The sequence below is a fragment of the Polypterus senegalus genome, chromosome 5 (genome assembly GCF_016835505.1).
Source record: "Polypterus senegalus isolate Bchr_013 chromosome 5, ASM1683550v1, whole genome shotgun sequence".
Classification (NCBI taxonomy): Eukaryota; Metazoa; Chordata; class Cladistia; order Polypteriformes; family Polypteridae; genus Polypterus; species Polypterus senegalus.
In genome coordinates this window covers 84,058,659-84,130,747 of record NC_053158.1, presented here as the reverse complement: position 1 = coordinate 84,130,747, position 72,089 = coordinate 84,058,659, and the positions used below count along the sequence as shown (strand labels likewise).

General features: G+C 37.0%; 1 long non-coding RNA gene across 1 annotated transcript; it reads left to right on the top strand.

The window, feature by feature from the left end:
• The first annotated feature begins 14,920 nt into the window (after positions 1–14,920).
• On the top strand, positions 14,921–47,467 carry LOC120530411. Its single transcript, XR_005633959.1, has 3 exons — positions 14,921–14,975; positions 43,906–43,962; positions 47,300–47,467. It is a non-coding gene; the product is annotated as an uncharacterized LOC120530411 (long non-coding RNA).
• Positions 47,468–72,089: the final 24,622 nt, after the last annotated feature.

Genomic DNA, 72,089 nt, shown 5'->3' with positions numbered 1-72,089 from the left:
AGATCATGAAAGGGCCAAGAGCTTATCATATAACTTAGTCCTGTTTACAACTGTGTGTGCTAATCATCAAGAATCTGTTTTAATAAAATATTTAAAACAAAACTGAAAAGAAAAAATAATCTGCTCCAGTCCACAAATCATTAGGATTATATTCAAGAAAAAGAGAATTCTACAATATTAGAATGACGTGATGTGACCCCATGAAAGGAATAAAACAAAAAAAATGAAATAACAAATTCAGTTACCTGCAAGGATTAACTTTTAATTAATCAAATGAGTAGTAAGAAAAATCTGAAGCAACTGTGGCGCTCCAGGCCTTATCATGAGGTCCCCTGACTAAAACTAAAAGAAGCAATTTGTGTTTTGGAATACTAAAATGAAGTACAAAATATACCTTGGGCAATAATTGTTTCAGTAGCAATAACTGGTGTGTAATAAGAAACTGGTTTCAAAAAAAGTTTGCAGTCATTGTTGCCCTCCAGGACCATAGTTGAGGACTTTGATCTTAAGACTTTTTAATAAAGAATAAGGTCAAGGTCTTTTTTATTGTCACATTTACGATGTAAAATGAAATTCTTAATTGCATAATGTTCCTTGTAGACACAGTAATCAACATAAAACATCAGGAAAAAAAAGCATAGACTTAAATCTAATATTAATAATAATTACATTAATTAACACTAAGCCTAACATTACATACACAAGAATCACACAAAATGTGGCACTTAATTTGCTCAATGTACACTGCACAACAAAACATATATCCCTGGATAGAATATTATTATCTGGCTGAGATGCCTTGTCTGTTCATTACTCGGATAAACTGTTGGGAAGCAGCAATTTCTGGGAAGTGTCGTTTTTATAGGAGCCTCTGTGGGAAGAGGCGCTGATGCAGAAGCACTTCATAGGCAACTAGAATGCCACTGGAAGTACTACCGGATATAGGCTCTTTAGGACCTCCATATGCTCAGTCAGATAAGCTTGAAGTTGAGAGAGGAAAGGAGAAAAGGAAAAACCTGGTGAGGATGAAGGAGGTGTCACACACATGCACTTGGGAGGAAATCTAAGGGCTTAATTGGGAATGAAACACAGAGATGGGGGTTGTTGAGTGGTGCTAATATCTTTCTTTCCTCTTCCCTAGACCAACAGAAGGAAAGCCCACCTAAGACTCTGCCCACTTCTGGTCTTTCACCACACGTTCTTACAAGAACTTGCCTTCTTCAGAGATCCCAACCCTTCTTGTCTTCTTTCTATATAAGCAGAAGTCTTGATCCTCTTGTTTAGTCGTTATTTGGACCCGCTCTTGAATGACTACCTGTTTTGTTGCATTTCCTTACAGTATACGGGGTGGAATCCCTAAATCTTTATTCTGTTTGTTGTGCTTTCTTTACAGAGTAGAATTAAAGGGTTAAAAGAGCATATTCCAATTATGAGTTGGGCATAGTCTTTATTGTTTTATTTCCCTTTCTTGTGTATGTTTGTTCTTTCCAGTTTTTCCCTGTTTTGTTAATCATATGTTTTTTGTAATAAATCACCTACTTTATCTGTACTAAACTGAGCTGTAGTCTTTTTGGAAAGTCAGACAAGTTCTAGAGTTCCCTGTTTTGTAACAGTTTATATTGATGCCCCCCAAGACATTATAATTGGGTTGTATGTCTTACAAAATTGATTGCAATGCAGTAACACTCAGGTGAGGGAGAACAGCTGCCCAATGAAGAGAAGATTAGGTACTGATATTCTGTGAGAAGTAAGACAGTATGAAATGTCCTTGGAACATAGTTGCTTCTGTTCCAGATCAAAAGGATGTTAAAAAAATGTATCGGCCATGAACTAACCAGGAAGAGATCCAAGACAAACATTCATTTATATATGACTAATTTAATTATTATATCATTATTATATTCTGCAATACTCTTCTGACTCTTGGCGATCACATCTTAATAGTTACATTCTTGTAGTATGGCAACCAGATAACAAGTGGGCATGTAATGGTCAAATGTAATATTATACTGCACTATTTTAATAATCTCAATCTTCTATGAATCAAAGTTTCCCAAAGGCAATGTTTGCACTCTTTTTTACTATTTTCAGTTGACCACTGTAAATCCAGGGTGGCACGGTGGCACAGTAGTAGTGCTACTGACTCACAGTAAGGAGACCAGGTTCTTCTTGTGTGAATTTTGCATGTTCTCCCTGTGGCCACATGGGTTTCCTCAAGGTGCTCCAGTTTCCTGATACAATAATAAAAACTAATACTGTATTAATAATAATAATACTTTATTTATATAGTGCCTTTCACATCCAAAGTCATACAGGTTATGTGGATTAGCGATAGTACATTGGCCCTAGTGTGTGGTTGAGGATATGCATGTGTGTTTCCCCTTCAATGGAATGGCTCCCTGGCCAGGGCATAACCCTGCCTTGTGCCCTATGCTTGCCAGCACCCTTCGTGACCCTGTTCAGGACCCAGCTGTTTAGAAAATGACTGACTGACTGACGCTGTATATCCTATGATATATTTATAAAGTGTATTTATTAATTATTATCCATTAATTTCCACAGTTCCACACTGAATATGTTATACTTTTAATTATGTTTAATTTTGCATTTTTTTCAATAAGTCTAAAATTTATTTAGAAAAAGGCTATGGTGTGAGGAAAAGTATGATTTGTCTGCTTACAAGAATCCACAATTGCTTGCTTGCAATACTTGTTTAAATGCAAATATTACATTTTTAATTTATTAATTTATTTTGCTTTTAGAATGTAAAAAGTTTCAAGCAAATGTACTAAAAATATAAGTACGGAAATGACTCTTGTCTTATAGTTATATTCTATAAACAATTCTCACATTGTTGTCAGATCTTATTTATGGACAAATAAAACTGACTGCTGTTCAGTTGCACAGAATTTTACAGAGCAATGAAAAAAGTATAAAAAAGAATACTGGAATATTTTCTGGAATAGGTTTAAGATGCAATTATATAAAACTGAGGTTAAAGAAAATGTATTTAATCACTTCACCATTTTTAATTTGAAAAAACTGTAACAATAAATCTGTTTCTTTCAGATATTTGTCTTTGCTAGCACAGCATGGCATTCACAAACATACAGTAGATTAAACCTCCATATTCATTTTCAATAAAGCCAACAATCACAGAACTAATGATTTGCTCACAACATTACCATAGCATGAAATGAAAAGCAATCCACTCTCTCAAAAGTTCATTTTTAACCAACTGATTCGTAGAAGTTATGGGTCAAAGAAAATCTACAATTATGTAATGTAAATAATACTGAAGAAAAAAATTTAAATATAATTGATACAATAGTATTAAAGCACTCATCAATGTACATTTTTAACCCATAAAATCACCCATTCCTGATGCCAGCTCACCGGCCAACACGGGAGACGCTATAAGACTTAATGCTCTACAGAGCATGTGTGACTATGTGCAACCAAGGATAACTACAAATCAGGGTGAGCCATCAATGAAAAGCAGCAAAAATATCCATTTAAAGCAGGGGTGTCCAACTCCAGTCCTGGTGGGCCTCAGTGACTGCAGGTTTTCATTCTAACCATCTTCTTAATTAGTGAGCCGTTTTTTGCTGCTGATTAACTTGCTTTGCCTTTGTTTTTAATTGACGTGACTCAGACCCCTTAGTTGTTTCTTTTTCCTTAATGAGCAGCCAAACAATAATGAAACAACAAAACAGCCACCACATGACCATCTCACCTAAAAAAATAAAGAAAGATGAAGGTCTCGGTCATATTGGTCTGCTCAGGTCACCAAAACATCTTGACGGTGATCTTATAAATAAACAGAAAATCAACAGTCTGCTGTGGCAGAACGAGAGCAGCAACACGTCCTGATATTCAATAACAGCTTTAATTAACAGCAAGAATTGGCTGAAATTGGTTGGAGTTTGACGTTCAAATTTAACCGATTATCTGTTGGCTCGTTTCATGTCTCATTTCTGTTTAATGAAGAAACGAATCAATTCAGAGGACTGAATCCTTAAAAACAGGGCTATGAAAATTAAGGGAAAAGGAGTTAATTAGCAGTGAAAACTGTTCACTGATTAGCAAAAGGGTTGGAATGAAAACCTGCAGCCACTGCAACCCACCAGGGGTCTCATGCAAAATGCTGTGCATAGAATTCGCACGATAACATGACGTAAGCACAAAAGTGGAAATGTACTTACGCACCAAAAAATCCAGATGCATAAATCTGTGTGTTCGCCAACTTCCACGTTCTTCTGCTACATAAATCTTGGTCAGCGTAAAAAGTAATGCAAGTGCATGCGCCTGCTGTCCCGCCCCGTCTCCTCCTGGAATTATGCCTCTTTGAATATATATACCTGCATTTTTATCACTCTTTAATTTAATATTGTTCTTTATGTATGCTGCCGCTGGAGTATGTGAATTTCCCCTTGGGATTAATAAAGTATCTATCTATCTATCTATATGCAAATAGATAAGGCGTCATATGAAAGCTTATTAGGGTACAGAGAAAAAGAAAGGCACACAGTGGGGAAAAAGCACGACACGTCAACTTTAATCTCAAAATTTCCACTTTAATCACGTAGTTTATTTTGTCATTAATGTAGAACATCATAAAGTTCATTTTAAAATCATTTAATCTACTAGTATTTCAAATCCCATCGTAACAAAAGTAGCATGTTAAATGCTTTGTTTTGTATTTGATCTTCTATGTGTGTCAATCACTACATGCTTCTGGGCTTTCGCTTCCTCCGACAGGACACAGAATCCATTACATTTGTAATATTACGGCTCTCTGAATAATTAAAATACTGAGAAGTATATGTGATATCATGTTCATGATGATAGGAGTTAAAGCATGTTATTAAACATGGGAACACGTTGGTGCAGTGATTGTTCATATCTCACGCAAGGTGCTTGCTGTGCCATGCGTGACCTTCAATGAAATACTTTATTACAGAAGTACTGTCTCTTTCAAATGTACTAACCCCCAATTCCTGTCCTTGCTTTTCTTTGTCCAAATACCCAATCACCAAACAATCAGCTCTGTAATAGATGTTAAGCCATCTGTAAGCTTAGAACGGCGATTCTTCAAAACTTTTAAGGAACATTGAAATATCTTCGTAATGTTTAATTATTCTATCCATCTATCCTTCCAGTGTCATGCCAGCCACAGCAAGAATACAGTGCAAGGCAGGAACAATCCGTGAACGAAGTTCCAGCTCCTGGCTAGCGCTGCAGCACCATGTAGTTAAAGTTAAAGTTTTATCTGTATAATATAATAAACATATTTTGCTGCATTTCATCTTAAAAATGATATTATCATCATATGTAAATACGTGCTTTATAAAGTTGTCAGGTTGTGCAATATTATAACTGTATCGCAAGTTTACAGTGAGGTGATTGTACTTATAAGTACAGACAGTTGTACAAGGAGCACTTGATGGACTGATGTAGTGCGTTTAGAGTTCTTTTGATGCAAATGTTTCTGAACTGCGAGGTCAGTACAGGAAAGACTCTGAAGTGTTTGTCGGATGAGAGCAGTTCAAATAGTGAATGGCTGAGGCAGCATGTGCTTGATGATGTATACCGATAATTATTTTTTTGATCAGCTACTGTACAGTTGTGATTCACACTCAGATACAGTGATATAAATAATATGGTAAAAGATGATCCAATGTGGCAACCCCTAACGCGAGCAGCTGACAGAAGAAGAAGGTGCAATGAGAGTAACAACGCTAAAGCAGTTATGGTATTTGGAACAATTTGACCATTCTATGGACCATTATATTGTTACAGGTTAATTACAATCAGATGCATTAAACTAATAAGCAAAATGTTGTTAATTTCAGTGTATTTATAAAGCCGTGTCAGGGATGTGGATCTGAAAAAGAAAGATAAACCACACAGGAACAGTAGCACTGCTTTGACGCTGGGTGCTGCCAGTCTGCAAAACAGAGTGGAGAACTTGCGTACAATAGGGTATGAGCTACTGTGGAAATGTGCGTGGCGTTACGCCAAGTTTAGGTTTTATGCACCGCGATTTGAAACTGGAAACGTTCTTACGCAACATTTCTGTGCGTATGCACCATTTATACCTGAGGCCCCAGGTTCTGAGTTGGACACCCCTGATTTAATGTGTAGTACAACAAGTATGTTGAGAGAATCAAACAATGTAAGCAAATGAGGCTAAATGTGTTTTAAACAAAAATACAAAAGGAAAAAGTAAATTGCTGAAGAGAACCAAATGTGTGTTATACTAGGTTAATACACATATGGTTAATAAGTGAAGACTTTAACTGAGCATCAGAGAATCTAGTTTTATGTTTTTTCTCAATGTATATTTTGATCTAATTGCTACTCATTTTTATTAACATCATTTTTTTTAACATTGATTTAAACAAATTGAGTTCAAAAACAAATAAGAGGACAGAATGTTGTACAGATTCAAGTTTGTTTAGTTTAGATAAAGAAACTCAAATTCCTCACAATTTGTATTTTTCTGGAGATTCTAAAAAGCGTAGGATATTTCTTAGTCAGCTCAGCTAAGTTTTTGATCTCCAACCTCAAATTTACGCTACTGGAAGAGCTAAGGTAGCTATAGATTATTTCCCTCCTGAACAATAAAGCTCTTGAATGGGCATCATTTCATTATAATTCTAACAAACCCAGCTATTATTCATTAGAGGTTTCTATCAAGGAGTTTAGGAAGTTATTTGATTTTTCAGTTACATCCGAGATGGCTTTCATTTGTTTACTAGAATTTAAGCAAGGGAATAAAAATGGTGTTTATGTAATCACCTTCCAGACAATTACAGCAGATGTGAGGTAAGAAGAGAATATACAGTACTAGTTTGCTTATTTAGGAAAGGATTCTCTTCTGAGACTGGTAGGCCATAATGTGTGCACATTTTTGAGATGTTATTAAAATGACTATGAAATAACAAACTCTATGCAAATTTCAAAAGCAATCTGTAAATTTATTTAAATTAAATTTAAATTGAATTTCAAGTTTAGGTTTAAGCTTGGATTGATCTAATGTGGCAGCTTTTCTTAACTGGAAGACCTCAGAATGGATTAAACAAGTTCAAAGACTCAGAAGGTTCACTAATTTACTGACATTTCATTAAAAAACTGAGATCTATACAGCTAGTTCTTTCTAGAAAATACAATACAAAATTCAAATACACTCAGAAGGTTCAATAATCATTTCAACTTAATAAAGCAGCTGTTTACTGCAGTAATCTAGCTCTAAATCTACAGTTAGCTGTAGAAGATGATTCATCAGATATCGTATTTTATGCTACAATTAAGCTGATCAAAGTGCTTTAAACATCACATTAAACTCACTGCCTTCCAAGAAAAAAATCTTAGGTGTAGATATGGAACAGGAAGAAAATACAACAATTTATTTCAGTTTTGGGGTGATGGGTAATAAAATACCAATTAAATGATCCAATTCCCTCCTTACTAATCTACATTGTATTTAATGGGTGAATGTCCTTTGGCATCCAGAACTTTACAGAACTATATGCATCCTTTAATCAATTAGACCTTAAATATAAATTTCCACCAACACATTATTTTTTAAGTACAAGTTAGAAATTTTGTCAAAAGGGACTTGACTACCTTCCTTCATTTTTCATTGATATATTTTAACTAATAATAAGGACACTAGAAGCAGCATTTCCAAACTTTATGAACTGATTTGTCAGTGTCCAAAATGTTTTCAAATTAGCAATGAAAATTAATCATTTATAATACATACTCATTATTAGTTTGTAAGGACTGGTGCAGTTCATCCTAAAATTATACATCACACACAGGTTTTAACATCAAAATTATTAAAAGTCTGTTAGGGAGAAGATCCTAACCACAAACTATGTCATCAACTACGAGCCATATTTTGTTGCTGTCCTACACAAAGACCATATTGGGAGAACAAATCACTATTCTGCCAAATGTTGTTGGATTCTCATATCTTTTAAGTTGTTCATTCCTTGAGTAAAGGATGGGACAAGATTATGCAGAGATAAATCTATTATGGTGTACACAGCTCACACAATGACTTAGTTTGCAAAACTTCCTAACCTCTATAACTTATTTGAAAAATATTTTCTGTACAATACACATAGAGGACACCCTCGTAGCTCTGTTAATGTAACTGTTACCACTCTGAAATGAGAAGGGGCACTGTCGCCACTGTGAAAGAAAAATTAACTGCTTGCAAGCTACTAAGGGTTAATAGCTGAGAAAGCCATTTTGCTATAATGGCAGGTTATTCATACAGGTGTCTGTCATAAGATAGGGTGCAGTAAACTGATCAAAGACAATTTCCAGTTTCTTAGGAATGCTTCTATTTCACACAGGAAAGATGACATTTCCTTCTTTAGGGTTTATCTGATCAGTGAAAAAATAAGAACAGAAGGCCCATTAGCCTAATAAAGCAAAATGCTTAAGTAAACGATATTATGTTTATTTTTAAGAAATAAGGGGAAAGGGGAGGAAGAAGAAATTATTACAATCCAATAGAAAAAAAATGTAACTGCTCTTCTGCCTTGCAACGTAGAATCCATGTACTCATCTGTGACTGAATAAAAATGTAATTGATTGAACTTGTCCTGTCTTCCTCGGGAGAGTTTTTTTACTTCCACACCTCCAATCTTGTCTTTCCATCCACAACTCCAAAAGACCTCAGCCAGATGATGCCTGACAAAGCTCCTGCAGACCCTCCAAGTCCTGCCCCTTTTGATCTTCCTTTAGATATATGGGCACCGTGACTTTTTGTAGCCAGGGCCAAGTTAGCAATAGCACGATAGCCTCTCAAACAGCTTCAGCTTTAGTCCTTTGTTAATGTCAGTAGCCGATACTTCTATTTGGAACCAGTTATTTTCTTTTGGTGGCATTTAATGAAGGGATTCTGTGTTGATACCTCAAATTTTGAACTTGTGTCTGGCTATTTTATTGACATGTCATTTTATCTAAAAGCAAAAAAAAAAAATTCTATTAATAACAGTGCAAAGTTTCTTTACGATTTGCTTAGATTTTCTTACTGTTGGTCTGAAGCAAGCCTTCTGGTCCTCTCCCTCTTTTCTGGTTTTTGTTTGATTTTTTTTTATTATGTTGGCTGGGATTGGCTCCAGCACACCCCCATGACCCTGTAGTTCGGATATAGCGGGTTGGATAATGAATGGATATCAGAGAAACTTAAAAAGCTTTCGCTAACACAGTGTCATGATACACTGTCTTCGGTCAGTGTCCGCTAGTAGTTCATAGCCAGACAGCACTCAAGGTACCCCAAAACCCAGATAAAGTACAAAGTCTCATGAAATCAAAGTCACCAATGTTTATTGCAAGAAAAATCATAAACCATTATTTGCGGGTGAGATAAGGACAAAAATCCATAAAAAAAAAATTAGGAATGGATAAACAATCCATGAAAATAAAATGTAACAATCAAGCAAAACAAAATAGTCGCATTCAGCAAACAGGACGAATTCAATAAATTACTGAAAACATTCATGCATAGTAATTTTAGGCAAGGGCTCATAAAATGCACATAGCCTGAAGCTGCCAAAAAAGAAGAAATGGTAGAAAGAAAAAGTTTGAATAGCTGGTCCAATGGCTCTGTAGCAGCCAAAACCTATCTCTCCCCAAGTGCTGAGGCTCTCCCCGAAATCTAGGAGACTCACTGGATTAAAAAAGGTTGAAAAAATACCTTTAAGACAACCTACAGCATGGGAAAAAAAAGAACCTTAGCAATACACACAATAGCAACACCTATCCTCAACTCTCACCTCCCTACTAATGGCACTGATGCCTTTTAAGTATTTCCTACCCACTCACCTAAACGCAATGAGCTTCTACCATTCAGATAGAGGGGGGAGAGGGTCCACCCCCTTATTCTCACTTTACTCCTACACATACACTATCTTACCTACATCTCACACATCCCCGGGATTACATCTAAACTCTTAAACAACAACAAGACATAAAATACTGTATATGAACAAGTGGAGTAAAACTACTTCCATCTCCGCACTGTTACTGCTTTCTCCCTTTCCCATTTCATTCCTCCTGACTGTTGCAAAATCAGCTGCTTGCTGGCTTTTACTGTAGCAGCATAAAGGGAGTACATAGCCACACACACGTAGAATAAAAACTCCCTGTCAACTGTCCACTAACACAGCTAGTCCACTTAAAAAGAGGACTCTGTCAAGCCTGTAAGTGAAGGTATTATGTAAAATCAAAAATCTGACATTTACGATAATGACGCGCTAACAAGTGTCTTATGGGGATTCATTTAACTTTATGAATCTTTCAGCTCTGCACCTGTGAATTCTTTACTGTGTTATATTTGGCTAAATAGCAGCTACTGCTGGTTCTTCCTGCTCCCCGGACCGACAAAAGACCCGGTGACGGTTCTACTATCATCACACACAGTTCTTCAAATTTGTTATGGTGGGGTTTTGAGTTTCCATGCCAAATGTTTTTCCTCAACCCACAGCAGTCCTGAATATCCTTTAAGGTGTTATCTATTTTTTTGGTAGTATCCAAAACTACCTTCAAACACATCTTTTTTAGCCTCTCTCTGATTCTCATCCCCTTTGCCTCCACCCATCTTTGTGTACCTCTACTCTGTTTGCACTTAAACTTAACTTTCCTACTATCCAAGATGATTATAATTTTTCACACAAAAATGTTAATTTGAATAATATATACACTCAATTGAAAGAGACCATACTTTTTATACTTTGTCAGTGTTCATAACAATCTAAACATTTCCCACATTAATCTGCATTGCTTCTAAATTTGCATCTCTTCTTGCAGAAGAGAAGGTGTAGAAGAAGGTTGAGAATTTCTTGAAATTACATTTTTAAAAATAGCCCCTTAAAATGGAGACCACATTAGTATGCTCTATGATAAACATGCCCACCCAGGGTTTGGTCCAGCATTGTACCCAATGCTGTCATGCTAAGTTCTGATCCCAATTATCTGTCTTGATTGCTACAGGTCTGTGATTACCGTACCTTATTAAGTTACCAGTCAGTGATTATTTCTTTATTTCCTCAAATGCCTTATTTGGTTGTTTTGTTGACAGACAGTGGAAATGTTTTAAAACTGAAGTTACGTAGGGAGCAAATAAAAACTGAAAATTTCCAATGAATGATTTCTGGGTGATTTAGAACTTTTTAATGTACTCCCTTACATGAATGAGGAAGAATTAACAAGTTATACACCTCACATCTGAACTTGTGATAAATGTTTCACACTTCCCCCAGACACTTTGCTGCTCCCATTCACTCTCCTACAACGCGTTCTAACAAGGAATTGATTAAGCAAATGACTACACTCTGTCATAGACTTTACAAGGAAAACTAACATTTCCACACCCTTCGTTTAACATCTCCACACCTTTCATTTACTGTAGATTTTCAAACATATAATTAATAGTACAGTGGTTATAGTAAATGTGACTATCTGTTCTATGGACTCTAATAAGGACAACATTGTAAATCAATAAAAACAAGCATAATTTTCCCATGTTAACAATTCTTAAGCATGCTTAATAAAAACATTTTTAAACCATCTTTCTTTAATGCACTTGTTATCATGGCATTGTCTTTTAACAGAAATATGCACTTTGCAGAAAACATTTTAAAAATCTGGTATAAACAAACCTACAGTGAAACTGTGAATCTCTACATACAGTTATTAGAAGTTTGAATACTTTTGTCAGTCATCATCAGTCAGTCAGTCATTCTCCAACCTGCTATATCCTAACACAGGGTCACAGGGGGTCTGCTGGAGCCAATCCCAGCCAGCACAGGGAGCAAGGCAGGAACAAACCCCATGCAGGGCACACACATACACACACACCAAGCACACAATAGGGACAATTTAGGATTGCTATTGCACCTAATCTGCATGTCTTTGGACTGTGGGAGGAAACCGGAGCAATCGGAGGAAACCCACGAACACACGAGGAGAACATGGAATACTTTTGTATTAACAAAAAATAGAGTGATCACATGCTAATAAGCAAAACAGTTTAACACATTGAACACTAGCACAATTTGTAATTCTCTTGATGGTCAAAAGGAAAACGGCAGTAATGAGGAGTGATTGGTAAGAACTTTTCATAAAGGTAGATTTGAGATCTGGTTGAGTCAGATTTGTGAGATCCAGAAAACTAAGAAAAACTGATACACTATTGTTATGGCCTCAATTTAACAATATCTTGTTAATTAACATACTTCCATCACTAAAGACTTTAAATATGTATTTAATGTTTGTTGTTAGCTTAAACATAGGTGTTTTGCAGTTTTGTTTTTTTTTTTAATTCACCTAATTTGGCATTTAGTTTGGATATACAGTATTGATGCAGTATTATTAAGCATCTGTGTTTTCTGAACTCCTATTTGCCCTCTAAGGATAAAAGTAGTTAAGATATAATATAGATATAATGATGTCACTTCCCCTGACTGACTGCCAAGTTTCCCTATCTATTTCTTCTTGTTCAGGATTAAAGTCTATAAACTTTGAACCACAACCTTTGCTTTTGGCAGCCAACTTCAAGAATATGGGCAGCTGCCCCCAAACCTCTTTCTGTGTTCGTTTAAATCCTTTCACAATATATAAAATGGAATGTCTGTCTGTCTGTCTGCATCTCTGTCCACTTTTCACAAAAGAACTACTTAACGGATTAAGATTAGTTTTTTTTCTATAATTTGCTTGAACATTCTGTTTGATTTTGTGATTTCTCTCATCGCGCTAAGTATCATAGTTCGGTTGTGGCACTGATTTATTCGTGCAAATTCAGGAGTAGGGAGCCAGGCGGAGCCAACCTCACTCACATGCCTGCCTCTGTTCAAGTCACTCTATCTCTCGCCACGTGTTGCCTCTGCTTAGCTAGCGATACCTGTTGGTTCAGCAGACATTATCATCTAGAGATTGTTAAAGAGTAATGTTTGACAGTTTTGAGAGAGACTTCTCAGCTACATGTGTTTTAGAGGACAGCTGCTCATTGGCAGAGATATCATGGCCATGTGGCAGACATGGTGAATTGCTTGTTGGAAAGGTAACTGGCAGAGCCCTCACTTTTTCATATGTCCTGTACTAATCATTGTAGCAGCAACAATGTCATTACATGCGCCAGGTGATTGTGGCTACCTGTTCATATGCTGATGCCCTATGCTTCCTTCTGTCTCAGGGTGCAGAGGAAAGGCACTGTAATGCCGCTTATTATCTTATGTTCTTAGTTGCAGTGCGCAACCAGACACTCTGGAATGCAGGTGGCGGGTCTCCATGCATCAAATGTGAGGGTGCTCTAGTAGTCAATGCAGCATTAAGATTGGATACCATGTATGTATGAGGATGATTAACATGCTGAATATATGGATGTTTCTGGGTGACGTTTGAGGCGTGTTCATATTTTCAAGGTGAGTGCAATTTAAAAACGGGAAATTGCATAGAAATGTGCATAAGGCTTTATAAATCAGATTTTTTTTGGCATAAACATTTTCCTGTTGGGCAGCACGGTGGCACAGTGGCAGCGCTGCTACTTCGCAGTAAGGAGACCTGGGCTCACTTCCTGGGTTCTCCCTGCTTGGAGTTCTCGTGTCTGCATGGGTTTCCTCTGGGTGTTCTGGTTTCCTGTCACGGTCCAAAGACATGCAGGTAAGGCGCATTTGTGATCCTAAATTGTCCTTAGTGTGTGCTTGGTGTGTGGGTGTGTGTGTCCTGCTGTGGGCTGACGCCCTGCCCGGGGATTTGTTCCTGCCTTGCGCCCTGTGTTAGGATTACTGAGTTAAAATGCAATGAGAAGTCAAGCAAAATAACACCTTTTATTGGCTAACTAAAAAGATTACAATAGGCAAGTTTTTGAGGCAGCTCAGGCCCCTTCATCAGGCAAGATAGGTTAAAATGTAAAACATCTAACCTGGTTTAAAATCATATATTTTCTAACTCTGAATCAACCAGTATCTTAAATATATAGCTACAAAATGCACTGTCTAGTGAAACTGTATGTACCTTAAAGCAACATATTTTTACAGATGGTACATTTGGAAGATGAACCTTACAAAAGATGGTCTGATGTCCTAAAGGTTCATTGATCTTAATTTGCTTTGTCTCTCTTCATTGTAAAAACAGCTGCTATATCCTCAAATCTTTTTTTTATTCAAAATATATTATTTCAATAGTAGCAAACATTTTTTCCAGAAACTGTTATATTCTCTTTTTTATTTTATGCATGTAAACACTATCAGATATCCTGCATATCTCTTTCTTTTTCCAGCATCACCAACCCAAGTAAACTAAGTTAACTAACCCTACCTGTCTTTCTCCCATGAAATGGTGGATTAATTTGAGTGTTGTAGAGAAACAAGTTTTTATCAGACAAAGTGTCTGGAATGTTAAAATTTGTTTTCAATTTTAGTACCAAAAGGAATAAAATATATTCGGGTCTTTTTTGTGTTGCACCAATACTGTAGTTGTCTCCTGTTTAGTTAGTGATGTTTCCAGGCTGGGAAAATGAATTGTAGTTTGAAAAAAAATCTAAAATCATATGTTTGAATCTGGATATTTGTGTCTATATAATGAATGCTATTTTTGTATTATGCATTTTTACAGGTAGAGGTGTACTATATAAAAATAAAAGGAAATTAATTGCTTTGTAATCACTAACAAGTAACATCAATTTCAAATTTAAGACTTGCATTCTGAACAGGAAGAGACTGATGCTGAAATAAAGAAGTTTATTGCTCACATTACAAAGGATGAGTATTAGACAGCTCATACGGAGCTAATGTGTTTACTAATGTGTCAAGGGTTTCTTAAAACTGGTTATGATTCTTTAATCTTTTGTCCCTTATGTTGTATTTTTGAGGATTTCCGAGAGAACAATAAAGAAAAGCTATCACAAAAGAAAATTGTGTGGACAGCGGTGTGCATGAAGACTTATATGGAAGGTAAATAGTTATGCGGTAAAGTCATTCTCAAGTTCAGTTTTAAGTCATATACAATAGGAGCAACACAAGACAGTGTGGAATAGGATCGTATTCACTAATGTTTTAATAATAATAATAAAAACATAGATAACCAATAAAGAATATATAAAAATGCTACTAGTTCTGCTGATGCTTCACATAAAATGCCTAGATGATAATTAAAGGATAAGCACTTTTGGCTACAGGTATTAACATATTTTGTTTTGTCTTATATACACACTTAGAACTTTAACACGTTTCAACTGTGGAGTGCTTTGGTCATTACTTAAGTACAGTTTTTCATGCTGCTGAAGAATATTGAATAACATTCAGGTAACTCAATAAAAAGCTTCTTGCTGCTATAATGTGCTAACTACTATAGGACACCAAAGGATACAGCAATTCTAACCTGACTGTTTATTTACCCATGATTGGGTTTTCTTTCATCACCATGTGAAATTATAATTTTTACAAAACATTTCATTGTTATTCCCATCATGGCAGCAGCCTCTGCTGTGTGTAAAGACTGCATTCCTTAGGCATGCTGTTTATGATATTCCCACATTTAAATATTAATGGACAGTAAACAATATTACAGAACGGTATAACGGTATATGAGGACCCTTTTTCCTAATATACGAAGGAGACTTGCTGTGATAACATAAGAAAAGTACTGCTCTGAGAGTAACCTTGCAGTATTCATTTAAGTTAATAATGTCTGCCTACAATCTCTGTTCAGCCTCTAGCAGTTTTAGTCTTCACACTGTTTATTCTATTATAATAATGGTTTTAAACATGTATTTAGCTTCTAGAAAGCAGTAGTATTTACACTCTTAGTATTTTCTCAATCCCAGCAGAATACTGTTAAATATATTGTAATATTTTGTAAATAGCTGAAAATTAATGAGAAAGCCTTTTTATATAATAGCTTAAAATGAAATACAGAAAAGCTTTCAGCTATGAGATATTTAAGTAAATTAAAAACAAAAGTATATTAACTGATAAAACATCAAAAATGTAGACAATACAAAGCTCCAGATTAACACCAAGCTGTTACTTTTTTATAAGCAAAAAATTAATATGATTTCAATGCCAAGGCAATTGCAAAATAGTGTAAATATACTACTTGTGCTTTGATGTATTTTTTACTGTAATATAAACGTCTATTTTAATTAGAGAATGGAATAATGCAGTCAAAATCACATTAGTGGCAGTCAAATGTCTTGATATTATCACTCACATTTTTATTCACTTCACCTAGGTCTGGCTTCACAGGCCAGGACTCACCGCCATAGGGAGCCTAGGCCTAAAAGCAAATAGCTGGCCTCTGGCTTGCACAGGCCCCAAAATGGTGCTAAGGCTTTTAAACAGTTAAAATCTCCAAATATCCCGAAACAGAGAAGAAGAACCCATTAAAAGTCTCTGGTTCAGGACAAACCAATCAAAGTTTCTTAAAAAAATCAAGATTTATTCAAAAATAAGACACTAAAAGCAAACCAGGTTAAAAGGAGCAAAAAGAGGTTTTACTTAAAAGGCTTAAACCTAAAAGAAAACAAATCCAATAAATCATAACCAAAAACAGTATCTAATGAAAGCAGGGGTCTAAAGCAGGGTATTCATTCAGAGCAAGAATTCAAAAATTCACATGAGGAATCCACAAAATGGCAAAGCTGCACGGTTACTGCTGCCCCCGTTTAAATACTAGCATAGGTGCCATATAAAGGAGAAGGGGCAGATAAAAAAACACTAACAGGAAAATACAACAATAGTCAAACCTGACTGAAACATAAGAAAAGGATGGACCTACAATTGGAATTTAACCTTACTACAAAAGAAATACCTGTAGAACATCTTATATTTTGGTTATATCACATATCATTATGAATAAGGAGAAAGCAAAAATAACATTTTATTTTCTCTATGTGTTCTGCAGTAATATGAGCTAGTTTGAATGTAGAACCAGACACCATCTCCAGAATATATCAAAAAACTTCAAAGTACTTACCGTTTAATGATCTGAGGGAAAAACAGCCATTCCTAAAATATATCCTAGTATATTTTGCACTAAGCATGTAATAATTGAATTAGATATTTTTGTATTGTGTATTGTTCTACTCTACTCAAAAATATACCCAGGGCAAGATCCAACATGTGAGAAATGTCATCAAGTGCTTGTATCATTAAGACATTGTTTTGGGAATGTCCTACACTAAAAGACTTTTCCATATCTCTGCTATTGCTATGAATTTTAAATCACTCCTAACTCCTTAATAGCAATATTTGGAGTAACGCCAGTTGGTACAAAAGTGTGCTAAGAAAAAAATATCCTCTACCACATGTGGAAGAATACTTTTAGGCTAACATAGCATTCATTTTAATGTAATGGCATAAAGAGTTCATAAATGTCAAAAACCTATTCAGGCATATCAGGAAACCAGATAATGATCAAGTGAACAACAGAGACAAAGATGTAATATGCAAAATGTACTAAAAGATGACTAAGAGATGACTAATAAGTCAGCATATGTCTTGTGAACAATAAGATTGGACAGTGGTTATATACACAGAAATTTCCAGGGTGATGGCTCAACCCAAAAATAATAAGAAAACCAGAATATAATATAATAAAATTTTATTTTATATAAACCATTTGGGTGTAAACCAACCAGAGTAAATGTATGCATTGATCGACACTTTATGTAAATTCAATTGCTAATAAAATACACCTACACCTTTAATATTTGACAAAGGTGGCAAAAGCAATGGGAGGAAGAAAGTAAGGGACGACGATATTACAGAGTTAAGAGGAAAGTGGGAGAAAATGAGATGTACAGGGAGAAAGAGAAGTTATGAACGACTGATATCAAGACTCAGAAGTGGACACACTGGTCTAAACAGTTCACTTTATATAATAGGGAAATATCATAACAACTTATGTGAATACTATGGAAAAATTGAAACAAAACATGCAATATTACGATATTGGAGGTATGACAAGGATAATATTAGTAGAAAACCTCAGGGAACAGAAAAATATTCTTATTTTCTAAAATATTTTGCAGAAGAAGCTAAAGGAATGTGTTCTATTGGTGTATATTACAATTTTTAAAAGATACCAAGTTGAGTGAGAGGATATAGTAATGAGAACATGCTGATCCACACTCCATACCAGGTGGTGGTGGTAATGCAGTAAACTGTTGTTTGCCAACCACAAGTAAAACAAGAAGAAGAAGAATATTTAACCATTCTGATCATGCCGTAGAAGAATACCCCCTGTTCAATCATTAACTGAAGAGTAATAAATGAAGCAATGAATGACTTTTCTCCTGCCTGATTACTTACAAAAAGGTTTTATCAGATTTGTCTTGTTAGAGGATAAGTTTCTTTCTTTAATTAAGATGTCAATTTCTACCACACACACTACTCGTTTTGCTCAACTGGAAAAAAAATCCCAATCCACCTTCTTCAACTCAGTAGGAAGTTAATGTTTTATATATATTATCTTAAATTTGAAAAAATCCAATTCTCTTTATGAGTATCTCTTTAATTTTTTTAAGAATTTGGCATGAACTCATTACTACGGTTCTAAAGTAAGCATCAAGGCATGTGCTGTGTTGAACCTCTCCTTAACCTTTTTTTTTTTTTGCTGCTTTATCCTACACTAACATCCAACAGTTTCAAATCATTCAGAACATTTTTAAGATTTTCACAGGAACTGTTACTTTATTATTAACGTACCACTCAATTGATTTAAAAATATAACCATGACCTTCCTAATGCTGCAAATTGCAATTGTTGTTTGAAATGACAATTGATACTTTATTATTGAAATACGACTGCAAAGTCCCCTTTTCAGCAGCCATTACTCCACTGTCCAAGTGGTAAACTTTCATAGTGCATCCTTAACTAATGATGTCTAAATCCTTGTAATTGTGTTAGCATAGCTGAAACCTGTTATTCTATTCAGTATGTCAAGTAAGTCCTCAAGATGCAAGATACTGACGTTCCTAAAGTTCAGAAACTGCTTTTTGAGGTTAATCCATGTGGCTGACTATCAAGAACATGAAAATTTAATACAAAGGTGTCCACTTGTGTCTTTGGTGGTGACAACTAATTTGTGAAACCAGGCCAGAGATTCATGGATTGTGTTTTGAACATATTATTTTCCTTGCTATGCTCTTTTCGTTGTATTGGGTTGTTTTATTAGGTTCTGGTCTTTAAATAAAAGAGTGAAATATGAAATTTTATATGCATAAAATTAAGATTAGCATTTATTTATTTTGGTGATTTATACATTTAAAGGAATACAGTAGTTCATCCTTTTTAATCCCAATGTCTTTCAACTGTTGCTTGTGCAAAAACACATACTTTATTAAAATCAAGCTGTCTCCCCACTCCTTACTGAAACCCTTTCAATGAGAAATTATGATTGCATACATTATAAATACAGTACACTCTGCTCCTTCCTGTGGCTATAATAATCTTTGCAAATACAGCATTGGCATGCTGTGAGCATGGAAAAAAGATGTGATAAACATTTGCTGGCAAAAGTGGGTATAATTTTTTTTAACTGTTGACATTTAAAAAAGATTTCTATGTAATGTAATGCCACCTTTTGATATGCTGCCAATAGCACGGCAGAATAATTGCATTTTAGTTCATATTGTATCACTTTAAAAATGAACCTTTTGAGGGAAAAAATAAGATTTTTAAAATTGAATTAACAATGTGTAATTAATGTGATTATATGAATAAATAGATTTATCAATGGCTCAAGTGTTCTACAGTACAGTGACTTCACATGTCAGGATGAGAACGTACATTTTTAAAGTAAATATACTTAGGTGGATGCATATGTAGATAATGGTAACAAGGAAAATGCAAAAATAATAGGTCTATGGGGCACTTTTCCTCATTTGTGTCAAATAGAGGAGTAAGATATGCTCTTTCCGTACTCTCACTCATCATGTGTATCTTCTTTTATGTAGATCGTTCCTGGTTAACGCTGATGTGATACATTTGTCTTCTTATGCTTTGAGAATGAGTAAAACATGCTCTTGCTCCACTGTTGCCCAATCTTATTCACCATTTGTTCCTTCTCTAGTGTAGATCTTGCGTGGTTTAGCAGTCATTTTTTATGTGTTGGAAGCTTTTACTATGCTGTATTTTCATACAGTAAAACTGTAAAAGGAAAATCTACTATTAACCCTGGAGCTGAGTCAGAAGCTATATTATACTTACTACAAGGTCGTGTAGCTTTCTGCTTCTGCCATTAACTACAGCCACAAGTCCAGCACCTGTTTAACAGATAACAGAGAAGGAAATCTATTAAGCTATGTCATCAATTCTCCCATCAGCAGCTAAAATAATTAGTCATGTTCATGGCAATACAAAAATGAGTAGGCCTTATAGTAATAGCTGGAAGACTCGAACATAAATGAAATACTGTGAATTGCAATATGCTATAAGACATGGTTTTTAGCCTTAATGGTAAGATCAAACCTGCCACTACTGAAGATAGAGTGACTCCTAAGAAGTAGTTGAAAGTGAACCATGTTTAATTCACCAATTCAGAATTAAAAATGTGAAGGCAAATAATGAATTTGGATCTAGTTATGAAGAGAATGCAAAAGTGTTCAAGGGGCATCTTCAGAAAACCTTTGAAGAAAAGAGCTATGTTGTGGTGTGTTAAAAATTCTCTAGAATAATTCCCAGTGGAACATACAATTCAGAAGCAAAAAAGACTTAAAAGCTGTCAATGATTTTGTCCATCTGCTCTTTTACTACATTGAGGCTAAGACTAGAATTAAACCTGGCTTACTATAAAATACTACTAACTCATGTCACCTGAAAGGAAATATACAAGAATCTGCTTCCTGTGTATTGTTGAAAGTCTGGCAAGAAGGCTTGGTTGATAGTGGCCATATTTCTGGAATGGTTCCATAACTGGTAAAAAGTTTAGAGGATGAGGAAGCTGTTGAATTACAGGAAAAGGAAGACCGAATCATATTTACAGAGGATTTTCAAACAGCAAACATATGATGTACCTGACATCAGATATTGATCCCTCTGTGGATTGCATCCTGCCTGAAAACTGTATGTAGGATTACCACTATTTTGAACTGATATAAAACAGTTTTTCAAGAACCTTACCATGTTTCAGAATAGCTGTCATGAATTGAGAGTATCAATGTAAAATAATATGAGGCCACCAAGAGAAGCTCAAAAGAACATAAAAGAGGCACACTGCATTTGCCAAAAAGATAATCCTAAGTAAATAAAGTCCCAATACAAAATCCAAAAATATGCATTCTTTTACACAGTGGAAGAAAAAGAAAAGAAAAATAAAAAATCTAAGACAGAAAACAAAACTTCTTCCAAATCGTTTAACACTAGAATTACCAGAGTCTGCGAAAAAACTCGTAATTCCGTCCCACCTTAAATTGCTTCTTAAATCCCTTCACACCTCTCCGCCAGCGTCCTTTGTCTTCTAAATGTGCTGATAAAGAGAAGCTAGGAGTAGCCGGCTATTCCATCCCCCCATCAATTTAGAACGTGCACGAACTTCTCTCAGCTCATGCCTTGATTGAGTATCTGGGAGTGAAGTGGAGTTTTAGAGTGGAAATAATAGATCGTTATTTGGAACACCCGCATTTCATGTCTGTTACGTTTCTACAGTAATCTGTGTAAACACATTGTTAAAACAGAAACGTTTTTATATTCTAGTAGTAGATGACAAAATGTAGGCATAAACTATATAATGTATGAAGCCTGAAGTCCAAATAGCAAAGAAACATTTTCACAAGAATAACACAACAATTGCGCTTTTATTCAAAAATATAACTGCAGAAACAAAAAGCCGCCTTAACATGCGACATTGACAGCCTTTCATTGTAACTGCCTCCGTGGTTCAATAGAATCAGTTCCCACTTGGGAATCAAAAGGTCACGAGTTCGATCCTGTGCCCCTTCGGCTTGAGAAGTAAACTGCTCTTAGTCTTACTATCTTAGAATAAAAGCATACATTTGATTTCAGTCTGTAACAGCCGGTGCAATTTATGATCCTTGTAAAGGTTAGCTTTTTTTTTTTAAATTCAATTTTCATTCTCTCAGTCGCGTTCAGAATCAATCCATACAACCCCATCTGACACGGCTGTTTTCACTAAAGACGCACTATAGCTCTGCAGTGTACCACGATGCATACTAACGCCCCCCCCAACCGGGTTCTGACACACAAACGCTGGCGAAGCTGCCTTCTTCGTATCTCACCATCACTTGCTTTTCTTTTTATTTTTCTGATGATTGCATATAGCGCCAAAGTTACTGCTCTTTACCATTCTCTCCTCTGCATGTCCTGGAGTACAAAAGAAACAGCATACAGCAACATGCGGGAACTGGCAGGAACACTCAATAAAACTGAATAAAAAGAAAATCAAGTGACGTTGAGATACGAAGAAGGAAGCTTCGCCAGCGTTTGTGTGTCAGAACCCTTTAAGGGTGGGGGGGGGGTGCGTTAGTATGCATCGTGGTACACTGCAGAGATATAGCGTGTTTGTATTCTGTTTCTTTTGTACTCCAGGGCATGCAGAGGAGAGAATGGTAAAGAGCAGTAACTTCTGTGCAATATGCAATCATCAGACACTCCCCATCTGCCCGTTGTTTTGTTATACTTTTACACCAACTTATGTTCCTGTCTTTGAGCATGCTCAAAAAATACACGTGTAATGCCACGAAAAGTGCACGCAGACACTTCATTTTGCAAACAAAGCAAGTATACTTTTATTCAAGACTACCTGTATAACCGAAGAAAAAAGAAAGCAAGTTACAGTAGGCGATTGATACGACAGCTTGCATGGTGCAATGCTAAGAAGTGCTGATTTTCATTCCGTGCTATATAAAATCATCACATTCAAATAGTAACAGTTCCCACACACCCAAGGACCGTCCTTCCTACATTTACAACATGTGTACTTGTTGCAGTGCACACAACTCTCTGTGCTATGGTTCCTATTACACTGAATGAGCACCTGACACTGTACTTTCTTCCCTGGGGGAAGGTCCCACATCAGAGAATTTCCAGTTCCTGCATAAATTCACACCCGATCTGACGCTGTTCATTTTCAAATAATATTGCATTAGTGCGATTATATTTTCACATATATTGTCTCTTTCTTTCAGGTGTGTAATGGAAACCACAGCATAGAGAGAAGTGTGTACATTGCTTCTTACAGGAAAAGGCGATGGAAAAAGTGCACTTGAATAAAAGTGCACTTTTGTTATACTTTTACACCAATATATGTTCCTGTGTTTGAACGACACGGGCAGATTGGGAGTGTCTGATGATTGCATATAGCACCGAAGTTACTGCTCTTTACCATTCTTTCCTCTGCATGTCCTGGAGTACAAAAGAAACAGCATACAGCAACATACGGGGACTGGCAGGAACACTCAATAAAACTGAATAAAAAGAAAAGCAAGTGACGGTGAGATACGAAGAAGGCAGCTTCGCCAGCGTTTGTGTGTCAGAACCCGGTTGGGTGAGGGGGGTGCGTTAGTATGCATCGTGGTACAACGCAGAGCTATAGCGCGTCTTTAGTGAAAACGGCCGTGTCAGATGGGGTTGTATGGATTGATTCTGATCGCGACTGAGAGAATGAAAAGTGAATTACAAAAAAAAGCGAACCTTTACAAGGATCATAAATTGCACCGGCTGTTACAGACTGAAATCAAATGTATACTTTTATTCTAAAATAGTAAGACTAAGAGCAGTTTACTTCTCAAAACGAAGTGGTGCAGGATCGAACTCGCAACTTTTTGATTTTAAGGCGAGAACTGATTCCATTGCACCACAGAGGCAGCTACAATAAATGGCTGTCAATGTCGCATGTTAAGGCGGCTTTTTGTTTCTGCAGTTATATTTTTGAATAAAAGCGCAATTGTTGTGTTTTTATTTAAACCTTTTCTGAAAATGTTTCTTTGCTATTTGGACTTCAGGCTTCATACATTATATAGTTTATGCCTACATTTTGTCATCTACTACTAGAATATAAAAAATGTTTCTGTTTTAACAATGTGTTGACACAGATTACTGTAGAAACGGAACAGACATGAAATGCGTGTGTTCCAAATAACGATCTATTATTTCCACTCTAAAACTCCACTTCACTCCCAGATACTCAATCAAGGCATGAGCTGAGAGAAGTTCGTGCACGTTCTAAATTGGTGGGGGGATGGAATAGCCGGCTGCTCCTAGCTTCTCTTTATCAGCACATTTAGAAGACAAAGGGCGCTGGCGGAGAGGTGTGAAGGGATTTAAGAAGCGATTTAAGGTGGGACGGAATTACTAGTTGTTTCGTAGGCTCTGGTAATTCTAGTGTTAATGAATGATGCACGGCTCATAGGCCTATCTGGCCTACTTTTATAGCCAGAGCCCAAGAGTGGTGATGTCAGGGTAGCCCAAACTCTTGAGGAAACCATCACAAAGAACACGGAACATAGTTCATTTAAAGAGACAGAACACAATTTTAAAAAACTGAAAATTCATATAAATAAAGCACATATTCAAGAACAACAAAGACATCACTACATTACATAGATACTGTAGATAGATAGATAGATAGATAGATAGATAGATACTTTATTAATCCCAAGGGGAAATTCACAAACTCCAGCAGCAGCATACTGATAAAAAACAATATTAAATTAAAGAGTGATAAAAATGCAGGTATAACAGACAATAACTTTGTATAATGTTAACGTTTACCCCTACGGGTGGAATTGAAGAGTCACATAGTGTTGGGGAGGAACGATCTCCTCAGTCTTTCAGTGGAGGAGGACAGTGACACCAGTCTGTTGCTGAAGCTGCTCCTCTGTCTGGTGATGATACTATTTAGTGGATGCAGTGGATTCTCCATGATTGACAGGAGCCTGCTCAGCGCCCGTTGCTCTGCTACAGATGTCAAACATCATTAACAGATAAAGTATCAAACTTGTGCACTGATTGTGCGTTTCCTGCAAATACAGGTACAGTATGTTGCATTTGAAGCCACTAATGCCTTGATATATACATTGTCCCGGATGCATGTCAGTGGGTCACCTTCCAGGCTCAGTTGAGGTATGCAGTATCAACCCAAAGAGAGTGGAGGTGCTGTTGGTAACTATGTGAACTGTTTCTGCTGCCACAGCTCTGAGAAAATGCCCATGGAGAGCAAGTGACTGTGCCCCTTCCAGGCCAGAGTGAGATGTCTCACTTTCAGTCGAGTTAACCTAAAAAACAGAGCTCTACAAAAAGCAACAACATTATTAGAGAGAGGTCATCATGTATCAGTTTTATCTTCTATTAAAAGAATTCAACAGGACAACCTAGTTGGTGTCCCTACATTTTGTCCTTGTACCTTGAAGCTGGGTTTCACTACTGTTCGATCACAACTTACTTTACAAATTGCTGGGTGAATGTAAAACCAAGTTGGACTTTAGAAGCAGTGTGAAAGAGTGTACATGTCATTTTCCATTACTTGCATTGTCCAGTCACATTATATCTATTGTGAATAGAAGATTCACCTCTCCCCCCACATTCATTGGTCAAGGATCCTAAATGCTCCATATTAGCTTCTTTCTTTTTTGCAAATGTGGGGATTTGTTCAATTTCATTTAGTAGTGTTGTTTTATTAATGTTATAACTTTAGCAAGTTATAAGAATTTTTTTAATATTGTTCTGCTTATACTGCTCTTAGCCACATTCAGCACCAAAAGTATCAGAATATACAGTACATAAAACTGCCAAGAGAATTTACAATGTTTGTAAATTTTGGTAACATCTTTCTCTCATATTTCTATTTTCTCTACATCTTCTAATGATGTGATTTTTATTTCTGACCATGCATTACTTACTGTGGAAATTAGAATATCAGGAAATATTTTATTTAAGTTGCAGTTGGCAGCTTAACCCATCATTATTAGCAGATGAAGATTTTATTAAATTTATCTCCAAACACATATTGATAATTTTTGTTGAAGTTAATGCACATATCACCAGAGATACCTGCCAGAAACTCTCTACGAAACACTTAAAGCATATCAGAAAGGACAAATAATCTCCTACATCTGATGCAAAAATAAATTGCAAACCAGAAAGGTAACAGAATTAATCAGCCTTATCCCCAAAATTGATGATGAATATATAAGATTATCAACCTCTGGGCTCTATGAAGAGCAAATGGCTTTCCAAATAGAATTCAGCTTAATGAAAATAAGTGAAACGTTGAAACTATTACTTATGTCACATCATTCCTATTATGAAGAAATGATCATTAACACTAGTAGTTCAGGTAAAACATAAAAAACAGTCTGGAACTATGCATTGCAGAAATGTATAATGCAGTGTGGACCAAAATGACTGTAAGAAATAATTCGTATATGTATGGAATACAGCTCTTGGAATCACAAATTAAAAAAACAGGGTAGACCTTTAATGCTCCTTGAGGTCCTGAGTGCTGTTTAATCTCTATAATATTGAAAGCTGCAGGTCCAGATACATATTCAGCAGAATTATATTAAATGTTACCTGTTAAATTAGGGCTGTTATTGCTAGAAATATTAATGTAAGCTATAAAAGAAGTGCTTCTACCTAAAACATTATGCTAGAAAAATAAAAACCTTTTAGAATGTGGATTCCTCAAGCCAATTTTTGTTTTGAAAAATAAAGTTAATATTCTGACTAAAATTATTATCTATGTGAAGTGCTACCTTTAAATATCCCACAAGGTTTCAATAAATTTGTTAACGATCATTACTATTAAATCGTCGATGTATGCACAAAATAATATATATCCCAGCAGGGACAGAGCTTCCAGAGTTCTTCCTATCTTTTTAAGCAGGAAAAGCCTTTGATAGAGTTGAATAGAATGACTTATACCATGCATTGCATAACTTGACTTTCGATACCATGTATGTTTGTAGATTAAACTACTATAACCATCCCATAATCTATGGTTTGATTATAGAAACACACAGCAGTGTCCACTGTCAACCTTTTTATTTATAGTCAAACCATTCACCATCTACTTGTGTAAGCAACCAGATTCTGAAAATTGTAAGGCAAGGGCCTGTGCTTTCCACAAAAGACTCACTGTCATCACTTCCGAATGTATTCATTAGAGAAGGTCCATAACATCTTGTGGTAGTGGCTTAATTTTAATAGGACTATATTATTTCCTATGGACAACCTCAGCTTAAATGTGATTTGTTTGATTTAACTGTCTCATAACCATTCACATCCATACAAACAAATAATAATTACATAGAAATTTAGTGACCTATTGAAAATCAATTTTGGTGATTTGATGGAAAGTGTTAAATAAAATCTTAGGTAATTGGTGGTCTTTAACTTGCATTATCTGGTAAAATTAACATTGTTAAATTGAATATCTTCCCACATTTTTATTTTTTAAGTAAATTACAGTATATGTTATCCAATTATTGCTAAAAAAATTCACTTGGAACATAATGACATTACAGGGAAAAAAAATCTACAGCAGTGGAGGGGTGCATTGTGCAACCTAAATTCCAACACTGCTGTTGGGTGGCAAATATACATATTAGATTATGGGAAGAAAAAGTGAAAAATATTGAATTTACGTTGGCCTAATTAGACATGCGAAGAAACCCTGTCTTAATCCTTCTATATATACTTTGCTGTGTGTGCCAGTTACTATTAATTACCACTAACTGTGCATAAGTTAGTGGTTCAACAGTCACTAGTGCAGTAGATACTTTAAAGCTGAGTTGGTCCTGTTGGAATCAGTATGGGGGGATCAGTCTGATGTTATCTTTCTTATGTGCACTTGGTAAAGTTCAAGAGCTATAATTGTATTTGAAATCTCTCTGTTCTGTCAATTTTTGCTTTGCTATGGTGTTGCCATAATGAGTCATGTTATAAATGAAACACAGAAACTATTGTATAATGAGAGAGAAAGAGTAGCTTAACAATAGAATGAAGAGCATTTGTGGGGTTGATTAAACAGCAAGTAGAAGAATGTGAGATCTTGGAAGTGTTAAATACCAGACGGAACTTTATTCTGGTCAAAATGGCAGACTGTCACTAGGTGAGAGCATGAAAAAAGACAAATCAAACCAAACTAAAGTTGAAATGTTCCTACGTTAACCCACCATGCAAACTATTTTAGATAGCTGTAAATATTTTTCAATCATAGTCCCACTTTAGTTGTGTGGATATTATTAGTAGTTTATTGTATTTGTATTTATTGTGTGTTCTTACCTGTGGCCAAATTGTTTATAATCACTATGTCCATTGCAGATCTTCTGACATACAGTAGAGGTCACATGGCAGCTTGTGCCATCATGTTCTGCCAATAGGAGCACACAGTTCCTAGGGATTCATGTATTTGTTTGTAAACATACATTTTTTTCTCAAGAATTTTTTGCATTAGGAGTTAAGGAAAGGACATTAGATTAGGCACTGAATATTTTTGGCTTTGAATTTTATAGGTTTGATCCTTGGTTTTTCCTCGTCTGTTCAATAGTTATACTTTGTCTGTCTCTTTGTAACGGTTTTCATATCACATTTATTTTTATTACCTTTATGGCTGTTCATTTACTTATAGCCATAACAACATAAGAGCAAATAAAGTGTAAAAATTAAATCTATAAGAAAAAAGTGGCATGAGGGAATGGTTAATTAGGGCATGCTAGGTGTCACAAAATGTACTGTTTTGATTGATGGCAGGTTTGGAATAAAAAAGATTTGTCAGTGTAACTTGAACTTTGTCTGCTGTTAACAAAAAGAAGTAAATGTTTTACTGTAATATAAGAGAAAAGATGTATGTACTTTCATTCAAAGTAATCTTTTCCAAGCAAAATCCTTATATTGTAATCGATGTGTTTAAAATGCCAAAATAACAGTTGTATGACTTTGTATAGTTTTCAGTTTGATTTTCCAAATTGTAAAAATTAACTTTTAGCCTGTCTTTATGTGCTAGTTGATTTCTTGTTGCTACTGAAACATTTCCACATGAAGATTTGAAATAATTGCTTAACCAGAAATGGCTGGTTAAGGCTGTGTGTTTATTATAATTAAAACAGCCAGGCATTACTTTTTCCACTAAGAGCAGCTGGTACTTTATCAACAGCTGTGTTTTACAGTTGGCTGAAGGATTGTTTGATAAATCAGACAACATGTGCATATGAAAAGTAGGACTAGGACTTGTACGCATTTAGCTATGAGTAATTCTACGTGCTTTATGTAATTTTGTGCAATATGTAAAAAATAATGAATTACCACAAATAAATAAATCACTTAAATGTCACAATATGGTTTGTTTATATCTTTAAAATGAAGACTTAAAATAAGTTTGTTATGAATGCTAATTATTGTTTATTTATATAGTTGTTACATTAGTATATTGCTCCTTATGTCCTTATGAAAGATATGTTTTTATAGGTAAAATGTTTTGTAGTAGTCTTAAATTCTAGAAATGTGCACATTTAGAGCTTAATAAAAACAGTCACATTTGGTTTTAAAAATATAAAATTGATAATTGAATTCAATAAATTGTTAAAAATACAACAGCATTTTAAAGCATAAATTGCAAGATGGTACAAATAGCCAGAAGATACAGCATTATGATTATCAACATCTAATCTCTATGAACCCATTTGTTACACAGCAGGAATTCTAGTATATATTAGTATTTTGGATTTGCAGGCCCACGGTGACTGGGTGTTTGAATGAGTGTGCTCCATTGCTGATTCTATTTTCTATACTTAGTTACTTACAGTCTTCTAATTTGTTAATTAGCAATTTGTAAATCAACTATGCTTAAGTATAAAATATTATGGTGTGGCAATGCAGTGTATATGATGCTTAATCTGCTAAACAGCCTGTGTTTTGAATGGCAATAAATGCAATAACCGTATTACTCTTTTGTTGATTGGATTGTGTTATTTTATTCTAAATTAGCTTAAATCACCTAGTATACTTAGAATACCCGATTCAGCAATTTGTTGGGTTTGCTAAATTTTACTAATGACTAATGAAATAAATCTTCATTTGGTAATTTTCAGAACTAAAAAATATTTAGTCAGAAATTTCATATGACAATGAAAGCACAACATCTGAAAGAATGATTCAATTTTAAGCCAATTCTCAGTTACCCAGACTGTTCTTGGACTTTTCTCAAGTAAATGCATCAAGTATAGTGATAGGAGCTAATCTATCACAACAGCTTAAGTGCACAGGGAAACTTCACCCTTGTGCTTGTTTCTGAAAGAAACTGACTTCCACAGAGCATAATTATAATGTGGGATACGGAACAGCTTACCATCAGAAGAGTGGAAACATTGTTTTAGAACAGGCTGAATAGCCATTGCTGATTTTTATCATAAATCAACTTCACGTGCTTTGGTGCAATTGAAAGTGACAACAGGTGCAACAGCTAGGCAACCCCCAAAAACAGAATGGTTTTGCAGATGGTGGCCATAGACAATAGCTCTCTCCTTATCTATCTTGACTGATTCTTCTCTAGTTTTGTGTATTTCTAGTGTCCTTGTCAATATTGGTAGCATGAGGTGGTACCTGCAGCCGATTCAAGTTGCACAGGTAGTAGGTTTGTTGTGTCTCCCAGCACAGTCTCGATGGCAGGTATAGCGGGTCCACAGCTCTCGTCAAAAAGGCCAGTTTTAATAAATAATCACCGCACTCGCGGCTTAGCGAAGGGGCATGGTGGTATGTGGCCAAAGTGGTTCCTGAGGAGTTCGTGATGTGGGCATTTCTCACCTAAGTGCACAGGTGGGAAGCGGTCCGCATCCATAATTGTTCCCAGGAGCTTCTGATTGCCACGATTACCATGCCTCTTCATAAATAGAAGCGCGAGTCGGCTAAAGGGAAAAAGAAGAGAACAGGAAAGAATGGCAGGTTGCAGGAGAAGGCAGGAATCTGGAGGAGAAAGCCGGTGCAGGAGAGAGAGAGAGAGCGAGCGTGAGAGAGAGAGAGCGAGCGAGCATGACAGAGAGAGAGAGAAAGAGCGCGCGAGTGAGAGAGAGAGATAGAGCGAGTGAGCACAGGCTCGCGTGCAACTGAGAGCGAGCGAGCAGCTAAGCAGGGAGCCTGGGTGTTTGTTTCAGTGTTATTCAATGTTTTTACATTTAGTTTACTATTACACTGTGCATTCTATGATATAATTAACTATTTCTTTTAAATTTTAAATATTTTAAAAATCTTTAAAGAAAATATATTTACATACAGTTCATACTGTCTGGAACAGATTAATTGTATTTATATACAATCCTATGGGGGAAATTACTTCGTGTCACTGTACACATATGTAATCACTTGTGCTAATTTGGTTTTTCTGTATGCTGTAAATTTAATTATATTTATAAATTGTAAGCAAAACATAGAACATAGTCTTTAAAAGTTCCACTCGGATGTTTTTTTTCACATATCCAATACTATCTTATAGGGTGATTGTGAACCCTAAACTATATACAGTAAAAGTCATTTTCTGACCATTATTCATATATAATGTGGTGTTACAAGCAGTAATGTTTTAGCAATCTTATATCTTCTTTTCCAACCATTCCTAGGCCATTGTTTTATATTACACGATTGGATTTCAGATTTACTTACTCAAAAACATTTTTAAGTGCACTTAACTAGTACTTCACATACCTTCCTAAACAATAACTTTCTTAGATGCTTACAGTTGTCATGGAAAAAAATAGAATTTATAGTTTATTGTATACAGTAGCTGTGAATCAGATGCTAACGATGCTGTATCTGTAAACAAGCTGCATTTTTCTCAACAGTAAGTCCTTTTTTTGATATTTAATTTAACTTGAAAATGAAAAAATATACCCACTACTATTTGTGCAGTTTTAAGGAGAGTGGTTGTTTCTTGGAGGTTATATGTATATTTAAAACTTTTTTTCTTTTCTTACAAAAGTGCAATGGTGTACTTGTATTTCTAGAGCTTATAAAAGAGGCCAAATGTGATTCGTAGCGAAGCAAGGCTTTAAGGTTAATAGCATTTTACATGAGTAACAAACCAGGCACAAAATCTTTTTTTTTTAAATAGCCTGACCACCATTTTCATTCTGCCTACCTTGATAAGAGTCACAGTGTTATCCGGCAGAGCTGGGTCAAATATCTACTCTATCTACCACAATTTATTGCTGCCCATTAGGGTGATATTCTCAGATTTCCAAAGCCAGTCCAGAGATATAATCTCTCCAGTTTGTCTTGCCTCTGCCTCTTCCTCAACTGGGCAACGCCTTGTTCACTTCCCAAACGAGATGCCCAGGAGAAAGCCAAGATAGATGTTTAAATCACCCCAACTGGTGCAACTCAATCCACAGACTAGTTCTATTGAGAGTTTTTACTGTATTGCAAAGCCCCATAGCTATAGAGATAGGCTCATATCTTTCCAATATTCATTTTATAAATTATGCATTGTGGAATGGCATTGATAATACCAATAGCAGGGAGGTAGAAAATTAGAACAGTGGCCATGTCAAGGCCAGAAATTATAACAGTAACTGTTGGTACAGTGATTCTAATGAGCAGCTTTAATGCCAGCCCTGGAGGAAGCATATAAAAATGTGAACACACTACAGCCTCACTACCACCATCCTAGTGTGGTATAAAGAGTAGTCCTTCTAAAGACAGCAAGCTGCTTAAAAGAGCAATAAACATGAGCAAAAATTGATTTAGTCAATCGTAAGCCACAATCACATTTTTCTATAATATGCTACTATATCATAATAAGTTACTGATCTTTCTACATTGGGTAAAACTTATAAAAAGCAGAATGGACACACACATTTCTAGGCAAACATCAACTACGTAATCTCTCTCTCTATATATATAAAATTCAACGTCTGTCTGTCTGTCTGCCTCTCTGTATGCCTATCCACTTTTCCTGAGAGAACTACTTAACGGATTTAGATTTTTTTTTTTTCTATAATTTGCTTGAATACTCCGGTTGATTTTGCGACCTATCTCATCGCGCTAAGTATCATAGTTTGCTTGCGGGACCGATTTATTTACAAAAATCTGAGAGAGACGCAATGGGCTGAGGGGAGGGGGAGGGGGGCAGGGCCCTTGTCACTCACGTGCCAGCCTTGATGGTGTATCCTACATCCACTTACAGTAGCTATCGAACAACAGAACTACTTAACGGATTTAGATCTTTTTTTTTTTTTTGAATTTGCTTCAACATTCTAGTTGATTTTGTGACTTCACTCATTGCGCTAAGAATCATAGTTTGCTTGCAGAAGTGATACTGTATATTCAAGCTAATCCAAGGCAGAGGCTGCAGGCCGAGGGGAGGGGAAAGCATGACGTTAAGAGTGGGGAGTCGGTCTACCTCTGTGTATTGGAGTGTACCTTGCCTCAGATTAGCTACCAGTACCTTTTTGTTTATTGATTTTTAAAGTTTGTCCTGTTTCACTACTACGTGGGCAGAACCACAGGGGATGGCTAGTATATGATATTTGAAATTTTACAGTTCTGCTACGCAGTAATGAAGATGAAATAGAAACCTGGGCACTCAGCGTAATAAGTGTAGATCAGCAAAATTAGCCTGCATGGGTTAGATAGATAGATAGATAGATAGATAGATAGATAGATAGATAGATAGATAGATAGATACTTTATTAATCCCAAGGGGAAATTCACAATATGCTTCTGATGACGTTTGTGGTATCACATGGTTTACACTGGATGATAAAATGCCCATTTGACCTGGTATGTAAGTGACTGAAGCTTAAACAAAGCAAAACCTAGAAAAGGAATTATACTCATTCAGTAAAACAGTTAGGTAGCCACTGTCTGGCTTTTCAAGGTCCTGAAGCAAATGCTGAACCATTTACAATGCTTTTCTTGTGAAATTTGCTGAACATTGATTTTGTATTCCTCAATGACATTATGACTCAGGCTAATTAATAGTTTGTGGAGGGCATGGTAAAAATGATCAATGTATGCATGTTTGTTGTTTATACATTTCCATACCTTTAATCCAATTTCAACAAAATTTTACACATATATCAAGAAGAGACAAAGACTATTTTGGAACCCACAATTTTGTTCCTGGAGGTAACTTTGGATGTTAGATTATTTTTTTCCTTTTTACTAAATTAAATTTTAAAGACAGTGCCATTTGGTGGTTCTGAGTAAATGAATCATCAGAAAACACTGAAGCCAGACTTGTAGACAAAAGGACCATAACTTAAAATTAGTTATGCGGGCAGCACTGAATGCTGATGCTAGTTGTGGACATAAGCTGGATCAGAGCCACAAAATCTTTAACTTGAATGTTTTTGGTGAAAGCTGGGGTGCATGCTACTCCTCTACAAAATAATTTAAAAGAGAAAAAGAGTGAAATAAATTAATTTTCTTTTTTTTGCGGAAGTGAATTTGCTTTTAGTTTGGGAAAAGTAAAAGAAGATTGTTTTATTATATTCTGAGACTGGAGGAATTTTTCTCATCAAAATTAAAGTTTCCCTTTTGCTTCTTAGGTTAGGGACTAGAAACATGGACTGAGTAAGGGCTCCAAAAAGAAATTTTATTTTCTTCCTTTTGTTTTGCTTCTGTATCCATCCTCTAAAAAATGTCAAATCCAAATCACTTCTCTCATATATATTCAGGGTGATAAGAAAAAAAACATTGGTTCATATTACAAAATGATGTTTTGATGTGTTTTTCATATGTGTTCACTATTATGTGCTGTAACCAGGGTTGACAGATTTACAAAAATCACAGATTTGGACAGCCATCATTTCAAGAAACCAAAAAACAGATGTTAAGAAACTAAGGAAGACAGAAAAATAGATAATTTTATTAAAGTATAATTATAGTTATATAAATGTGTTTAATCTACAGGAAACGTACAATGACACAAACACACAATGTATTCAAACATAACTTTAACTAGATATTCAATATAAAAATTGAATTAAGATTTTTTTCAACATACAATTTTTGTTCAGTCTGAATTTTCAGAGGCAATGCAGAACTTGGGGTTTATCTTTTGAACTCAGGACAGTCTCACTCATACAACTCTGACTGTAAGACAAAGTGACCATCACCTTGCGTGTTTCCTAGAGGTTTGTGAGACCTGGTTTTCACTCATGCTAGATAGCTGTAGATCTTGTCAAGCTTTTTGGATCAAAGGGATTTAAAAACTGGCTAATCATTGTCCCACAAATTAGCCTTCTTAATTCAGTTCAGTCTGTTTTAAAGTTTATTTTTATATAGCACTCTTTATTGTGTGCAGGTGCAGAGCGCTGCGACAAATCCACATGTAGATATAAACACAAACTTTAAGAACTTCTAATTACATAATGAGCACACTAACAGACACAGATCTGTTTAAACAGACAAGAAATTAAGTAGTACAAAACAGATTAACTTAAATATTCTTACATAAATCAGTGAAGCTGTGTTCATTTACATGCATTATCCAGCAGGGCTTTAAGTTATGTGTTTCTTAAAGCAGCTCAATCACATATAACATTCACACTTGCACCATACTTTACAGCTTTCAATTTGGTTAAGAAATATTTACATATCGATTTTACATTAGTATGATACAATGGTCTGTAACAATGGGATTGCCAAAAATGTCCTTGACTTTTTTATTTACCAAAGCATCATCAAAAGTGATTTTTTTCATGCCAACATTGTTTTAGTAATGTCTTCAACTCTTCTTCAGTCATGCATTTGTTATAATCAGTCAGACTTCTGTCTGTATTTGAACATGGTCATGTAGAACCTTATCATTGTACTCATCTCTAGAGTATTATAATATTACATTATAAATATCCACAATTTCATGGACAGTGGAACTGAAAATAAATGCATCTTTCATGCCAATAAGTTAATGAAATCTGATACTGCCACTTCACAGAAATGCTATTTAGCAGACTAAATCTGTAGCCTGCTTAACTCTAAATTTAACCCCCAAAAATGAACCAAAAAATTTCATTTTTTTTCAATACAAAAAATGTAATGTTTAATAGAAACATGTAAATACCAAACTGTCAACATAAATACAGTAGGTAAGGTATGCCTAGTATCCACTGATGCAGATTTAGTACATGTCCTTTGTGTGATATGTTTTGAAACAGTCAGCAACACACTGCTCGACATTGCAATCAAGACAGTACCAACATATTTCTTTGCATACTTTTCTTATATTTTACCTGTAGCTTGTGGGTCAAAATGTCAGTACCCAACCTGCACGATTGATGTGCCTATTGTGTTACTTTAAGCAAATGGCACAAAAGCTTAGTGACTTCCATGTTTTCCCTGACAAACATTGACAGTTGCTACATTGTGAACAGTACTTAGGAGGCTAATGTCTTTCTTGTCCTTCCACTTGATCACAGTCATTTTGCCTTTTTTCCACACACCCATTGCACCATGCTGAAGCTTCTCACGACTAAATCCACCAGACATATCACAACGGTTCAGTTGTACAGTGCCATATGCATCAGTTTCACTACCCATGACAATGTCTGATTCAGTTCAGTTTCATTGATGTTACCAGCCCAGCATACCACAGTGTAGAAAACTGCACTGGTCATCAGAGAGTTATAGGAGATGTGAAGGATGTTACTTCTCACATTAGAGAAACACAGTCTTCAAATAAAAAAAGAGTCTGCTTCTACCCTATCTTATATAGTTCCTCTTTGTTCCGAGATGAGTCCAACCTGTCATTAATGTGGACTCCCTTATAGGAGTGGACCACCTCTACATCTTGGATAATGAACCGGACATAGAGGGTCTTTGGTGCGGTGAAAGTCAATAACCAGTTCCTTGCTTTTGCTGATGTTAAGATGCAGGCAATTCACTGTACCACGAAAGAGACTTTTCCCCCCTGACTTCTATACTTTGTCTCATCCCCTTTATTAATACACCAATAAGTGCAGAGACATCTGAGAATATCTTCAAGTGACATAACTTGGTGCTATATTTATAGTATGAAGTGTAGACAGTAAAGAGAAAAGGATACAGAGCTGTTCCTTGTTTTACTCCAGTGTTGCTCACATTCATATCAGAAACACAGTCCTCAAGACTCACGAACTGCAGTCTGGCTGGCAGATAGTCCATTATCCAGAACACTGGATATCCACCTGCATATCACTGAGTTTATAACTTAACAGGGATGGCTGGATGGCTTTGAAGGTGATAGAGAAATCAAGAAACACAATTCTTACCGTGCTGCTAGCTTTGCCTGAGTGAGAATAAGCCTTGAAAAACAGATGGATAATTACATGCTCCACTCCAATCTTTGTTCAAAAGGTAAACTGCAGTGAGTCCATGTGGTCTACCACCACAAGAGGACTCATATATTCCAACACCAGCCTCTCAAATGTCATATGTCATTATGATGTGAGACATAAGTGTAACTAGTCTGTAGTCATTAGGTGAAGAGGCTCCAACCTTCTTTGAAACAGGAACAATGCAAGATATTTTCACAGCAGTGGTACTTTCTGAAGCATTCGGAACAGAGTGAACAGGTGACAGAGGGCACCACAAAGTTGGTCAGTAAAGGGCTTAAGAATTCGAGGACCAACTCCATCTGGTCCACAGCTTTTCACTGGCCATTCCAATTGACATGGTAGGGGTTGTTAAAGTAGTAGGGAATGTGTGGGAAGACTAGGTAATACTGGGGAATTATAATGCATAATAATTGGGAAAAAGTATAAATGATAACTTCCTAAAATGTGCACTGCATGTGTTGGCATTTCAGTATATAATTTAAGAGGCACATGTATGCATTTCTATATTAGTTTATGAACCAAGTAAATCCTGTGTTATACCAAACAGTAACTCTAACAACAGTAAATAGTCCAACAAGTCAAAACAAGTAATTAAAGCACTTGTTTAATGCCACTACCATTGAAGGTTTACATAATTATATTAAAATCTGGAGAAATAATAATGATAAAATGTAAAAGGGAAATTTTTATTAGAAGAGCTGGGGTAATATGAATGAGGTGCCTTCTTCTTTTTTTTTAACTCTTGTTTGTTGTATGGTTAATTCCGCCATTAGTTATATTTTTTTTAGATATCAGACATCTGAAGCCGCTAACGAACCCTTCTTTTTACTGACAGTCCTTAGCAGTGAAAAATAAAAGTGTAACAGAATATTATTGAACCTGATTGTGAGTTTGTGTAACGTTAATAGAAATGGCCAGAAGATATCACAGGAGAGATGAATGTTAGATACTTTGATGCCTTGACAAAATTTCCAGCACAATTGCTTCAAATGTTTTGCTTTTTCATGAGGCTTCAATCCACCCACCACTAAGCTGGACCTTCCCGATATCAGTGCATTTATACTACAATCAACTGAAACCCCTTGACTACAGACAGGTGATTTCCATTTAATTAATTATGTAACTTCTGAAACCATTTTCCTGTGCCAGTGATGATGTACTGTAGGTGTTTCATATTAAATGGGCCGAATAGTAATGGGCTTATACTTTTAATTAATTTAGATCATGTTACACCTTGACATTAACAAGTGTTCTCTTGCTGATCATTGTCAAAAAAGCCAAATTAAATCCACTGTGATTCAATGTTGTGTAATAATAAAAAGTGAAAAAAAATTCAAAGACACTGTATGACAATGAAATGATGATAGGGAATAACTATCCACTTCACAAAGGCTTATCTCACCAAGTACTATATTAGAAAGAACCATGTATACCAATGGTTACACAGGGGCTGGGCCTGTTTTTGTAATTTTCTTAATATAACTGAATAAATGCTTTAATGTAATTGAAAACTTTAAAGTCAGCTGAACTTTTTGGCTAATCATAAAGTATACTCTCTGGAGTATTTTTAGACAATGAGTTTTAAATGATTCCTTTATAATATGACAAAGAAATACGTAAAATGCAAAGGCAAAATAAGAATCACATTAATTTCTTTAAAGTTTGAACTGCAGCAGAATTGCTTGTTTCAAACTGAAAAATAAGAAAAAGGAGGTGTGCCTGGAGGGTATAATATTGTTAATAACAGATTGTTTTTTTGTTGTTTTTTAAAATCAAAGCACTGCAGTGCCTAACATTATAATAAGATCCTCTAGAGACATGATATTCCATCAAGTTTGTATTTGGCCAATCAGCCATTTGTCACGAAACACAAAGACTAGAAACACCCTCCTAAGCTGTGTCAAAATTATTTATGCATAGAACAGCAGGATAGAAATGTAGCTGTCAGGAAATGGTCACCTTAAATTTGTGATAAAACTCCAACTGAGAATATATTTGTAGTCATGCATTTAAAAGTAAAGTGTAATAATCACGTCCTCAACATTTCCTGCAGGAGGTTTGTATTGGATTATCACAGGAACAGCTTAATAAATTAATCAAGAATACTAGGGGTGAAAAATAAAAACTTTTTTTTAATTTAAGTTGCACTATATAATAGTGAAATTGTGATATTATAATATAAGGAATATACCCTTAACTACAGAATTTATTTACTTGAATATGCTTTAGTTAAATATCAATACAGTATATACATTTAAAAAATGTGACTTCATAGTAAAGACAGTTCTGAAAGGGAATGATAGTGGTTTCAGTTTTTTGGCCTGACATACATATTTTTCATATACTTGTGCTGTGTTTTCATTATTTATAAACGTAAGTGGTTCACAAGAATCATAAGGCCTGGTTTACACTGTACAACTGGAAGAGAAGGACCAGCCTGGGAGAATGTTGGTAGAATGAAGTTGCAAGCTGACTTTCTCCTGGCTTGCCATATATATTATGCATATGCTGTGCCTATGAAAAGTATTCACCTAAAGCTGATGGGCTACACCAATGATGATTTAAATGGTGAATACTTATGCAATAATTTAATTTGTGTTTTTATTTGTAATTAATTTAGATGACTTTGCAGAAATGACATTTCACTTTGACATTAAAGAGTGTTTTCCTTTTATCAATGCCAAAAAGTGAAGTTAAATCCATTGTGATTCAATGTGGTATAATAACAAAATGTGAAACCTTCCAAGCAGATGAAAACGTTTTATAGGTGGTGTACTTATATACTGTAACATTCGAGCACGCTCTTTATATCATATTAAGTATCAACACTTTTTTTTTCTTTTAGACTGTATGCTGCATTTTTGTAATAAGACATCTTTAAATATTTCTTCATTTCCAATTTAACAATGTTTATGATAGTTATTATATAGAAATTTAAATAGCACATAGATTTAAATGCATGGACTTGATTGTACTTAAGTAAACCTTATTTCTCATAGAAGTGAAACTGCAAGATAATATACAGTTTGCTTTTAGCTTCTCAGGTTTGTTGCATTTAACCTCTCTATATCAAAATCTTTTTTGGAACTGGAAATTAAATATTAATAAAAAATAAAGGTGAGATTGTAGCATCAGTTTTTTAATCTGCCATCTGTGCTACTCATCTGTACCTGTGCATTTGTGCATGAAATTTGTTATATAAAATTAAAATAGATTGATGACAATGGTAATCAGCATTGAATGGATAAAGCTATGGTTTTATAAAAACAAATGACTGATTTCCATATTTGTAAATAAACTTGTTTTTAAGAAGAAAGGTTTTTAAAGTTAGAATTTGAAAATTTGAAAGTTAACTATTTTTGAAATAAACTAACATTTGGGAAAAAACTACCTGATGTTTATGGTTCTTTTGAGATTAGAATAGGTACTATTTTTTGACAGGGACATTTTGCTATTTATTCATTAAAAGATAAATGGGCTATACATTTATATTTTACTAAGAACTATGCAATTAATTGTGCACATTATTTTTCAATTTTTAATATGAATATAATCATGGAAAATTCATGGAAACAAAAATCATGTAAGAAAAATCAATGTGAAATTAAGTAACCTGAAAAAACAGAACACTCAAAAGAAAGACTTTTGGTTTCTTTATTACAATATGCTGCTTCATGAATAAAATTAATAAAAACTGCAAAAAACAAATAATATACAGACGGATTTGGATTTAAATTCACATTATGAAACAAATAATGTAATCATGAATGTCTTAGTAAACACCACCATGTCAGAATAGGATAAAGCTAATCTACTTTATAAATACTTCAGTATGTGATTTCAGCCATACACATTTCCGGTTTGTTATTGTCTTGGCACAAGAAGTGTGCTAATAAATTAACTTCAGCAAACATTAAACTAATTCAAATATACATTTATGATTGCAGTAGAAAATTTCCCACTGCATAGGTTGTGAAGTGCCTACTTATTTATCACATACTGGAAGTGTTCACCCAAGTTTAATATCATACAAATGATTCAGCCAATTAATTTTAAAGCAACATAATTATTTAAATTGAGATCACTTGTCTGTCATCAAGTGGTCTCAATTGATTGTAATAAAAGTGCACCTACTGTATATCTGAAAGATCCATCATGTGGTGCCTTAGTATCGTGGCCTAACGCACAGAATAAAGACAAAAGGACACTCCAAGCAACTCCTTGAAAAGGTGACTGAAAAGCACAATTCAGGGAATGGATACAAGAAAATATCCAAATCACTGAATATCCCTTGGGGTCAATTTATATCAATCATTAAGAAATGGAAAGAGTATGAAACAGCACTAAATCTACTTGGAGCTTGCCACCCACAAAAACTAAGGGATTGTACAAGAAGAAGACTAGTTTGAGAGGGCACCAGAAGACCTAGATAATCAGATAACTCTAAATGGGTTATAAGTTACAGTGGATGAGAATGGAGAAACTATGCAAACTGCAGATGTTGCCCAGATGTTTCAACAGTCACAGCTTTAATGGGGTGTGGTAAAGAGAAGGCCACTCTCAAATAAAATACATACAAAATCAAAGTACTAGGGTGTTGTACCATGTTAGCGATTATGGATGTAGTGCGAAGTCAAGCAAAATGGCACCTTTTATTGGCTAACTAAAAAGATTACAATATGCAAGCTTTTGAGGCAACTCAGGCCCCATCTTCAGGCAAGATGTAATCGAAAGCTTGCATATTGTAATCTTTTTAGTTAGCCAATATAAGGTGTCATTTTGCTTGAGTTCTCTCTACTATGATATCCATCAGACTAAATGCCAAAAAGCCAAATACAACACATCAAAAAACGGCATTCCCATCATTAAGCATGCTGGTGGCAGCATTATGCTGTGCGGATGCTTCTCTGCCCAGTCATTAAGCCAAAGCTACAAAGAAATGGGTTAAAAGTAAGTTAATGTCCATGGCCATGTCAAACTCCAGATCTCAAACCAATTGAGTATTTGTCGATGGACTTGAAAAAGTCAGTTAGACACCCATATAACCTAACAGAGCTTGAGGCAGTTTTGCAATGAAGAATGGGGGGTAACATTTCAGCATCCAGGTGAGCAAAGCTGATAAAGCCATCTGCACACTGTCTATGCCTATGTATTAATAGTGTAATTATGTTGTAGATGAATATGGTTCTATGCTAATGTTAGCTAACTTCTCCCTGAAACAAATAAATAGATGAAATATTGCAGATAAGACATTTTAATAAACTTGGTTATGAGGTAAAGTAAATCTTTCATTCTTTATCATTGTGAACAGTTGAGGGAAGAAAAATCACAAGGTCTTACAAGGCCATGCATTATTTGGTTGTGTAGTGGCATTAACAAAAATTAGTTTTTTTCTGCTCTTGTTAGCAACTAGTAAGAGTATGTGCAGTGAATTTAGGTAAATCTTAATGTCTCCCTTCCTTTTCATAATTTGAGGACAAGATACTCCTTTGTCAGTCCTACCCCCTTATTATACTCTCCAAAACTTCAGAAATTAAGAGAATGAAAGAGAAATTCTGAATATAATTACAGGCAACTACATAAAAAATGATAGGTAAATGGACATCATTTTCAAGTAGATATGTAAGTGCTTCAGATATTTTATTTGCAATTTATAATATGAAACCTGAGGAGTAACAGTAATCACATAAAATGCCTTAATGAAGTTATTGTAACATTTGTAAAGTCAAAACATAATTTTTCACTAAAGGTAAACAGCACTTCAGGTATGAATTTTTATCTACCATTGGTGATATTTCATGAGTGAAAGACGTCAGAATATTTATTATGGTTAATTAATTAATACTAGTGTTACTATGCAGAACTGTCATGTTAAGCACATAGTGAAATCATACTCGGAGTCCATGAATAAAGAACTGACTAAAATGAAATGGTAGTTTTTTTTTTTTTGTTCTGTAATTTCAAGAGATTATTCATTCAACTCTCTATGATGGACTGGGAAACTGTCCAAGGACGTTTCCTGCCATATGCCATGTGCTGCTAGGCATGGACTCTTGACCCTGTGACCCTGAATTGGAATGAATGGGTTTCAGAAAGTGATGTTATTCATAAACTTGAAAATGGACAATATGTAGGTCTCTATCCATGCGTCAGTGAGGCTGACCAAATTGTATTTTTCCTTGCTACACAAATGTTTGCATTATTGTTTTGGTGGGGTAGAAATACATGTATATAAATAATAAAACTGGTTTTCTGAGAGATTAACTGTTTTCTGCCTTGCACCCAGTACAGCCAGGATAGGGTACAGTTCTCTACAACCCTGAACTGGATTACGAAAATTTGAGAACATTATTTTATGCTCTAATATAACAGTTGTTGAGCTTAATGAAAGTACTAATTTACTAGTTTACGAACATTTAATTTAATCTTTCACTTTCTGCTAAAATGAATTCCCCAGGAGTAATCAGTTATAAACCCATAATTTTTCTCTGTTCAGGAACTAATTAAAAGTTAATTAATTTTAAAAATGAGAAATGTATTACTGTTTGACTTACTTTGCATCTGTGGTAGTTGACAGTGGTTTCTGATATTAATTATTCTCTGTGTTGCAGGACAAGCTGAGTGTCCATCCAGTCAGTGATCTCTCTTCTCATCACTGCCACATTCTGGTAAGACAGTTGCTACTGTACCACATCGTTCAGTCTTCACATTTGCTCTACCTTAAACTGTTGTTACTTGAGACAGCTTTTTTCATCTGTCCTGAAAAGAACAGTCGACTATATTTTGTATGAAAACACTGACCTCAGATTTGGAAGTGCCAAATCTCAGAACAAGAGCTGTACATGTGGACTAAACTGCTCCACTGTTATCATAATCATCTTTATCATCACCATCTACAAAGAGAAAAATATTAAACCAGGATGTCCCTGATTGGACTCTGTAATATTTGGAAAAATCTTAATGTCTCCCTTCCTTTTCATAATTTGAAGACAAAATGCTCCTTTGGCAGTCCTACCCACTTATTATACTCTCCAACACTTCAGAAATTAAGAGAATGAAAAGTAGGCAACGTGATGAAAGAGAAATTCTGAATATAGCCAAAATGTGCACTACTCTCTACTATCACTGGCTCTATATTTTACAATACAAAGCTTGATAAAATATTAGATAATGTGTACAAGAAAAAGCTGCCTTCTACTGCATGAGTGGCACAGCAAAGAGGTTTTCCAAGATAATGTGTTTCTATATCATCGAAAGCTCTTCAACCAAATCATTCATCCATGCAGACACCTTCAAACCCTCTTAATCCACTTGAGGATTGAGAGTCAAACACATTCATGCAGTTTAGATGCTCCTATTAACGGCTGAAAAATGGCCAGAGTTTCTGAAAAGTGTTTTACGTCATTTAAATTTAAAAATGCTACACTGCTTATACAAAAAGTAAATGTCAGATTTCTCAGCTGAGAAATATGAATGGGAATGCACATATGAGATGTAAACAAATTTTAGACCATGTATAAAATGGTTTCATCCTGTTGGAATTATTCTTCTACAAGAAAGAAAAATGTGGCAATAATAACCTCCCCTGAGTCACACAGTTCTTCTGGAGAGCAATTCATGCATAAAAGATTACAATTTTAATTGTGCTTTAGCTACATATTCATTTTATTTTTTGCATATCTTGAAATTCTAATTTAAATTACACATAGATGAACAGATCTTTGTTTTAATGATTATAAAGTGCAACAGATTAAATAAAGACAGAAAACAGTACAATATTTTAAAATATGTTTTATAGTTTACGTATGCCTTAGAAAGTGTGTGATTCCAGCAATGTGCTAAACAGATGCCTGTTAAAGTACAAAAAATATTTTTGTCATTAGGTAACATCATTTTATTTGAGTAGAAAACAAAAAACATTGAGAAGGATTAATGGAATGCCATGAAAGTTTTATTTTCTCTTTGTTTGATTTTTTAATTATTGCATTGTTGATGGTTATAATATGCGGCAATATAGCAAATAAAATCTAAGGGGGAAAAGGACATTAAAGGGTGCTGGTTCGTTGATTTGTATGTGTGCAAGCTAAAAAAGTGCTGACTAAAGTACTTAAGCCCCTTGAAAGACTTCAGTGCACTCAGGCCTGTGAGAGGTGCTCTACAGTAGACCATCAACCCAAAACACAGATACAGGAATCCAAAGTATGAATAAATGGAGGTTTATTATGCAAATTATGACACTACAGGTAAAAACCAAGTACAACAAAGGAGTGAAACACTAACAGCCCCCAAACAATAGTAGCTCTTGACCATTATATACTTGTGTACTCTTCGCTCACTTTCCCAATACATCCTCAAACACTCTGGATCTCCCTTCTCCCACTTGCCATGACAGTGTTTTCCACCAGATACTTCCAAACTCGATTCTACCCTAAATCAGGGAAAGGGTGGTCTTATAAGCTGCAAGAGGAATATACTGTTAGGTTCTGATGACATTACTAGATCTTGTAGCTGCAATGCAAAAGAGAAAGGGGCATTTGAGTGCCAGCGTGCTTGTCATTTCCAGTATACTTCTGGCGATAACTAAACTACCCCCTTTGGGCCTGGAGGATTCCTACCCAACAATAGAATTTCTCCTGTTCCAACTGTGGTCTTGCATAACCACATTCTGGACTGGATCACTACCCAGGAAATTATAATATGAAGTCATAAAGAAGTTCAAAACAACATCTAGGCATATTCCAATACTAAGAAACTGATTTTAAGATCAGTATTTGTGACTCGTCCATCAGACACAGTGTAACAATGAGGGTGTTGGCAAAAGGATTAATGCAATGAAAAACTTCTCTCAGCTTTTCCAAAATACAAATGCATAATTCCCAAAAGATTTAGAACAAAGCTCAATCAATAAATTAGTCAAATATGAAACTTTTTGAGCACTTCGGCTGCATTATTTTAAGAAAGAAATGAACACTGTATTTTTCACTAACAGCCTTATAACACAGTGTTACAAATGAAGATGGTGTTTCAATAGGTTCTGGTTGCATTAAGATTTTAATGACTTGGCTTTACTGAAGAAGAAAGTCAGACTTTCCATGTGTGTGCTGAAACCAAACTAAAGCTGGGTCATACAACCCAAGGCAGTAATCTAAAATACACCATAGCGCTCACATGAGACTTAAAAGACCATTGTAAAATTATACATTTATTTTTCTTCAATTAAAATACATAGAATTTATCTTCCAATGAAGATGTTGAAGTAGGGCTTATAGTAAGAACTTTGTGCTCAAAATCTCAAAAAATGGCACTAAGGTGAAGCAATTCTTCATAATGGAATCAATTTCCTTCTCAGTATATGAGAGAAAAATAAATAAGTAGAAGAATCGTCCCGAAGGAGTTATTCCTGCCAAAAGTGGTAGAACCAATTATTAAGTGCAAAAGAGCAGATACTTTTTCATACTGAAATAAGCATCACCTACCCTACTATAATACATAAATATCAAAATATGTGTTATGTATATACTTTGGGTCCTTTTCATCTGTTTTTAAGTTTTCTGTTAAGTACAGATAACATTTAGTCAACTATACTACAGTGGAGAAAATCAGAATGGAAAATATTTGCAGAGCACCACAGCTATAAAATATGTTATTTTTAACCAGTGTAACTTTCTATAAGAAGGTGATACAAATCTTAAACAGAACACTGAACATACTAGAAGTCTGAAAAAAGGTAAGGGTATCTGTTTTTAGACTTAATTATTTTTAAAGCAATAAGCACAATACTTTCAGCAATGCTTTCAATAAGTGATATTTCTAGATTTGATAATTGGTGTGATATAATTCTTCTCATTTATGTAAAAATTTTAGAGGAGCATGAGACACTAATAAGTTGAATCTATTGTCACGCACGAGCGCATCGGGAGCAGTTGAAGGACCAGACGCGCAAAGCAATGAGACCGTTGGGGGATGAAAACAGTGTACTAACCTCTCTCTCTCTTCCTCCCTCAGAAAAGACGAAGTGACGCCGCCATAACACCGCCCGGAGTAAACAACAGTCTCCACTTCCGGGTTCCTTTCTTCCCTCTGGTCCCTCAAAGATGACGTCATGCTTCCATCCACAACCACGTTTACCCAGCAGCCATCTCGCATAATTTCCAGTCCACCCCTTTATATTGTCCCTACAAATCTGCCATCTTTGTATTTGTTTACCTCATGCAATATTTTGTTTTGAGAAGAAGACCTGTTTTTGCTTTTTGTTTACAGTATACAGGGCCACAAACCCCAAACCTTCTTACGAGTTGTTTCATTCTTTCACAACTGGCGTAGCCGGCAGGATACAGTCTGAGGAAAAATGACTGAAGGACAAGACCTGAATACGGTCCTGAACACTCTGGCCTCCGAACTACAGGCCCTGAAAGAGGAGCACGCAACTACGAGGGTGGAGCTCGCAGATGCACGAAGGCGGCTGGCCGCAGCTAAAACGGTAAAACCGGAGCCCGTTCGACTGCTGCTTCCTCCTATTTTGCCTTTATCAGAAGCAGACGATATAAAGTCCTACATGGCCATTTTTGAGAGGACGGCCACTCGCCACCAGTGGCCGCGTGCGGAGTGGGCCGCTATTTCTTGAAGGGTCCAGCGCAGTGTGCCTATCATGACCTTCCCGAGGAGGAAGTACACCCTCCTCTTCAAGAGCTACGGCGTAACCTCTGACCAGCAGGCGAGGGAGTGGCGGCATTGGCAATTTGATCCCAACGGGCCTCCCAGGGCACAGGCCTTCGAATTCTGGGGAAAAATCGGGCGCTGGCTATGGCCAGACGTAAATGACGCTCGGCGAGTAGTTGATCTGGTGGTATGTGAGGCATTTTTATACGCCATGCCAGATTATCTCGCCCAGCAGGTCTGGGGATACCCCTTCTCCAATATGGATGGCCTACTGGAGGCACTCAAGTGTCAACTGGCGGTGAACCAACTCGCGGAGGCAGAGAAGCCAGCTCGCGGGGCCCGACAGGGACATGTGGCCATACCAGAGGCCACCCGCCGTGGTCCGGAGGCTCCGGCTAAACCACGCGAACGAGTTCTCCCCTCGCCGCGCAGTTTCAAGTGTGGCGAGGTGGGGAATATCGTCAGCTCCTCTCCCCTGAACCAAGAGCCGATGGACTGCAGCTGGATGCAGGGTGAGAGGTATTGTGCTCTGTTGAATCCCTTGGCGGTTAAAAATACGGGAGTGGTGTTAATTAATGGGCACTCGGTAGTTGCTTTGTTTGACTCCGGGAGCAACATTACCATTGTTGCTCGCCGTTTTGTTCTGCCACGACAATGGGCTGCCCCTAACACGAAAGTAACTTGTATACATGGGGAGACCAAGTCATATAGGTCCGTATATTGTTACATAACTTGGAAAGGGGAACTTAAAAAAATGTTTGTCGCTGTGTTGCCCAAACCCCCCTTTCCGGTCATATTAGGACATGACTGGTCGGAACAGAAAAGCGGTGGGACTGTCACCACTCCGGAAGGCAGGTTGGGTCTGATCATGGAGGGACAGGGTTCCCTCCCAGCTGCTCCCACGCCGTGCACGTCGGCGACTATTGATGATGTAGGGAACACGTCCTTGCAGTCGGACCTCCTCCCAGACATGCAAACTGAGGAGGAGCCGACAGAGGAGAACGCGGCTCCCGATTTTCTAGCCGGTGTGGAGTATCAATTCCGCTCCACGCCAGCTTCATTTAAAAGAGAACAGTGGAATGATGATTCACTGAAGTTCGCCAGGAATGCGAGTGTATCTGCAAACGGCGTGTCGTTAGCCGATTCCACACCATCGGGACCCCACTTTGTCCTAGAAAACGATTTGTTGTATCGAGTGACAAAACACGAAGGTGAGGTTCGGAAGTTGCTGCTAGTCCCGCAGACCTACTGGCGGCAAGTGTGTGAACTAGCGCATGCCCACCTCCTAGGCGCCCATCTCGGGGCCGAGAAAACTCTGGAGAGAATTAAACTCCGATTTTATTGGCCTGGGATTAATGAGGAAGTCAGGCGCTGCTGCCAGTCTTGTCCAGTCTGCCAGTTGTGCCAGATTCCCAGAAGGGACCGTGCTCCTCTCATCCCAATTCCCCTTATCGATGTGCCATTTGAAAGGATCGGGATCGATCTAATAGGACCCATAGAACCTTCAAACCGAGGCCATAAATACATCTTAGTTATGGTCGATTATGCCACTTGATACCCTGAAGCAGTTCCCCTGCGCACTGCTAATTCTAAGAACATCGCACGGGAACTAGTAGCCCTCTTTGCACGGGTGGGTATTCCTAAAGAAGTCCTCACGGACCAAGGAACCCCTTTCACTTCGGATACGTTCAGGAAGGTGGCCAAATTACTCCGTATTAAGCATCTCAAGATGTCTGTGTACCACCCCCAAACAGACGGGTTGGTGGAACGATTTAACCAGACCCTGAAGCAGATGCTGCGCAAGGTAGTCAGCGCGGACGGTCGTAACTGGGACCAACTTTTACCCCTAGTGCTCTTTGCTTACCGGGAGGTGCCTCAAGTCTCCACTGGGTTCTCCCCTTTTGAGCTGCTGTATGGGCGCCAACCCCGGGGTATTTTGGATATACTCAAAGAAGGCTGGGAAGGAGAGGCGCTTCCCTCCGTTACCATTCTAGAACATATCGCACAGTTACGCGATAGGCTAGAAAAAATTAGACCCATACTAAATGAACACATGTCTAAGGCTCAAGCAGCACAGGCCCGCAATTACGATCGAAACACGTGTATCCGGGAATTTCAACCGGGGGATCGCGTAATGGTGCTCGTGCCCACTTTCCACTCAAAATTGTTGGCCCATTGGCAAGGCCCATACAAGGTAAAGGAGAGGAAAGGGTTTGTAGACTATTTGGTGCTTCAGCCGAATTTTTGACCGAGCGAGAGGGTCTATCATGTGAACTTGCTAAAGCCCTGGAGAGACAGGGAGGAGCCGACCCTCCCAGGGCCGACCCTCTCCCTTTTCTCGGGAAAAGACGCTCTTAACCTCGGCCCCAATTTGAGTCCCCAACAGCGACAGGAGCTCCTTGGAGCAATCCGGTCGGTGCCGGAAGTGGTCAGCAAGACACCAGGGCGAACCTCGCTGATTGAACACGACATAGTGACCGACCCGGGGGTGGTAGCCAGGGAGCGACCTTATCGCCTCCCGGAAGCAAAACATACGGAGGTGGAGCTAGAGGTACAGCGAATGCTGGACCTGGACATCATTGAGGAAAGTCATAACCCCTGGTCCAGTCCGATTGTCCTTGTTTCTAAGCCGGACGGCTCCTGGAGATTCTGTAACGACTTCAGACGTCTTAATCAGGTCTCCAAGTTTGACGTCTACCCCATGCCCCGGATAGACAAGCTACTCGAAAGGCTGGGGACGGCATGTTATTTGACTACCCTGGACATGACCAAAGGGTATTGGCAAATTCCCTTAACAGCATTTGCAAAAGAAAAAACGGCCTTCAACACCCCTAGTGGCCACTGGCAATACAAGGTCCTCCCATTTGGACTGCACGGGGCACCAGCAACCTTTCAACGTCTGATGGACAGAGAGCTATAGCCCCACTGGTCCTATTGTGCCGCCTACCTGGATGACATGGTCATTTTTTCTGGCACGTGGGAGGAACATGTATTACAGGTTTACGCATGTCTTCTGACGCTAGCGAAAGCCGGCCTCTGCATAAACCCTCGTAAGTGTTATTTTGGTTTGAGCGAGACCAAATATTTAGGCTACTTAGTAGGGGGAGGGTTGGTAAAACCACAGTGTAGCAAAGTTAAAGCCATCTTGGAATGGCCCCGTCTGGTGGTCAAGAAACAAGTGCAAGCCTTCCTGGGATTTGCCGGGTATTATCGCCGGTTTGTACCTTGGTTTTCCGAGAGGGCAGCACCCTTGACGAAGTTAACAAAGAAAGGGGCTCCCTTTCAAGTGGTGTGGAATAGCGAAGTAGAGCAGGCATTAAAAAAGGCTCTAAGTTCAGCACCTGATTTTCATGTCCTTTTCTTCTCCAGACCGATGCGTTGGACACAGGTCTCGGTGCCGTGTTGAGCCAGAGCATCGATGGTGTTGAACATCCCGTTATGTACCTGAGCCGGAAACTGATGGACCGGGAGACCAGATACGCGGCGGTCGAGCAGGAAGCCTTGGCCATTAAGCGGGCGGTAACGTATCTGAGGTATTACCTCCTGGGTCGGGAATTCACCTTGGCAATGGACCATGCCGCTTTACAGTGGATGGCCCTACATCGGGAGTCGAAAAGCCGGGTCACGAGGTGATTTTTGGACTTGCAGCCCTACAAATTTACTGTCACTTATCGTCGAGGCGGCCTGCAGGCCAATGCTGATGCTCTCTCCAGGGTCCACGACCTCTCGGTCTGGGCTGAGGAGGGGTTTTGTCACGCATGAGCGCATCGGGAGCAGTTGAAGGACCGGATGTGCAAAGTAATGAGACCGCCAGGGGATGAAAACAGTGTAGTAACCTCTCTCTCTCTTCCTCCCTCAGAAAAGACGAAGTGACGCCGCCATAACACCGCCCGGAGTAAACAACAGTCTCCACTTCCGGGTTTCTTTCTTCCCTCTGGTCCCTCAAAGATGACGTCACGCTCCCATCCACCACCACGTTTACCCAGCAGCCATCTCGCCTAATTTCCAGTCCACCCCTTTATATTGTCCCTCCAAATCCGCCATCTTTGTCTTTGTTTACCTCATACAATATTTTGTTTTGAGAAGACCTGTTTTTGCTTTTTGTTTACAGTATACAGGGCCACAAACCCCAAACCTTCTTACAAGTTGTTTCATTCTTTCACACTATACTAATAAAAGGCAAAGCCCTCACTCACTCACTCAGTCACTCACTCACTTACTCATCACTAATTCTCCAACTTCCCGTGTAGGTAGAAGGCTGAAATTTGGCAGGCTCATTCCTTACAGCTTACTTACAAAAGTTGGGCAGGTTTCATTTCGAAATTCTATGCATAATGGTCATAACTGGAACATATTTTTGTCCATATACTGTAACAGAATGCAGCTCGATAGCCGTGGGAGGCGGAGTTTCGTATTAAAGCATTTAACCAATCACATTTCAGGCATCATTTGTTGACAGGCAAAGAGGCTTTCACAATCTGTTGTGGAATAAATGTTGATTAACCTGTTGCTTCAAACAATCAGATTTTGAGTTGGTGTCAGTAGGGCCCTCTAGCAGGCGTACGGCAACATCGCCGTATTCAGACCCATTGATTGGATAGAAGCCGAAATGAGGAACTCTCCGAAGCCACTGAACGCACCGCAAACGCTCCGAGCAAAAGATCGTTGCGTGCACTATGGCCAACTCCATGGCAGGATTCTGGACAATATTATTTGCCAGACACAGACCAGATTTCAAGACCACGAAAACCTGATGTTTGTCACACTCCTCGAGCCCCAGAAATTTCGGGAATACAAGAACAATTTCACGCATGCAGCCTTCTACACTTTAACACAAGAGCCACGGAGCGCTTTTTGATCTGTCTCGGCTGAAAACAGAACTGACTGTAATGTATGCCATGGATGATTTTCTAGGAAAATCGCCCACTGATCTCCTTGACTTCCTTCATCAGAAAAATCTGAATGAGAGCATGGGGCAGCTATTCACATTGGTATATTTGGCGGTGAGCATTCCTGTGTACACTGCTTCTGTCGAGCAGACATTTTCAGCCCTAAAGCGAATTGAAACTTATGCCAGAAATACCATAGGGTGGGTTCGCCTTTCAGCATTAGTTTTGATGGCGATAGAAAGTGAGGTTTTGATGGAACTGAAGCGCACGGATAATCCATACAACAGAGTAATTGAACTGTTTTTGAGGAAAGAGAGGACGATGGATTTTATTTACAAATAATCCAAATTTTTGGTGAGTAAAATGTTGCGATTTTCCTAAATAATATTGCAAGTTTATGAGTTATTATTGATGTTTTTTATGTGTGTCGCTGCTGTGGCTGCAGTAGAAAGGATCTTGTTCATCCCTGGTTTGTCTATTCAATAAAGGCATTTAGTCGGCTACAGGAGTTATCTTATATATATATATATATATATATATATATATATACACACACCCCAATCTACATACTGTCAAATAAATGATAAAATAAATAAATGTGGCGCAACATGAGAGGCTTCGCCTCTAATGCTGACGTCTGGGGTTCGTTTCCCGAGAGGGGGTGCAGTGAGTGTGTACGCCTGATGAGCCCAGAATTAGGCGAAACACGTGCCGCGTACTGTTTGCATTATTTGACAGGAAAACTATTTCAATATATTCTATATATATATATATATATATATACTAGCAAAATACCAGCTTATGGCTGAGAAGTAGTGTGTTAAAGAAGCAATGAAAAGAAAAGGAAACATTTTGAAAATAACGTAACATGATTGTCAATGTAATTGTTTTGTCACTGTTGTGAGTGATGAGTGTTGTTGTCATATATATATATATATATATATATATATATATATATTTACACACACATACATAAACATATATATATATATATATCTATACATATACACATATATACATACATATATATATATACATACATACACACACACATATATAAACATATATATACATATACATACATATCTACATATATACACACACAGCTATTTCGTATCAGTGCAATACGCTGCTTGTTAAAACGGATGACTCCGCTCTTACGTGCAAGTCTGCGTGGATATTATGAACTATCGTATTTGTTCAAGTTCTATTTAAATTTTAAATAGAAGGAATTTTTATTTAGTCGACAGAAATATCTTTGGTAGGAATGGTAAAACAGACAGGAATATTATTCGTGAATAAATCAACTCAAACCTTAAACAACTTATAATATTTTGCTCTCCATAAAAATATATCCTGTCTAAATTATACAAGTTAGAAATAAAGTAAACGTTAAAAGAACAAACATTCAAATTTCTTTACTCTTATGTAATTTTATATAAAAATAAACTTAGATTTTAAATATCCCAAAAGATTTTGCTCTCCATAAAAATATATCCTGTCAAAATTATACAAATTCAAATATGAACATGCTGCATAACAAAACCTGGAAATATAAATAAAATGTGTTCCTTTCAGCAATAACAAATCAAATCATTCAGTTGTCTTTGCTCATATGTCATTTTAGAGCTGGACGCCTGGCATCTTTTTTTGGCCACAGGTTCGTTTCTGTTTGGTGTGAGGTTCTGTGTTGTGGAGATTCTCAGGATGGATTGCAGGTGCTCATCAGTGAGGCGACTCCTGTGTGCTGTTTTGTTAGTCTTTATCACTGAGAAGAGCTTCTCACACAGATATGTGCTACCAAACATGCACAAGGTTCGAGCCGCATGTAGACGGACTTTTTTTGCTCTTCAAAGTCACCAAAGCGCCGTGCAAACTCAGTGCGCGCTCAGTTTATCAGCAAAGTGCGATTTGGGAACACCGTAGTGACGACTTGGTTTAACATTACTTGGCAACAGGGAAAGTGGGGCAAGGTGAACTGGTGCATTTGTGTCTCCCATAAAAGCAGCTTCACTTGAAATCACTTTGTGATTGTGCACGGTTAAAACGTTCGCTGAAGTGTCAGATTCTTATTTAATTCTTCTGCTTTCTGTATCTTCTGAATTGCATTCAGGTTACCCTGATGTTTTGTCTCATAGTGCCGTCTTAGATTAAATTCTGTAATTACAGCCACATTAGCTCCACAAATGAGACACACGGGTTCAGTAAACATATACTCAGCCTCCCATCGGTTTTAAAGGCTCTATTTTCAGAATCAACTTTTCTCTTCAGCATCGTGTGAGCTAGCTTCGCAATAACTTGCAGCATCATAAGGTAGACTTGATTAACGCGTAAGTGTTCGCAAGGCAGCTGAAGCGCTGCATTATGGGATCTGTAGTTTATTGTGTTACCAGCCTTCATATACCGGGCTTTAATAACAATAATACAGTATATAAAATGATCTCGGGCGGATATAATTACACGCCGGGCCGGATGTGGCCCGCTGCCTTTGAGTTTGACACATATGGACTAAATAGAACTTTTTCAAATGTGATCGCGCAATTCAGATAGAGTTGACGCACTACAGCCTGCATGCCTCAATAAGTCATCCTCCCTCGCTCTTACTTTTTACCGCTCATCTAATGAATACACTGAGTATGGCTTTACCAAAACAATCATTGATGGCGAATAAAGTATCCATTATTCGAGTATGTAGATCGGGATATATATATATACATATATATATATATACCCGCGTATCGCAGCGGAGAAGTAGTGTGTTAAAAAAGCTAGAAAAGAAAAGGGAACATTTTAAAAATAACGTAACATGACTGTCAATATACAGTATTTGTTTTGTGAGTTTTACTGAGTGTTGCTGTCATCAAGGATTTGATTATCATTATTTCTTTCAATCAGGTTCGTATTTGTAGGATGTGTTGTGTTCAAGTTACATTCCGTGTTTGTCAATCGTTGTAAAGATGACAGGTTTCATTCATCGATTCGTTTCTTACTGCATCAATAAACAGCTCGTCTTCTTCTTTATCTGAGACCTGACACACTGCATGCACGGGTTTTTTTTACACTGTCTTCCTTTAGCGGGACATTGACTTTTTCCAACGTGTGCTTTGTTTCCGCAGTAGTTGGATTTATGAATATGCTTATGTATCAGACGCTTCATATTTTTTGCTGCCTTTTCAATTGTGTAATTCTGTTTTTGTTCAGCGGTCTTTGGAACTGTTGCTTTTTATCTGTGCACTGCTTCAGTTCACGTGAGCTTGGATTACTGCTGTCATATATATACACACACACACACACACAAACACACACACACACACACACACATATATATATATATATATACATATATACACATACATATCTTCATATGTACATATCTATATACATATCTACATATACACATATATATATATACATACATACCTATCTACATCATATATACACACACATACATACATACACACACACAAATTATATATATGTGTGTATGTATGTATGTATGTGTGTATATATATACACATACATATACTTGTGTGTATGTTTGTATGTGTCTATATGTGTGTGTATAGGTTTGGTCACTGAGTGCAAGGGAAAAATAATAAATTATAGTCTATAAGTTATTAAACAGTAAAACATTAACGTTTTAAGAAGTACAGGTACATTGAAATTACATTTTCTATGTGAACGTTCAAATTTGTGCCTCTGGTAATGTGCCTTACCGGCATTTAAAGAAAATTAGTTTTGTGTCCTCTGCAGTGTTAAGAGAGAAAGGCTTTGGTTTGGGATAAAAGGAAAAAAGGTGTAAAGAAAGGAAAGTTGCCTTTTTCTTTTATATAGTATAGAGAGATGTGTTCGCTGACGTTATGATCGCCTTTTGGGGACAGTCGCGTGGGTCTTGTGTAGACTGGTGAGACGCCCCGCCATTAATCGGCTGTGATGGCACTGTCAGTCCTGCACTCGTGTGCGTGTCTTCATAATTCGAGGTGAGGACCTGATTATCGTATACGTGCAAAAGAAAGTGTGAATCGCCTTAATATTATTTTGCCGTGGTGTAGAAAAGGGGTCCCGTGTTTGCACTTGTCTGGGCTATAGCGCAGGGGAGGATGAAAAAAATTAAAAGTGCTCACTTTGACTTAAGGCAGAACCGCAGTCAGCGTCTCAAAGTCTGGCACAGCTATGCGCGCGCGCTGGCTGCTCGACTTTTGCTGGGCAGGAGACCCCAGTTTGCAGACACGTTCATGATATCAAAAGTCTCAGCGCTCTTTGGAGGTCATTCATATATTATATATATATAGCAAAATACCCGCCCGCTGCAGCGGAGAAGTAGTGTGTTAAAGAAGTAATGAAAAGAAAAGGAAACATTTTAATAATAACGTAACATGATTGACATTGTCATGAGTGTTGCTGTCATATATATGCCTGCCTAAATAAGTCACCCTCGCTTTGCTCTTACTTTTTACCGCTCATTTAATCATGGCTAGTGGCGGAAAAATTATAAAATGGAAGGAGGATGGCTTTACCAAAACAATTATTGATGGCGAATCGATTATTCATAAAGCTTGAATTGGTGATCTGTTTTTCTGTGTTAACCTATTTTTTCATACTTCTTCTCAAACTAAGGTGGTGCGAGGGTAAAATGAATCGTGATGCGCTGATCAATGTAATCCGTGTACCAGGAAATCATGCATTGACAAAAGCTCCCCTTGCTTGTAATGCAAAGTGTGATTAAATGCATTATTTTTAACGCGTTATGGAGCACATGCATCAAGCTTCTCAGCTGTGCTTGTGCTAAGAAAAGGAAAGATTTTAAAAATAACGTAACACGATTGTCAATGTGACCTTTTGTAAGTAGTGCCTGGAGGATTCAGTGTGTAGAAACTCTAGAGACAGCGTGTGTATTAACTTGTGGATTTTTCTGTGAGTATTTGGTGGCAGTCTGACGGTTGCTTCGAAGACAGCGTTAGCTGAGCTCAGCTCAGAGCAAAATGAGGTGGGAGGGAGATGATGACGTGACTCCCCACCCGCCTTAACTGTCAATCCCCACAAACACAGTCTCGGAATTTGCATAAGCACACCCCTTCACCTACAATTTTAACTTAGTTACAAAGTGATCAAAACTCTGTTTATATCCTCGCCCTCTCATTAAACTTGTATCCCGCATTACCTGTGGTATGTGAAACGCCAGCGGTAGCCTGTCTATGAACTTAATTTAAAGTTTAGGTTTACACCTTGCTTTCTTTCCGAGCTGGCAACACTCATGAATATGGTAGTATATGTCACTCGCTCACTTCTTATTGTTTCGCTGCCTTCTCAATTATAAAATGCATGTTTTCTTAAGCGCTTTTGGAGGTCTTCCTGGTTTTCTACGCACGCTGACAGTCAGTTCATGTGATTACGTGGGAGGCGTGATGATGTCACACAAAACTCCGCCCCCGCCATTCCAGCTCAACTCCATTACAGTTAATGGAGAAAAATACCTTCCAGTTATGACCATTAGGCGTAGAATTTCGAAATGAAACCTGCCCAACTTTTGTAAGTAAGCTGTAAGGAATGAGCCTGCCAAATTTCAGCCTTCTACCTACACGGGAAGTTGGAGAATTAGTGATTAGTGAGTGAGTGAGTGAGTGAGTGAGTGAGTGAGGGCTTTGCCTTTTATTAGTATATATATATATATATATATATATATATATATATATATATATATATATATATCAGCGCTTCCCGATTCATTTTACCCTCACATCCCCTTGGTTTGAGAAGAAGTATGAAAAAATATGAGGTTAACGCAGCATAACAGATCACCAATTGAAGCTTTATGAATAATGGATACTTTATTCGCCATCAATAATTGTTTTGGTAAAGCCATACTCAGTGTAATTCTCCTTCCATTTTATAATTTTTCCTCAACTAGCCATGATTAAATGAATGGTAAAAAAGTCAGAACGAAGCGAGGGTGACTTATTCAGGCAGGCAGGCGACATCTCAATAGCTTGAATTTGGATATAAGTAGGTACTATTTAGTCGCCAGAAATATCTTTCGTAGGAATGGAAGTTGAATTTAGTTTTTAAATTTCTATGGTGAAGAAAAATTTATGCAATGATGACTACAGTACATTTAACTTACATTCCTACTAAACATATTTCTGTCGACTAAATAAAAATTACTTATATTTAAAATTTAAATAGAACTTGAACAGATACGATAGTTCATAATACCCACGCAGCACTAAGTGCACGTAAGAGCAGGAGTCATCCATTTTAACAAGCAGCGTATTGCACTGATACAAAATAGCCTGCCCATTTAATTTTTTAGTAATGGATAGATAAATTAAGATTTTGTACAAATAATGTTTTTCATTTTTCTTCCTCGATGGATTCTGGCACCCCCAGCAACAGATGCTCGCACCCCAAAGGAGATATATAGATATAGATATAGATAGATATATAGATTATATAGATAAATATATATAGATAGATAGAGAGATAGATATACTGTACATATATTTCTATATATATAAGAATAAAGTTACGTTAAAACCAAGCACACCATTGTTTTTCTTGTGAAATTCCCAATAAGTTTGATGTGTCACATGACCATCTTCCTATAGAAAAAACAAAAGTTGGATCCAAAATAGCTGACTTCAAAAATGGCCACCATGGTCACCACCCATCTTGAAAAGTTTTCCCCCCCACATATACTAATGTGCCACAAACAGGAAGTTAATATCACCAACCATTCCCATTTTATTAAGGTGTATCCATATAAATGGCACACCCTGTATAGATAGATATACATATATATATATATATATATATATATATATATAGATACAGATATATATATATATATAATATACACTAGATAGATAGAGATATAGATATATATGTATATATATATGTGTATGTATATGTGTGTGTGTATATATGTAGATATGTATGTATATATATGTGTATATGTATATATATATATATATATATATAGATGTGTGTGTGTATATATATATATATATATATATATATGACAGCAACACTCATAACAGTGACAAAACAATTACATTGACAATCATGTTACATTAGTTTCAAAATGTTTCCTTTTCCTTTTCATTACTTCTTTAACACACTACTTCTCCGCTGCAAAGCGCGGGTATTTTGCTATATATCTATATATGTATATGTATATATATGTTGTGGCAGTAGGGGGCGCTAGTGCTCCCTTGAACCCTCAGGTACAACTCCAGACACCAGGTAAAAGTCCAAGACTTTTTATTATTTTTAAGCACAGTGCACCAAGCACCTTCCACACTACTCATATATTAAACCGCAAAAACACTACCACAATATTCTCTCTCCTCGCCCAGACACTTTGCTCCTCTCCCACCCAGCACAGCCCAGTGTCTGGACTGAGGCATCGTCTTTTTATAGCCCCTGACCCGGAGGCGTTCCTGTCCAATCAGACCACAGTTCCTTTTCCCTTCCGGATCAGGGCAAACAGTCCTGTTCTTCACCCCGGGAGCAGGTCGTTCCTTCCTGTCACATGACCCTGACGTACTCCCGGGTTATAAGGCACAAAAGAGCCCATAAGCCCCCCCACAGCAACTCCTGGTGGCCCCCAAGGTATCCAGCAGGGCTGTGTAAAAATACTACATAGTCCATAAGGCCCTGCTGGAACTCGGGGCACAATTCTGCTGTCGGGAGAGCTCCTCCTGGTGGCCTGAGGGTGAGGGCCGGAGCACGAAGCCGGCAGTCCTCCACAATGTATATATATGTATATGTGTGTATATATATATATATATATATATATAAATCTATAATAATAAAAGGCGAAGCCCTCACTCACTCACTCACTCACTCACTCACTCATCACTAATTCTCCAACTTCCCATGTAGGTAGAAAGCTGAAATTTGGCAGGGTTATTCCTTACAGCTTACTTACAAAAGTTAAGCAGGTTTCATTTCGAAATTCTACGTGTAACGGTCATAACGGTCGATAACGTTCGACGACGTCCGCCATGTTGAACTTTCTTATTTATGGCCCCATCTTCACGAAATTTGGTAGGCGTCTTCCCTGCGCTAACCGAAACTGATGTACTTACTTATTTCGATGGTATGACAGTGGCCGCCATATTGAATTTTCCAAACGTCACTAATTCTCCAACTTCCCGTGTAGGTAGAAGGCTGAAATTTGGCAGGCCCATTCCTTACAGCTTACTTACAAAAGTTAAGCAGGTTTCATTTTGAAATTCTACGCATAACGGTCATAACGGTCAACAACGTCCGCCATATTGAACTTTCTTATTCATGGCCCCATCTTCACGAAATTTGGTAGGCGGCTTCCCTGTGCTAACCGAAACCAATGTACATACTTATTTCGGTGGTATGATGCCACTGTCAGCCACCATATTAAACTTTCCAACGTCACTAATTCTCCAACTTCCCGTGTAGGTAGAAGGCTGAAATTTGGTACTTATTTCGGTGATATGATGCCACTGTCGGCTGCCATATTGAACTTTTAACGGAAACCGATGTCCATACTTATTTCGTTAGTATGACACCACTGTCGGCCTCCATATTGAACTTTCCACCGTCACTAATTCTAAAACTTCCCGTGTAGGTAGAAGGCTGAAATTTGGCAGGCTCATTCCTTACAGCTTACTTACAACAGTTAAGCAGGTTTCATTTCGAAATTCTACGTGTAACGGTCATAACGGTCAACAACGTCCACCATGTTGAACTTTCTTATTTACGGCCCCATCTTCACGAAATTTGGTAGGTGGCTTCCCTGAGCTAACCGAAACAAATGCACATACTTATTTCGGTGGTATGATGCCACTGTCAGCCGAGATATTGAACTTTCCAACATCACTAATTCTCCAACTTCACATGTAGGTAGAAGGCTGAAATTTGGCAGGCTCATTCCTTACAGCTTACTTACAAAAGTTAAGCAGGTTTTATTTCGAAATTCTATGCGTAATGGTCATAACGCTCAACAACGTCTGCCATGTTGAACTTTCTTATTTATGACCCCATCTTCTCGAAATTTGGTAGGCGGCTTCCCTGCACTAACCGAAACCAATGTACGTACTTATTTCGGTGGTATGATGCCACTGTCGGCCGCCATATTGAACTTTTCAACAGTCTTTGTTACTTATGGGCCCATCTTCAAGTTATTTGGTACACGGGTTCCCAACGCTAACTGAATCCTACTTACGTACATATATACGTCCATAGCCTGCACCTCGGTCACCGCGTGAGGTGGCGTTGTGTCCCCCATCCCAACGCCTCCCACGTTGTTGGCTGGCTACCTGCCTATATAAGACTGTCCGTCGCTCCGGTCTCTACATTCCCTTCCTTGCTTCGCCACGGGATTCACGTCTCCCTACTGATAACTACAGCCCTAATTTGTTTAATCCACGGCTTCTCCATTGTTTTATTGTTTGTTTATTACAATTATAGGTATTGTATAGGTATTTTACAATTACTTTACACTGCTCAGGTACCCATTTCCTTTATCATTCCAACCCCCATTACCATGTCTATCGAAATGATCACCATCGATCAAAGAACTGTCACTTACCGAGTGGTTTCCATGCCCGGAGATACCACCTACCTTTTCCATTCTCTTTGTTACATATTGCACGGCCATATCAGGCTCACTCTTGATATCTGGAGGAAGATTCTGTCTTATGTATTGAATGACTGGGACAGGTTCAAGGTGTGGACTGATTACGGTACAGGAGATAATTATACTACACAGGAGCACTAGAAGAGTGAAATGCTTAAGCCCTTCACCTATGGTTCTGCATGTGAGTTGATGGCTGCCGCTGAATTGTTCGGTTGTCGCTTTCAAGTGTACCAAAATGGCCAAATAGTTTACACCTTTCGACAACCGCCAATGCCTCTTAAACATCTTAGATTCACAGGTGACGATTTCAGTAGTGGACACTTCGTTGTTTATGAATGTTTAAACTCTCAAAAGCTGGATGTGATTTTATCAATGAAACCGGTTGTGTGCTTACAACACTTGACAGATGCCAAATGTCACTTCAACACAACAAATCCTGCAAATACTGTTGTAATTGAAACAAACCATGAAACTCAAATCGATTATGACAGCAGCAATCCAAGATGTGACATTTGAGACAAGATTACTGTTCACATGGCCAACTGTAAGTTACATGCTCAAGAGTAAGCTCAGCGCACAGCTTGGTCATGTTACAACCGGAGGGCCGAACTGACAACATTGTATACAAAGAGATCCTTAACAAATAATTATTGGCATATTTTCCCTCAGTTTAAAAAGGTTTAATTTTCTTCTTAATAAAAATTTTAATGCAGTACTTCGCCGCTGCGAAGCGCGGGTATTTTGCTAGTATATATATATATGTGTGTGTATATATGTATATATATATATATATATATATATAAACTGCTCAAAAAATTAAAGGAACACTTTGAAAACACATCAGATCTCAATGGGAAAAGAAATCCTCCTGGATATCTATACTGATATAGACTGGGTAATGTGTTAGGAACGAAAGGATGCCACATCGTTTGATGGAAATGAAAATGATCAACCTACAGAGCCCTGAATTCAAAGACGCCCCAAAAATCAGAGTGAAAAAATTATGTGGCAGGCTAGTCCATTTTGCCAAAATTTAATTGCAGCAACTCAAAATTGTACGCAGCACTTTGTATGGCCCCTGTGTTCTTGTATATATGCCTGACAACATCGGTGCATGCTTCTAATGAGATGACAGATGGTGTTGTGGGGGATCTCCTCCCAGATCTGGACCAGGGCATCACTGAGCTCCTGGACAGTCTGAGGTGCAACCTGGTGGCATTGGATGGACCAAAACATAATGTCCCAGAGGTGTTCTATTGGATTTAGGTCAGGAAAGTGTGGTGGCCAGTCAATGGTATCAATTCCTTCATCCTCCAGGAACTGCCTGCATACTCTCACCACATGAGGCCAGGAATTGTCGTGCACCAGGAGCCACTGTACCAGCATAGGGTCTGACAATGGGTCCAAGGATTTCTTCCTGATACCTAATGGCAGCCAAGGTGCCTTTGTCAAGCCTGTAGCGGTCTGTGTGACCCTCCATGGATATGCCTCCCCAGACAATCATTAACCCACCACCAAACTGCTCATGCCGAATGATGTTACAGGCAGCATAATGTTCTCCATGGCTTCTCCAGACCCTTTCACTTCTGTCTCGTGCTCAGGGTGAACCTGCTCTCATCTGTAAAAAGCACAGGGCACCAGTGGCGCATCTGCCAATTCTGGTATTCTATGGTGAATGCCAATCGAGCTGCATGCTGCTGGGCAGTGAGCTCAGGGCCCATTAGAGGACATGGGGCCCTTGGGTCACCCTCATGAAGTCTTTCTGGTTGTTTGGTCAGAGACATTCACATCAGTGGCCTGCTGGAGGTCATTTTGTAGGGCTCTGGCAGTGCTCATCCTGTTCCTCCTTGCCCAAAGGAGCAGATACTGGTCCTGCTGATGGGTTATGGACCTTCTATGGCCCTCTCCAGCTCTCCTAGAGTAACTGCTTGTCTCCTAGAATCTCCTCCATGCCCTTGAGACTGTGCAGGGAGACACAGCAAACCTTCTGGCAATGACACGTATTGATGTGCCATCCTGGAGAAGTTGGACTACCTGTGCAACCTCTGTAGGGTCCAGGTATCGCCTCATGCTACCAGTAGTGACACTGACTGTAGCCAAATGCAAAACTAGTGAAGAAACAGTCAGAAAAGATGAGGAGAGAAAATGTCAGTGGCCTCCACCTGTTAAACCATTCCTGTTTTGGGGGTCATCTCATTGTTGCCCCTCTAGTGCATCTGTTGTTAATTTCATTAACACCACAGCAGCTGAAACTGATTAACAACCCCCTCTGCTACTTAACTGACCAGATTAATATCCCATAAGTTTCATTGACTTTATGCTATACTCCGATTAAAAGTGTTCCTTTAATTCTTTTGAGCAGTATATATATATATATATATATATATATATATATATATATATATATATATGCCAACAACACTCATGACAATGACAAAACAATTACATTGTCAATCATGTTACGTTATTATTAAAATGTTTCCTTTACCTCTTTAGCACACTACTTCTCCGCTGCAAAGCGCGAGTATTTTGCTAGTGTATAAATAAGACTAAATGAAATATTTTAGAAGAGATGCCTTAGTTAGGTCAAATGGATTTGGACTGTATTCCGAGTTTCATTAATCCTTTCTTAATTCCTTATCAATAGATATTTTCCATATGCAGCATATTTACTTATTGTATTTTGATGGAACCTAAACCCAGAAAGTATAGCCGTATGTAAATTATTTATTATTCACAGTCTACTTCGTTTTTTTTTTTTTGTCTATCTTTTTTAAATTGCTAAAATATGCATACTCTAACTCTATTATATAATAAAAAGCCACTCTCTGTGGTTGTGTGTCTATTCCCTCTGAGGAAGTCTGATTGGTCACCTTTGCTTTGGTTGCCCAGTCAAATCAATTGAAACAAGAACTGCTGGGTAAGAGAGGTTGACATACAAGGAGTATACCAAGGAAAGGCATAGGAGGAATACTGAGAGTCATCCTGATAGACAGTATTCAAAAGAACTTGAATGATGTTTTCCCAAGGGGTTTGGTCTCATAAAACTTCCAAACCAAGCAAGTCCTAAAAATGCCCACAACAGGGGATATTACAGTTAGTAATAAGGGTAAACACAGGATTTTTATAAAATAAAAAGATTTATTTTTCACAAAAATGCTCCAAACAAAAATTAAGAAGAAATTTCCAGCAAAGGCAATTCAAAGCCAACAAACTTCTAACACAAAATACAAAGAGCGGTCAAAGACAGAGCAAAAAGTCTAACATCCAATAAGTTACAAAAACACAGCAAAACGAAAAGCAAAATAGACTTAAAAACTACATTTGAACCCCAGCCAGGGTCTGAAACATAACACTGGGGGTCTATCTACCATTGGTGGTAGTCAAAAAGCGGACGGGAGGCAAACAAGATGATGTCTGTGAAGCAGGCTTTACAGGAACATGATGAAGAGAGGAAGCACTGGACAACTGCGGTAGTGACACATGAGAATGCTAAAGAAAGGCATAGGAGGAATGCTGAGGATACACTTAAGGGAAAAGTTATCAAATATTGTTAGTTTTATTTAATCACCTATCTTTAATAAATAAATAAATAGGTTGATGTGGTTATATTAAGCCAAATCTAAGCTCTCTGTCAATTGATATAAACAGTGCCTTTGTTGACATATATGAAACACTGCTCTTCGCTTTGATGGTGAAATATAAAAATGGTCAACATCTTTATAAGTAAGCAGTCATTCCATCAGATAATGACTCTTATCTCTACCTTGGAAATATACAGCCATTTAAAAAGAAAGGTTTATTTACAGAATAGAACCAATGTTTTCCATTACAGGGTAAACATTTAAAGCATGTATTTTCTTAAATATGAGTTCCAATGTAAGGTTTTACGTATATTTCAAAAAGAATAAAAAGAATAAAAAAGTAAAAAAAAAATTGTGCTAATAAATATGTTCTATGACTGTAGGGTATTAGGGTTGTAATAAGGAATTGAATACATTTGGTGTAAAAAATGAACTAATAGGAATATTTTAAATTATCATAGGAATATAAAATTAGATTCAGTTGTTACTTTAAAATTACATTTTCAAATATAGTATGTTAGTATAATTGGAATGTTCTTGAAAATGCAAAAGTTCAAACACTGTTTTTAAAGTAAATTTAAAGAAATGGACATAACTTCAGTATGTGGAAGAAAATAGCTTACAGTGTGTAAGTGTATGATTCATGTTTTATTAAACCAGGTGAAAATTAATTGAAAGTCATGCTGAGCTGACTGTAACCAACTTCTGTTTTGTATTTTTCTTTTAATATTTATACTGTTGTAAAAAAAATTAAAATGTCTTAATCAAAATACTTGTTTTCCTTGTCTTTAAGTGTCTTATTATTAATGTTTCAACTATAAAAATTATTGTTAAGTATAATCATCAGAAGACTGTGAAATAAGTGGTTTTGACAAAAAGAAAACCATCTCTGCATAGGACAAAGAATGCAGGGTAATTTTCCACCATGACATCAATATGTGCCGCCTACAATTAAGCTTACACGCTTCAAATGGTGACAAAGCAATGCAAAATATACAAAACTAAATGTGACAAATTATAGCCACAAAAGAATTAAGAGATATCTGTAGTACAAGTTTGCAATGCATGTTTGGGTATATGTAAATGCATTTATGTTATTGTATATTTGGCTGACATTTTCTTCAATGATGACTTACAAGATCAGACTACCATACCATTTAAAGTCCACTGCCTTAGACACTTCTCCACACTACCTGTATGCTATACAGTATAAAATCACCACTTTTAAATGTTTATAGTAAGTTTCACCAGGTCAGGAGCAAGTGTAAGTATTGGTCAACTATTTAAGATGGTGGCACACTGCACGCCTTGCCCAAGTTGCTGGATAAAAACAAATTATTGCAGTGCGTTTAGTTAGCACTCTTTTGGGAGTTACAAACTTTTTTTTTTAACTTGGTGATGTGAGTTTTGGTAATTCAGTTAGATTAGACTTTTGGCCTTTTTGCACACCAGTTTTTTGTTATCTCTGATCCTTGGAAACTTTGATTTTCTCTGACAGCTTTTCTTAGGTGTCACTGCTGTTTACACCTGTGCCTTTTTGTTCTTGTTCCCCCCCAACAAATTCCCTTTACAATTTTAAACAGTTCAATCATGTCACCTTTTAATAACCATTTATTCAAACTAAAAAATTAAATCCTTTACTTTTAAAGATTTTGATTAGACTTGTCTCTATACAAGCCAGAGTTTTTTGACGTTTTTCCCTCTTATGAGGCATTTTTGAGATCTTTAAATTTTAAAGCCAGTTTTCTCTTTTTGGGGCCTAGGCAGGGTGAAACCAGCAGGTAATTGCTAAAGCAAGCTGCATTCAGATGGGTGCGTTAGGGGCGGGTCAGACAAGGGTCTTGGCCTGCTTCTTGAGGTACTTTTGGAGGCCTCACACCCCATCTTCATAGAAGTAGTCACTCAACTGTCAGATAAGGGCCACCTTAGGAAATAATGCAGAAATATATTAAATAAAGTTAAAAAACACAAGAAAGTTTAAAAAAAAAGGAAAAAAGAAAAGAAACTAAAGCCAGAAACAGAACACTGATCAAACCAGGACAACCCAGGGACAAGACATTGATCCAGTCATGGTGGAAAATTATTTTCTCTTTAAAGTCAATTACCTAATCATTGTCAACATGAATGTTGCTACCAGAATCCACTTTAAAATTTCTATGATTCTATACCCCCATCCACTTTTTTTTGGTAAGACATTTAGTCTTTGCTTATCACAATTATTTCAAATGGCAAGACAACTGTAGTGCAAAGCATATGTAAGCACAGATTTGGAATTATATTATTTGGCCTATATACTATGTCAACTCTGCAATGGGTGTACCCTTCTGTACCTTGTAATGGTGTGGGTAAGCCCCACACTACTGGTTCCTTCCAGGGAACCTCTTGAATTCGTTACTTCCAATAACATACCTGAAAAAATCCCAGTGCGTACCTTTATTTTGGCGTCTGCTACCAGTTATCCTGACCAAACGTTTTCTCTCATATAGAAAAAAGGCACATAACTTATGAAATCCAATCTGTCAAATCATGTTTTCAAAATGGATAAAGTTATTTAGCTAGTTATTAAGCTTCTCATGTTTTATACTACAGTGTTAATTTGCTCACATGACCCTCTGTGTGCAGGGTTACTCTCTCTCTCTCTCTCTCTGTCTCTCCATATGTGAGTGTGTGCATGTGAAATGCTACTTTACACATTCTGACTGGATTGAGAAAGAAATTCATAGCACAGTGCTTATCCTTCACAAGATTATTATCTTTTAGTTACAGTTGTACCAATACCATTACACATTAGCTGGTTTTGCGCTTTCTATTAAATTACAAAATAAAATACTTCTTGGAATCAAAGTAATACTTATGTTTCAAGTGAGTAATACTTTGTTCGTTTCCTGGTCAGCTTTCTCCGGACACATGCGGGAATCTTCAGAATGCTTTCTTTCTTTGTTCAGGAACTCATCTGCTTCTTTACCTTTGGTCGTACCTTCTGGTACTGCCATTTCTCTTTGAGTGTTTTACTCACACAATGTCCTTGGTAGTTAAGAAAGTTATGCTTGCTAGGTCAGCTGGTGATCAATCAGCCCCTATTTTTAGTAAGGCAAATATGTGGTTTACAGATGATCTCTCTATCTTTCTTGCTGCTGCACTTGCTGTTCCTCACAAGGCTGGACTAAAGGCAGCATCACCCAAACTCCAATAAAGACAAGTATTCCACATTTCCAGTCCAGCACAGTTGCCCTTGGGAGTAAAGGTATTTCTTCATTTTCTGTTGCAGTTACACCCTATCATCTACGGGTTCTGACTATGGGCTTCCAAAATTACCAGGTTGAGTGGTAAGTGTATGAAAGGAGCAGGTAATTAGGGTGGCACAAAGCTGCATCCCAGCAAGGGGCCCTGTCCAATACACTGCCAATCTGAGACTTTTTACCTGTCAATAACAGTTTTTGACAGCAACTTGCTAAGCCAAGACTTGGATTCCAGTCTGGCAAAACAGGTAATGTCAGTCTGTCCTACGTTATCCACCACACCTATCATCACAATCTGTAGCAGTTAAACCAAAAACAGGCTGATTTATTTGCACACTCTGCAGTAAATCTAAGCAGCATTCACATATACCATTTCACCAAAATATGAGGCAATGATTGAGTGTAGGGCAAGATTAATTAATTTCATGGACAGTGAGACTTTAACTTTTTTCACAACCATCAAGGCTATTGATATGTGTACTTTTTAGCACTCTGCATTCCAAGACATTAAACAGAATTCATTTTTGATCCAAACCAGTTTAATCTTAACATCCAGAATGTTCAAAAATATTTTTTCTTGAAAAAAGAGATCAAAATGAAAAAAAAACTTGTAGCAACCTGATGAGAATGAATTTAATGCACTGTAAAGAGAGCAGTCTAAACTGTGCAATATTAGTGGGTCTCCGCAAGTGACATCTGTATATCAAAAATAAGTTGGCTGTTTGGTTGTTAACAAGCCAATTTGTAGCCACTGCCACATTATTTTTCCCATTGGCTTTCATTGCTTTGCATCCGAGGTAGAAAAATGTAACATCCAGGCCAAGATAATATTCTCTATGTCTAGCAGTGAGAAACTCTGGTGGTGCTGTTTAAGACAAGACAGAGAGGGTATGTGTACTGGGGGTAAGGTATACAATTTTTTTATGTGCATCTATGGTATGGTAAACAAATCTAATTTGAAATTTGACATATTATTCATATATTATGTATGTGGAAATCTTTTTGCCTTAAAATATGTCTTTTTTTGTTTTCAATGCCTGTCTTCTTCTTCTTCTTCTGAGAACACTTACAAAGTGCTGTAAAAGCTCTGTGTCATGCCTTTTTGACAGCTGGCCCAGCATGTGTCCCTGGAGGCCTCTTGTGTTTTCATTTTCTCATCATCAGTAATCCAGACCGTTCTGTTTTTTCTATATACCTATGCAAGCTGTATTTGATCTAGCTCCTGTGATTTCATTTTTGACAATACATTTAGTGGCCAATCTAATGTAGGACAGTGCAGTATTCAAAGACACTTTTCTGACATCATAATATTCCTCTGATTCCATCTCTGTACATCACGGGGGAGACAGTAACTCCAGTAAAATATTGGTTGGTTAGGATTTGAAAATATTAGATTCCTGGTAAGCTTTTTTATTGTTTTATTTCTCCAATTAAATGTGCGATGGGCCTGAAATGCATATTATCAAACTAAAACAGTGCATTTATGTTCGTATTTAACCTTATTTTAATGGTTACCACATTAATTCTTTGCCAGGTTAATCTTTTTAGATACCACTTACCATCCTTTCATACTTTGAAAAATAAAATAGGCAAACCTTTTTAAACCTTTTTTTTATCACAACCATAACATCCAGAAGTTGCAGATTAAATTTTTCTGTATTTGGCATTTCACTTTTAATGGTAAAAGATCTGATGTCACTTAAAAAAAAATAGTGGCATCCTTTTGAGCAAATACAGAAAAAGATTATCCATCTATCCATCCATTATCCAACCTGCTATATCCCAACTATAGGGTCTGCTAGAGCCAATTCCAGCCAACACAGGGCACAAGGCAGGAAACAAACTCCAGGCAGGGCGCCAGCCCACCCCAGTAAAAAGATTATATATTTTAGAAATGAATTTTGTTGTGCAGTTAACATTTGTTTTCCCCATATTATATTCATTATTAAACCATAAAGATACATCAGATATAACATGTTCAGATAAATGATGTTAAGAGAATGCATTTGCAAATCAAAGTACAATTTTCATTTTAAATATGCAGTGCTCCTACAATTGTTTAATTGGTAGAGTGTTCATTCTGGAGAACACTAATGGCATCTATAATAACATACATTTTATTAAAAAATTACCATTATATTAAACTTTTTCAAACCATCCACTCCCATAAACCGGATAGGTTTTGAACAAGAAAGTTTATTTTGTCTGGCCGTGGTAATCTTTAAAGCATCCTTGGTAATTATTATTTGCGTTGCAATTGACAATAATGCCCAAAAGAGAGCTCCCAGCAATCTTTTGTTGAATTTCAAGACCTTTAGCCATACGCCATCAAGGATGCATGTCTTACCACTGTCTTTCTGAGATCTTCAAAGAAGCTGAGTAAATTCATCCTTTGCCGGCTTATACAACACCAACAACATGCAGAGTCAACAACAAGAGGCCTTGTCACATGAACATCACAGTCTTTTACAAGGTGATAAAAAGCAGGACTTTTTCTATACATCTGGGAACCCTAAGACTTGAGAATGTTTCAGCATTCAAGAATAAAGATTAATGAATACTTCATTTAAATTTTATTAGAAAAGTTCAAGAAATATTAATATTAATACACTATAACAATAAATATAATTAATTAATAAACAGTAAATGCTCATTTACACAAGGAACATTTCAGCAACTAAACAACTGGACTGTGTAACTCCAGATTTGGCTTAATGGGTATCTCTGTAAATATATGAGATTAACCTAGTTAAAAATAAATAAGGCTTATTTAGGTATAATTAAAATGCTTGTCCTTTGCTGTGT